At 40.7% G+C, this 63179-nt stretch overlaps 2 protein-coding genes and 5 long non-coding RNA genes across 12 annotated transcripts; 4 read left to right on the top strand and 3 right to left on the bottom strand.

The window, feature by feature from the left end:
- The first annotated feature begins 419 nt into the window (after positions 1 to 419).
- On the top strand, positions 420 to 1503 carry LOC121049870. Its single transcript, XR_005801491.1, has 3 exons — positions 420 to 438; positions 1184 to 1296; positions 1456 to 1503. It is a non-coding gene; the product is annotated as an uncharacterized LOC121049870 (long non-coding RNA).
- A 3255-nt stretch (positions 1504 to 4758) lies between these two features.
- On the top strand, positions 4759 to 15527 carry LOC112172255 (TMV resistance protein N). Of its 4 annotated transcripts, XM_040507923.1 has the most exons (7): positions 4759 to 4884; positions 5175 to 5538; positions 11280 to 11609; positions 11805 to 11928; positions 12161 to 13250; positions 13360 to 13638; positions 13737 to 15526. In XM_040507923.1, exons 3-7 carry the CDS (start codon positions 11435 to 11437, stop codon positions 15237 to 15239), a joined length of 3171 nt encoding a protein of 1056 aa, XP_040363857.1. In that variant the 5' UTR covers positions 4759 to 4884; positions 5175 to 5538; positions 11280 to 11434; the 3' UTR covers positions 15240 to 15526. The 4 variants fall into 4 exon arrangements, with proteins under 4 accessions (XP_040363857.1, XP_040363856.1, XP_024165292.1 ...); XM_040507922.1 differs by having other exon boundaries at positions 11280 to 11928; XM_024309524.2 differs by lacking the exons at positions 4759 to 4884; positions 5175 to 5538 and adding an exon at positions 9808 to 10618 and having other exon boundaries at positions 11280 to 11928.
- Positions 15528 to 15783: 256 nt separating this feature from the next.
- Positions 15784 to 17121, bottom strand: LOC112169429. Its single transcript, XR_002924669.2, has 3 exons — positions 16966 to 17121; positions 16823 to 16870; positions 15784 to 16215 (listed from the first exon to the last, which is right to left on the bottom strand). It is a non-coding gene; the product is annotated as an uncharacterized LOC112169429 (long non-coding RNA).
- An 8173-nt stretch (positions 17122 to 25294) lies between these two features.
- On the top strand, positions 25295 to 25579 carry LOC112170706 (succinate dehydrogenase assembly factor 1, mitochondrial). Its single transcript, XM_024308027.2, has one exon. It carries the CDS (start codon positions 25295 to 25297, stop codon positions 25577 to 25579), a length of 285 nt encoding a protein of 94 aa, XP_024163795.1.
- Positions 25580 to 27259: 1680 nt separating this feature from the next.
- Positions 27260 to 28729, bottom strand: LOC121050163. The gene is made up of 4 exons (XR_005802210.1): positions 28487 to 28729; positions 28234 to 28282; positions 27581 to 27699; positions 27260 to 27414 (listed from the first exon to the last, which is right to left on the bottom strand). It is a non-coding gene; the product is annotated as an uncharacterized LOC121050163 (long non-coding RNA).
- A 130-nt stretch (positions 28730 to 28859) lies between these two features.
- Positions 28860 to 32301, bottom strand: LOC112168783. 3 transcript variants are annotated; one of them, XR_002924414.2, is made up of 6 exons: positions 32142 to 32301; positions 31663 to 32052; positions 31370 to 31500; positions 30719 to 30941; positions 29741 to 29860; positions 28865 to 28997 (listed from the first exon to the last, which is right to left on the bottom strand). It is a non-coding gene; the product is annotated as an uncharacterized LOC112168783 (long non-coding RNA). The 3 variants fall into 3 exon arrangements; XR_005802208.1 differs by having other exon boundaries at positions 28860 to 28997; positions 31370 to 32052; XR_005802209.1 differs by lacking the exons at positions 28865 to 28997; positions 29741 to 29860; positions 30719 to 30941 and adding an exon at positions 30992 to 31018 and having other exon boundaries at positions 31370 to 32052.
- Positions 32302 to 41238: 8937 nt separating this feature from the next.
- LOC121049703 lies at positions 41239 to 54034 on the top strand. The gene is made up of 4 exons (XR_005801106.1): positions 41239 to 41259; positions 53525 to 53569; positions 53794 to 53845; positions 53996 to 54034. It is a non-coding gene; the product is annotated as an uncharacterized LOC121049703 (long non-coding RNA).
- Positions 54035 to 63179: the final 9145 nt, after the last annotated feature.

A 63179-nucleotide genomic window follows, 5' to 3' on the forward strand; every position in this document is an offset into this window, starting at 1 on the left:
AATAGGTGTACTCCACATCGAGGTAATCCATCTCATTCCGATTATTTCTACTCCACTACTAAGAAACATACTGACTTAGGCATCGGAGGGTTTTCTGCAGGTACCCCCCCTTCTCCTTGAGCCAACGGTCAAACTCCAGGTCAACGCTTGAGGGAAGCTTCTCGATTGTTCCCAGGTCAGCTCCCGCTCTAGTCCGCATTAATTGTTGGGTCAAACTCCTCTACGGAATTTTTCACCTCCAACAAACGGCTATGTATGAGTTTCTTGATTTCAAGCGTAGGAACAAGGTAATCTTTCATCATATCTGTCTATCTGTTTTCTTTTCTTTGAATGGTGGCGATGTCTATCTGTCTTTCATCATTTAAGTGACTCAGGATAGGAGAAGAAGACAGACTATGAATGTGTGGGCTTTGAACCATCTTCGCTTATTTCATTCAGGTAATTTCTGGGTATCTTAAAAAGCTAGCGACTTCTTCTTCCTCCTCCTCCCATTTTTACACACAAACAGAAATTTTCGTATTGACTTCCCTTTCATTGGTTTTTGAAAGGAAGAGATAGGATAGATGAAAGAAGAGGTTGTTCTGAGTTTTGTTTGAAAGAAGAGATAGGATCTGAATATTTTCTTGATTCAAGTTCTTCTGGGCTCCTTCCGTTCTTTCTTCTTTAATCTGTTACTTGCCCATCTTTCTTGCTTTCGTTAATGTTCATAACAATCATAGAGGCTAGCTTTGTCATTTCTATGTCACTTTGATTGCTGTTTTGTTTGGCCATTTGAGTTATTTCAGAGAACACTTCTTATGGTTTGTTTTATATATGAAAATATGTACATATATATACACTGATTTAACTGTACAAACATATACATACATATATATGTACAAACATGTGATGAGTAAGATTTCACTGTCAGGTTTTACTTTTAAACTTCTCATATAACAGTTTGGCATGTGAATAATCTCTTTACTATTAATTGTTGAAATGAGGTTAATAAGGAAAGTAAAGAAAAGGCCAAACACTGATTTGTCATGTGTCTTCTATGAATTTGTTTTGTCGAATTAAGAATGTACTTTTATGAATTAGCAAGTAGGCTTTTCTATTCAGTATTTGAATGGTATGAATTTAGTATCATGTGATTCTAGAATAAGACTTTATTAACTAAAGATATGCATTGGTGTTTTAATAGCTTTATTCAGAATCTTGGATGGTTTGTGAAGTTGCTTTCATACAATGGAGGCTTGGAACTACATCAAAATATGATGGGAGATTCTGTTCCTCTTTTATGATGATTTTGACTCGGTAATTGCTTCTACTTTAAATAAAATGACAATGAGTATATTTCAATGTTCCTTAAATTTTCTTGATTTTACAGAATTGTTTTCTTCCATATTTGCATTTCATATGAATATAGTGATTCAGAATAATTCATACCCCATTTACTATTGTTTTTTTCTGTAGGAGAGGCTGAAAGAAGTTATTGAACAGATCACGAGCTGTAGCTTCTTGGTGAGTAGTCTGTTGTCTTAAAACAAGAAGATATACTATGTAACTATATCTACTAGAAAAGAAACTGTTATTAGAGATGACTGCATTACGATAAATTCGAAGATAGCAAGGGTCAATATCTCTCTGCATTTTGTATTTCTTGCACATTTGATTTCATTTACCGTTTTTGGTGTACTTATTACTTCAATGTATAGTTTTTATCTTTGATAATTTCAAATCTTTCATTAAGTTATATGTGAATCTAATCATGGGATCAGTGATAGAATACATTGGTTAGTTCTATTCTTATGCAATGAAATTACGCTTTTTGTCAGTCTATGCATCTCTCTTTAATGTCTATTGCACTTACACTATTGCTTGAACCTCTTTGTAGCTCTTCCAACTACTTTTAGACATTTGCTCAAGAGGATTGAGAAACTGGAGCAGAGATGGGATACGTGTCCAAAAGAAAAATGGAAGGGTAAGCATTGTTTGTAAGATAGGATAGGTTGTAAATTATATTGTTTTCACTGCAATATTAAATTTGCATCTGTTGTTCTGTCCCAATCATTTTTTATGTTTTTCATTTCAATGATTTCATTTTAAACAAATGTCTAGATTTTGATGTTACTCTGTTAAAAGCTTATAAATTCTGTTCAATTTATTAGATCAAGTTAAGATAATATGAATGATGAGAAAATACCCCTGTGCTTATGAATTGGAAGAAAACGACAATGCTTAGTAATTAACAGCTGTTCCCACTCTTCAAAAGTTTGCAATTTTAGTCATGATTACTCAGAATACTGATCGTCTTTATTTTCTCTCAGTTATCTTTATCCATTGAACAAGCAGTTAGAGAAAGGTTTTGAAGAGTTCCTGCAGAGAAGTTTAGATTTTCAACAGCAGCATGAAATCAATGTTGTATTCTATTTAGATTTTCATTAACCATATGAAATCAATGTCGTATTCTATTTATAATTTCATTAAACAGGTGCGCAAACATACGTTTAGACAGTGCATTTTTTGATGAAAATTTGTCCTGCACTCATCGAATTGTATGGATGCATCATTTCAAAATTTATACCTCCAGCTATCCTTTGCTAATTGCTGCCTGTGTGTTGATTTGGTTCATAAGTTAATTTCCGCGGCAAAGCGCGGGCACAATCTCTAGTTATTTCTAGCTTGCAGAAGAAACAAGAAAAAATATGTTGTTGGACATATCTAAGAACAACAGAAACAAGAAAAAATATGTTGTTACTTGTGCACTCAAACAACAGAAAATTGTCATTTGAAATAAAAAGTAACAACAAAATGAAATCCAAATATGTTGTTGGACATATCCAAGAATAACAGAAACAAGAAAAAATATGTTGTTACTTGTTCACTCAAACAACAGATAAATGTTATTGTAGGCTACTAAAGACGATACATAAATGTAATCTGAACTGAATGCTAATCACAGTTAACTGTTATTGGAATTTGAATAAAACAACACTAAACTGTTATTATAAGTCCATTCAGACAACATATAGGATTTCATATCTTCTACTTTGGTGCATTCAAACCACATTTTTTTGTCTTCGGAATAAGCATTAAATCATAGAAATTACAAGGAACTGTTATTTGTTTTCAGATCACATCACATTTATCTATCGTCTGAATTTTCATCAGACAACAGAAGACCAAAAAACTTTCTGTCATCTGAAAAGTAATCAGACGACAGAGAAAATCTGTCGTCTGATACCTCTAAGAGATAGCACCGTACTAGACAACAGAATTTTTTTTTATCAGACGACAGATCTCCTCTGTTGTCTGATTACTTTTTTGGCATAGTGCCGGAGCAAACCTTCAAACTCGTTGAAACCCGGTGACCGCGCACCAGTCCCAGTCTCTCCAAGAGCCGACTGTCAGCCTCACCAAATCAACCCGGCTACCGTGCTTCCAGTCCTAGTCTCCCCACGAGCCGACTGCCAGTGCTACTGCCACCGATACAACCAACGAAGCAAGGGTAACGCCCTCGCAACCCAGCGAAGCTAAAGTCACGCTTTAGCAAAACCCGTGCTTTCTCACAACTTCCCAGTGATTGCTCTGCTCACCCTCCAACGTTGAGTATCGATACTGTGAACGCGAAGAGATCACAACCAAAGTCCTTATCCGTAAGGCAAGAAGTCCTTTCTCGAAAGGCTAGAGAAGAACCCTGTAGCAAGGTTGGTGCTCTCCTCGTCCACAACGCTTGAAGAAGAGGTCAGGTCAAGGGACTACCCCGACGACTGCACCCCACGGTGCTGGCACGCTTGCGTACACACGCTCAAAAGGGACAGTTTGCATGCCAGCTGGTTTTGGAGCCAAACATTTTGGCACGCCCAGTGGGACAACACTAGAGTCTTTTGTATTCACCATCATTGGGATGCCAGGGGAAAATCTTTACCAAAGGAAATTCCTAAAGTGAAAATATAGCCAATGTTGCCACCAATGGCGACAGTACGACAAGAGAGGCTTTCGTTGCGAAGCCTATTCCAGAGGGAGCGACCTCCGAGGTAAGGTTTGCGATCATCATGGAGAATATCGAAAATCATCGCAAGAAGATAGCCGCTGACTTTGACAGGGAAACCGCGAAGACAGATCAGCTCATACGCGAATTGGACGAGCGAATCGCCCAACTGACTGAGGATACCAAGCGACAAAAGCAAGCCATGGAGGCCATCCCGAATCAAAACAAGTAGACCTCATTGGAGTTCGCGACCTTGCGCAATCAAGAATCGGCACGCGAGGAGGTTGTTTCTGAGACTGTATTGCCTATAGGTGGCAATCGATTCAAGGGTCTCAATGGTGAGTCACAGCCTTACACAGAGGCTGTGCATGGAGAAGATGATCCACGAGATTGTTCTTCTGACAATATAATTATCTCAGAGCAAATATGTGATTTCTCCACTGATCAGGCCAAATATGTGGCTACTGATCAGGCCAAATATGTGGCTACTTATCAGATGCATGGGGGGCATGATATTGCCCAGGTTCACCCCCCTGATAACCAGAAGCAGATGTATGATCAATTTAATTATGATGTTGCTACTGGATGTCATGACCATGCAAATGGTCAAGAGCATGGCCTACTTAATAATCAATTAAGGCATGGCCCACTTTACTATTATCAATTTGGCATTGGCCATGTTACTGGATGTCATGGTGAAGGTGGCCACAATCATGGCCAACTTAATTATCAATTAAGTTGTGGTCTTGGGAAGCCAATCTGTGGCTTTATTAATCAATTCAAGTTGAATTTCTTCATCAGCGCTTCAAGGCCAAGCGGTGGCTTTGATATATGTGGAGGATACATCTGCAACCCACCTTGCAAGAATGGCTAGAATAATTATTCTAGTGGCCAGTTTGTCCTTCACGACTGTAAGTTTGAGTATCACCAGTACAAGTTAACTCTTGTTTATAATTATCAAGCTCCAACTTTCTTGCAAAAAGAATTTGCCCATGATAATACTAAACAGTCCATAGAGGCGTCTCAATATGATGCCTGGAAAGAAAATAGAGGCAAACAAATATTAGATATGCCTATCTTTGAAGAAGAGATCAATTCACCACCCTTTGGTGATTCTAAATATGATCTCCACACGGAGCCAATATATGATGAGTATGATGAGAATTACAATTTAATTATTGGTTCCAAAAATCATATGCAGGAGTTCAAGTTCTTTGAGGCTCTTGATCACGAGGATTCAAACCAACAAGTGGTCAAATACAACAGCCAATTCGTGGCTTATTCTAGAGACACCATGTTCTATGACATGGTAGTTGGCGACAGAGCCGATCTTGGGACACCATCATCTCCAAAATTGCAATTGAGGATCATGCTTTGTCAACCAACAAAGATACTTGGGGGGCAATATTACTCCTTCTACGAGCCAAATTTCTTCCAAGTTTTTGATGCGAAGTATCTTTGTTTCTTTCCTGCAAGCCCTTACAAAAGAGGTTTACATGCTATAAATTTTGATGCATCGGAGCTTGGAGTGAAGCATAGGTGGCCTCCCCCGTGGCCTTCTAGAGGTTAGCCAAATGAGTTGCCGCTAGCTTATTTCTTTCTTTGCTTTTATTTCTTTGTCAATTTTCAGTTTGCATCTTTCTTTTAGTTAGTTTAAAAAAAAAATACAAAAAAAAATACAAAAAGAGTTTCAATTTGGTGCGTCGCGGAGGATGCAAAGATTGTGTTCTTGCCTAACAGTGGCTTAAACTTTCTGAGATACTTAGAGGCCATTAGTTTTGGCCTGAGCACATATATTGGAGGCATTTAATATGCTTAATATGGTATCAACAATATTTTTGCCAGTAACTGATGGCGAAAATAGAGGGCTACAAATTGTTTCTTAAAGCCAGCGAAGTGGCTTTGATTGCATGGCCTCGCGAAGAGTAGTTCGGGTGATTGATTAATATATGTATGCTCACTGTTCATATATATATAAGTAAGAGGGAGAGAGGCCACTCGACTCTGATGTCGTGTCAAGGCATGTGTGCATGCGAGGTAGTTTGGCGGCCGCGAAATAAAGAAAAAGAACTAAGTTCTTTGCTGAAGAGGAAAATTCTTTTAGAGACTTCTGTTTGTTCGCGAAGCCCAGCGGCCTACAGGAAGAGTTCGCGAGTTAAAGAAAAATAAGAAGACTTCTTATTCCCTTCCCACAGTGGCCTTTCGCATCGCGACCTGACATGTACTTATGGCCGACATACTTTTGGGGGATTACTTTGTTCGCTAAGCCAGTATGTGGCTGAAATTGTTAATTAATTAATCTAGGATTGCATGTGAAGTGATGACGAGGGCATGACATAGCTACAACACGTCCTTAGTGGGCCTGATGGTTATATATTTGTATAAAGCTACTACAGGGGCATGATCATGCTGCCTAAAGAGGAAAAGCATGTGGCCATGTAGTATTAAGAGTGGCCATGCATGTATTAGTTATGATTCTCAATTGGAGCCATACGCGCCCATCTGCTTTGGCATAAATGATTATAAAATGATGTTAGGGTGATTCAATTGCCAACACTTGCCGGTCCAAAAGCAACAAGGAGTATGTGGCCTCTCAATATTAGAGGTGGCAAACGGCCGGCCCGGCCCGACCCATTTTAAGCGGGCCTAGTCGTGCTTCGTGCCGTGTTTGGGCCGGCCCATTTATTATCGTGCGGGGCTCGTGCCGGCCCATGTACTTAAACATTAAGCCCAGCCCCGCCCATGGCCCGAGCCCATATCTTACTTGGCCGTGCTCGTGCCGGGTCAATAACGGGCCGTGCTCGTGCCTACCCACTATAAAGCATAATTTTAGAATCTTAATTTGAACAAATAGAAATTAATTTTATTTAACTATTTAGAAAATTAAAATAAATTAAGTTCTACAACGTTTTTCTTAATCTTAGCTTTTTAAGATTAGATTTCTAATAATTTTTTATATTTCACTATAAGAAAGAAAGAAGAAAAAAAAACTCAAAATATATTGTTTTTAGTATATTATTGTGAGATTAATCTTTATTAATATAATGAAGATTTAGTATCTATTATTCTTTCCTTCATTCTATAGTTGTATTATTATGAGATTAGTCTTTATTAATAAATATTAGAAAAAATACTTATGTCAAAACAAGGATATAATGTTTTGTTTCATTATTTTGACAATATAAAAGAAAGTAGTCATAAGATTTTAAATAAAAAGGTCTCATATTCAAATCTCATAATTACAGTTTTTTAATTTTTTTTTTTTTTTAAATGAAATTTTGTGTTTGTAATGGGCCGGCCCACAATATGTCGTGCTCGGGCCGTGCCGGGCCCATTACGGGCTCGGGCCGGGCTAGGCCAATGGGCCAATATTCTTAGGCCCAGCCCGACCCGTTATTCTAACGTGCTCGGGTCGTGTCGGGCCACTAACCGGCTTGGGCCGTGCCGGGCCGCCTTTAAGAGTGCCGGGCCCGTGCCGTGCTCGTGCTTTGTGGCCCGTTTGCCACCTCTACTCAATATGCAGCAATTAAAGCAAGAAGAGATTGGGCACCGCGAAGAGTCCAGGAAGGACAATTAATTATAGCAGGAAGTTCGCGAGCGTTCACAGACGGAGCCCATTCTCATCGCGGTGAAGGGTCGCGAGCAGTTTGAAGACTTCATAAGGCCAAAATCAGAGCAAATCTTCCCGAGGAACAATAATTCGCGAGGAATATTTTAAATCATGCTTACTGAGATTTGCTCCTCACTCAGATTTCGTTCTCACCAAGATCTTTCTCGAGGGGATTTGCTCCTTACTAGGATCTTCCTTAAGGAGATTTTCGCAAGCTTAAGGAGAGCTTAAGGAGATTTTTGCAAGCTGATAGTCACCAAATCTTCGCGAGGTCTTGTATTTGTTCGCGAGCTCAAGGAAAATATCAGAGAAACCTTCGCGAGGAATGTATGTTCGCGAAACACATTTAAATCAAGCTTACCAAGATTTCTCCTCAAGGACATTTGCTCTTCCTTGAGAAGACTTCTACTTCCTCAAGGAGATTTCTCCTTATTGGGATCTTCCTTGAGGGGATTTCCTCCTTACTAAGATTTCTCTTCAAAGAAGTTTTGGAGAAGATATCATTGTTAATGCCCACACTTGGGGCTTTTAAGTTTTTACCAAAATTTTATTTTGTCAAGTGGTGAATTTACTTTGCCAATATTCTTGCTCAAGACTTATGTAGTATTTTAAGCTCTTTAAGGCCAATTTCAGTGGCCTAAAAATAAAAGTTTTCATCCAAGTTGATGATACTTTCTGGAGCAATTCGAAGACTTATGCCGAGTACATCATCTACGAGTGCTTGTCTATCAAGGTGCTACTCTTTGAATCTACCTCATTGTTCGTCTTAGACATCGACATTCATACTTCATGGCCTAATTAGGGGCCTATCTAGGATCAGTCCAGTGATATCAATTAAGACAATTCAAGTGGCTTTAGCGCGATGTGTTGCAAGACGAAGGCTGACTCAAGACCTCTTCAGTCAAGACGGGGAACTTTGACTTCGAGGTCTGGGGGGCAATGTTTGAACCCAAAATTAACATTTTTTCCCGATAAGCGAGACTCGAAGAAATCAGGGCCAATATCCGTGGCCCAAGCGATATATTTCCTACAAGTTCGGAATATATTATTTAGAGGCTAAATAAGGCCTACTTGGAGATCAAGCAATCCTGAGGCGAATCGTGATATTCATGGATTTACTAGTAATTATCAAGAGATTTGATAATTAATGGTGGTTTACTTGGCTACGAAGACGGAGCATATTTGGCAAAAGATATTGCATTAAGATTGGAGTCATGGTTACGTGCATTCCTTTGGTTAGGATTCTTGTGGCTTTAATCAACTGAGGAATGCTATCATTCTTCAAGTACATATATATGTGCAAGCAATCAAAGATCTCCCAGGCAATTAAGAAGTGTGCTGGACATGCAACATATAAGGGTGAGACAATTAAGGAAGGAAGTTTGGTGGGCCATCATCACTCTTCGCTGCCAATAAAATGGAAGGAACCAAGATTAATTGCCATGCAATCAAGGAACCATTAATTATACATGATTGCATGCCGCGAGCTACGTAGTGCTCGCGAAGGCAATATCCAAGAATCAGTCCTTGAGGCAATTACGTTGCTAAGAGGAAGATTATGTTCAAGACTTCAAGAGGCAATTAATCTTTGCCTATATTCTAGCGGTGACAGAGGCGGATAATATTAATTATCGCCTACGATTAGTTATCAAAACTATTAAGAGTTTTGATTTCATTCAAGGCCAATAACTGTGGCCTAAAATATAGTATTTCATTCCTATTTGGAAAGTGAATCTACGAGCAGCCTATATATAGAGGCTAAAGACGACACAACAAAGGACTTCTCTCGAATCAATCAATCCCAGCGATTACAAAGCCTCCCCGGAGCAAACCTTCAACCTCGTTGAAACCCGGAGACCGCACGCCAGTCCCAGTCTCTCCAAGAGCCGACTGTCAGCCTCACCAGATCAACCCGGCGACCGTGCTTCCAGTCCTAGTCTCCCCGCGAGCCGACTGCCGGTGCTACTGCCACCGATACAACCAGCGAAGCAAGGGTAACGCCCTCGCAACCCAGCGAAGCTAAAGTCACGCTTTAGCAAAACTCGTGCTTTCTCACAGCTTCCCAGTGATTGCTCTGCTCAGCCTCCAACGTTGAGTATCGATACGGTGAACGCGAATAGATCACAACCAAAGTCCTTATCCGTAAGGCAAGAAGTCCTTTCTCGGAAGGCTAGAGAAGAACCTTGTGGCGAGGTTGGTGCTCTCCTCGTCCACAACGCTTGAAGAAGAAGTCAGATCAAGGGACTACCCCGACGACTGTACCCCACGGTGCTGGCACGCCTGCGCACACATGCTCAAAAGAGACAGTTTGCACGCCAGCTGGTTTTGGAGCCAAACACTAAGCAAGTAGACCGTAGAAATTTCCTTTATATTGAGTACTTGCTTTGTCGTGGGAAGAAACAGCTTGATCAGCTCAAGACCCCGAATATTCGATTATCAGTCCTCAAAGTCAAAGTCAGTGTTTCTCAGGCAAAACATCCTGCACATTGAAGAGTTCCCCCTTTATTCTTACATGCATACTGAGCTGGATTTAATTTTCTCCATTATTTAAACGGAGTAAAAAAAGGAGAATTATATATAGCTAAACCCCCATGTAGGGAAGTCTGAATTTAGCAATTTATTGATGCGCGTAGTTCTCTGAGGTTATGAGTATTGGAAAATTCCGCTCTACAGCACTGGAACAAATCCCTATTTGTTTAACTCATTTGAAACCTGTGGTCAATTTTTCCAACAACTCTTAACAACTCTTCACTAAAAAAAAGTATAGTGTCTATTTAAAATTAGAGGAACACTGGAACCTACCTGCGACAGTTCGACCGAAAGAAGAAGCATCGATCATCGGTCTATTCCTGCTAAAGTCTTCCATATGATATGATAGATCTATCTCTCTCAAAAGTCAAGTTTCTCACCACTTTGCTTCTATTCATTCTTGATCTTTTTTTTGTTAATGGAACGAATGAAATGAACATTGATTGATCGAAAACTGCTATATTTGAAGTCGATCCGATCCCAACTTCATGTTCCCACCGAACCAGGTTAATCTCCAACTGATTTCTATCCCATTTTTGTGTTTGTTTTTACAATTTTAATTTGCTTGCATGTGTTGCTATGTTTCTGTTCTCTGTTTCAAGATCAACTTTTATCGTTTTTGCTGTCTTTTTCTCTGTCTAGCATACTGCAGCTATGCTCATGATTTATTGTAAAAGAGGCATCAGTTCCTAATTGGTCATAGGTTTATATTCAGAATTTCTTATGAAATTTTGGTACATATGATACATGTACACTTGGGCACTCGGTAGTTTTAAGCATAACATTTGGTTACATGGAGATGTGTTATGGAATAGTATATGCATTCATTGCAGCTACTGCTAATGTTTTAACTGTCTTTCACTCTGTCGAGGGGTTTCAGACTTTCAGCCAAAAATAAGAAAAGGGAAAATTTGTTTGACCTTCTTTCAACGAATCATTCTGACACCAGCCAGTCGTGTCCTCAACTATATTTTCTTTCTAGTTTTCAAGGAGCTAGTATTTTGTGTCTGTGTACGTATTTAGATACCCGTATAAGAGAAAGCAAGGGAATAAAAATCAACCACAAAAACCAAACCAGCTAGCTAATGTTTGTTGCTTCATAGTCAATTATACAACTCTTTTAGTTTATAGTGGATTGACTAGGAAATTATTCTACGTTTTATGCAGTGGGGAAGAGAAACCATGAAACACAAGTACACGTTTTCCATGATAGTTAATTCCAAGCCTTGAAATAGCTAGTGTTGAAAGCTTCTGGGGTTACTCGTATATACAGTCCTTGGACACTTACTCTTCTATGAGTAGGAAATTAGGTTTCATCGGAAATGAGCATACAAAGAACCTCTACATCTTTCCCCCCTTCACCTCCTCAGTGGAAATATGATGTCTTTTTGAGTTTTAGAGGCGAGGATACTCGAAAGGCTTTTACAGACCACTTATACGCTGCATTGGAACATCAAGGGATCATAACTTTCAGGGATGACCCTGAACTTCAAAAAGGTAAAGCTATTTCTCCGGAACTTTTTGCTGCAATTGAAGAATCAAGATTTGCTCTCATTGTTCTGTCACAAAATTATGCATCGTCAACATGGTGCTTGGATGAGCTTGTAAGAATTCTTGAATGCATGAAAGCAAGAGAAAGTGTGTTGCCAATTTTCTATGATGTTGATCCCTCTGATGTACGAAAGCAAACAGGATGTTTTAGAGAAGCCTTCATTAATCATGAAGAAAGGTTTAGGGATGATAAAGAGAAAGTGCGAAGGTGGAGATATGCTTTAACTGAAGTGGCAACTTTCTCCGGGTGGAATTCAAAGGAATGGTATGCATATACTCTTTTATTTAATTTTGTCTCTTTTCAATATTACATTAATTACAGCAATTAACTTCTGCGCTTTTCACTATGTTTTTCACAATAATCAATAATGTAGGCAGATAACCAATTTAAATGTCATTACAAGAATATAAAAGAAATCAAGTCGAATGCAAAGACATTTTTATAACTAAATCATCATATCAATAACATCATAAGTTTAGTCTATTCTGTGTTGTAGGTATGAATCAAAGCTCATTAGAGATATTGTTGAAGTTATATGGACAAAATTGCAACCTACAGCATTCAGCTATGCAGAAAATCTAGTTGGAATTTACTCAAGATTGCAGCCAGTCAATTTGCTTTTAGGTGTAGGGGTGGATGATGTCCGCTTCATTGGGATATGGGGAATGGGTGGGATTGGTAAGACAACTATTGTAAGAGCGGTGTATGAGAGAATCTCTCGTGAATTTGAATTTAGTTACCTTCTTATGGATGTTAGAAGCTCCGTTGAAAAGAGTGATCTACTTAATTTACAAAAGCAGCTTCTCTCTGGGATCTTGACAAAACAGGCCAACATATCAGACCTTCATGAAGGAGCCACCATTATAAGGAGGTTGTTAGGTCAAAAAAAAGTTCTTCTCATTCTTGATAATGTGAACCATTCAAGCCATTTAAAATATTTGGCAGGAAACCAAGAGTGGTTTGGTCGAGGGAGTAGAGTTATTATCACAACTAGAAATGAGCATTTGTTGATTGAACATGGAGTGGAGAGAAGATTGAAGGTCGAAGAATTAAATCATGATGATTCTCTTCAGCTTTTTAGCTGGAAAGCATTCAAAAGAGTTTACCCTGAAGAAGATTTTCTTGATTTGTCAGAATATGTTATAGATTATGCCAAAGGTCTTCCTTTAGCTCTTGAAGTACTGGGTTCTTTTTTGTATGGAAGAGACCTAAGTGAATGGAATAGTGCATTGACAAAACTGGGAAGAGTTTGTAACTTGGAAATTTTTGACATACTTAAAGTAAGTTATGATGGTCTAGATGATGAGGAGAAGAAAATATTCCTAGACATTTCATGCTTCTTTTGTGGAGAGAACAAAGATCGAGTAACAGAAGTACTGATGAGTTGCGATGTTTCTGCAATTATTGGATTAAAAGTTCTTACCGAAAGATCTTTGTTGACTGTTTCGCATGGAAGACTATGGATGCACGATTTGCTCCAAGAAATGGGTTGGGAAATTGTACGCCGGGAATCTACTGATGAGCCAGGCAAGCGCAGTAGGTTATGGCTTCCTGAAGACATCAAACATGTCTTGACCAAAAATAATGTAAGAGATTTAGTACAAGAATAATTTAAATTCTTATTTGCTAATACATTATATGACAATTCGGTATGCTAAATCTGCTTTTTATGATATGATAAAATTGGGTTAATAGGGAACTGAAGCAATAGAAGGCATATTTATGGACTTAACCGAGTCAGAAGTAAAGGTGGACGTGAATCGAAAATCATTTTCAATGATGAACAAATTGAGATACCTGAAGATTAATAATGGGAACCTACCTAAGGGGCTTGAATCTCTTCCCAATAGTTTACGGCTTCTTGATTGGACGAGGTATCCGTTAAAATCTCTGCCATCACATTTCGACCCTCAAAAGCTGCTCGAACTTAGTTTGTGTCATAGCTGTATTAAACATGTTCGGATAGGAACTGAGGTATCCTACAATTACTATATCATTCTTTTATTACTTATAATAATTGTTGAATATATCATGGAAGCTAATTTTTTCTATGCTTTTTACTTGACATGCAGCCTTTATACAATTTGCAAACCATTAATCTGAGTCACTCTCTGAATCTTGTCAGCACCCCAAAATTTAAAGGCATGCCATATCTCGAGTTCATAGTTCTTGAAGGTTGTATAAGATTGTATAAGGTTGATCCAGGAATTGAAGTGCTTGAAAGACTTATTGTGCTGAACTTGAAAGATTGCAAGAATCTTGTGCGTCTTCCAAGCAGTGTAAGTGGCTTAAAATCTCTCGAAGATCTCAATCTTTCTGGTTGTTCAAAGCTTGAAAAATTGCCAGATGAGTTGGGTCATCTTGCTTGTTTGGAGACACTTGATGTGAGTGGATCTGGCATAAGAGAAGTGCCCTCCTCAATTGGTCTTTTGAAAAACTTGAAAGAATTATCCCTTCACGGATGTAAAGCACAGTCACCTAAATCCTGGAATATGGTGTTCAACCCTTTTCAGTTATTGCAAAAAAGAAGTCACATTCGCGCAGGACTGTCGTTGCATTGTTTATCTGGTTTGCATTCATTAACCAAACTGGATTTAAGTGACTGCAATCTTTCTGAAGAAGCAATGCCGAGTGATTTTGGATACTTGTCTTCATTGAGAGAATTAAATCTCAGCAGAAATCAATTTGTTAGACTACCTGGGAGCATCGGCCAACTCTCTAGACTTGAAACTCTTCTCTTGAATCAATGCCGTAAGCTCAGGATATTACCAGAGCTTCCATCTTATGTATGGGTAGACGCTAGCAACTGCATTTCATTAGATACATTGGCCAATCAAAATGGACAATATAATTCGATGCTAGAAGGAACATTTGTTAATTGTTTCAAAATGGTGGAGAATGAAAGCTGTGGGAGTATAGCACTTTCATTGCTAACACGCTATCTGAAGTTTCAACATTGGGGTTCGTCCGTACATTCTACCCGTAATTTTAGCTTTATTGGTCCTGGAAATGAAATACCAGAGTGGTACAATCACCAAAGTGTGGGGTCTTCGGTAACTGTAGAGCTACATCCAGGTTGGTTTAGTAACAAGTGGACGGGATTCACCTTCTATGTCGTCTTTAGACTTCTCAACCCACTCCCGCCTTTGGTTAAGATGGCCATTATGTGCTCATGGACGGCCAATGGACAATCCTTGAGCAGCTTTGGTCTAGGGTTTGGTGAAGAGTGGGGTCTGCCTGTGTTGGATCACACTTGGTTTACCTTTTTGCCCCGTGTTGGATTCTTTGAAGAGTGGCAGGATATCTACTATCAGCTTCTAATCTCATTTCATTTCTGCCACGTGGATGCCGCAATAATAAATGAGGAAATTCTGCAAGTGAAGAACTGTGGGGTCCGTATGGTATACGAGGAAGATGTGGAGGAGCTTTGGCAAACATTAATGAAGCAAAACAATACCAGACGAGGCCTTCAACACTGTGATAATGATGATGATGATGCAGCATCTAGTAGTGCAAGTCGGGCTCATCCCAATAGATTTAAACCACTCCACCTTGAGGGGCAGGACCTAGTGTAAGCCCCTACATTCATGACTAGAAACATGGTTAATGCATTTTGTGTGTGTCAAAAGAATTCTTGCTTTCGTATGAACACATGCATTACTTTTCATTTGGTTAATTATGCCTGCCAGTGTGATTGATCCTTTGCTCGATGAAGCAGTAATATTTAGATTTTGAATCTCTCTTTTATTATATTGTCATGTATATCCTGAAAAATAAATTAACATGGAATTGAAAATAAAAAAACAATATAATTGATTCCGTGAATGTAATATGAGTGATAATGCTTTAGCTAAGAATAGCATTGAGAATGATCTTGGTCTCACTATCTTTGAAGCCCCTCTTGTATATATTTCACAAGCTTACACGGATAATATTGATGAAGTTTCAAGGTCTAGAAGATCTAGCAGTAGCTGTTATGACCAGTTAGTTTATTTATTATTATTTTTTTAGGCCTGCTGGGGCTCGCTTGTGTTTTTTAAAAAAAAAAAAAAAAAAAAAAAAAAAAAATAATAATAATAAAAACCAACAATATAATTGATGAGTCGATTAATGTTCTATATTAGTTGCATTAACTAACTGTCTTATACGAAATTTCTGACTTCTGAATAAACGCTAAAGAGTCTTCCAACTCGGATAAGCATAGAAAATGTGAATGACATTTGGAAACACCACTACCTCCGCTTGTTTCCCGCGCTTCTTCAATCCCTTGCAATACCTCAACTGCCAATCTTGCCACGGATCGAATCCCCTAACATACACAATTGTCGCCAGAAAATCCACCCCCGAAATATCCACCACGTCTGGCCGAAACACATTCGCCACAGGATAGTCCCGAACCGACCCCTTTGGCAAAAACGCCTTCCACATCCAATCCGCGCCCTCCGTGTTCACTAGTGGCACACTCTTTAGTCTCTCACATTTGGTGGTGTTCACCAAATGAACCAAGTGGTGTATCTAGGAAAGGTTTAACGAAGCCACCACATAGTAGACCTATAAGACGGACTGGGTTTATAGCGGATTGACTTAAATCTAAATCCGTTTAGTAATAACAAAATTCAACCCGGTCCGATCCGATCCAACAAAAATGAAACTATATGGAGGAATGAAGAAATAATTTAGATCCCAACAATACAAATAACTTGATTGTTAATTAACAATCGCAGCAAGCCATAACTAAGATGAACACATTGATGATCAAAAGATCAAACAGGAAACACATCTGATAAACTCTGACCAAGATGAGCAACATAAGACTGTAATTCAAGAAAATTGAGAAATTCTTGTGATGTTAGAATTCTGTATTACTTACACTATTCATTAATTATAAGAACAAAAATCAGAGTCGCTACCAGAAATCATGATTCTCATACAATTCAAACTGGGTCTCAAAAGTTTCTTAATGCACATACCCAGAAGCCCTCAGAAAAACCAAAACTTGGTCATGCAGAAGACAACTCAAGCAGAAAACTTGACTGATTTCACATCAATTAAAATGTTTTTCCATTTACTTAAGATCCAATCAAAATGGGCATTCCCGATTTCACAATGTAACAATCACCTAATTGAAAACATGAAAACAGAACTGATGAAACATTACCTGGATGATGGCAGTTAATACAGCGAAACCAACATCGAGATCAATGATCTGAGGATTCAACACAAAACAAAACCAATATGAGAAAGTTGGTTAAGATGTTTGAGAATTTTAATAGAAAAGAAAAAGAGAAAGAAGAAGAAGACATTGAGAGTGGCAGGTGAGGCCGTGTAAGCCGATCTCAGAGAATTGAAAAGGGCAAAGCGTCCTGACTCGTAGAGGACGACGATGACGATGGCTTCACCATTTTCGAAGAAGATTGAATTGAGTTCAACTCCGGCAACCCTTCTTCTTCTATGTCTCTCTGTTACACTGCCTTGCTTGCTCTACAAGATCCAACACTATAACACACTGGGGTCTCGGTTGACCTAAAAGGTTAGGACTTGGGGACTAATATCGTCATTTCACTAACTCTTATGTGGCCCAATAAGAGGAGAGGACCGCATGAACCAGAACACGTGGCTGACCAGTAAGTTCAGAAACTGCGACCCTCCTCCTCTCTGTGTTTTGGGTGAGCTACTTCTCCAGGTATATGCTTTTTCATTCGGTTTTGCTAATCACATGTCCAAATTTCTTTTCTTTTTTTGTATCTGGTTTTGATTCTGAATTTTATTTATCTCTTATTTGTGGAAACGTTGAGGTTGTAGACTTTTAGTCCAGTTTCACAATCCCAGCAACCAACCTGGCTTAGATTATGGCATAGAAGCATCAAATACTTCTCGTTGGAACTGAATTAGTGTTGTATTCATGATTGAAATGGTCAGTTTTGTGTGTTCTTGGGTTGTTTGCTCGAGTGTAATCACATTTGATTTCTGTAGTGTTTTATATGACCCCCTTCACTCTCCTCATTATGGATGTGCATACCAATTTAGATTTGGAAATTGGAATCACAAACAGCTACATTTTCTGTAATGATTAAATGAGGAATGTCTCTATGAATTGTATCATTGATCGATTCATGATTTAAATTTTCTTAATAACTCGATTACCATTTAGATGCGCCTCAGCATTTGTTGTAAAGACCATATACATGCTCACAATCATATGCATACAAGAATCAAGACTTACCTTCAGCAATTACTAGCATGGATTCCATCTTCTGCAGCTGCAAACTCAAACACTGAATATGACCTTCTGTTACTTACCAACTTGCTTCTCAATGGACAGAACAATATGCAAAACGTGGTAGTAATTAGGGACCAATTCATCTTATTTATATAGGTGACTTAACCCTCAAGAAGCTTCCCATTAAAGCATTCCTTATCAGATTAGGTTTCCTAGTTAGATTCTTAATGTATCACAATCTTGTAGCCTTTCTTGTAGACTAAGCAATGGATTACTATCCTTAATGAATTGATACACTGCTTCATTAAGTTACTAGTATTGATTTAAAGTTTGTATCCATGTTAAACTAGGTTTGACATTTAGCTAATCATCAATTACTTTATGATGATATGTGTTAAGTCCATATTTGATCTAACAATCTCTCCCTTGGACTCACACATATCATACTCTATGATTTCCACCAGAGAACATCAAAACCTACTTAACTTACTGAAGTGCGCGCCAGATGACAAACTCAAATCGAAAATCCATTCCAACATGGTCAGATCACAGTTACTTATGCAGAGCAAGAAACAGTATACATTTTAACAAAAATGCAGAGTTTCAAAACCACAAACACAAGCTCCTGCAATTCACATATGTCAAACCAGAAGTGATACAATATATGTTAATGTGTATCAACAAGTAAACATATATTAGGTCCTACTGTATGTTTCTAAAACCAGAAACTCAAGCAATTTTTCTGAACACTGATGGCTAAAACATTGCTTGAACCTCAACATCATGTTGTACATGATTTAAGCCATCTGATAGCAAGTATGACATTCAAAACAAGATGATAATTTCCAAAATAAAACAATAAAGTTGCAGCAAAATCATAACTGGAAATACCTCAAAATTTTATTGATAATAAAAACTATCATTACAAATAAGTTGTGATAAACAAAAAATAAAAGATCACAACTAAAACACAAGAACACAAAAAGCCTTAGAATTTTAAATGCTCCAACTGGACTAACTCTCTACTGAACCTAAGCATCTAAATTAGCTAAAATTCCAATACTTGCTGTATGCTTTTGGAATGCAACCACTGACAATGCCTTGGTGAAAGGATCTGCTAGCTGTGAATTTGTGTCAATACTCAAAACAGCTATTTCACCATGCTTTACTCTTTCTCTAACATTGTAATACTTTAGATCAATATGCTTGGAATTATTTGACCTTTTACTGTTCTTGCTAAAGAAAACTGCAGCCTCATTGTCACAATAAATCACAAGTGTGCCAGCCACAATGTGACTCAATACTTTGGTTTGCATGAGAAAATTCCTAATCCAAAGTCCTTCACACACAGTTTCATATACTGCAACAAATTCGGCTTGTATAGTAGAAGTTGAAACAAGAGTTTGCTTCATGGTTTTCCAAGCAATAGCACCTCCTGCAAGCATGAACACATATCCACAAGTCGACTTCTTGGAGTCTGGATAATTCCCTGCAAAATCCGAGTCTGAGAATCCAATGAGTTTCAGATCCTCCACTTGCCTATACACTAGCATATAACCCTTGGTTCTCTGCAGGTACCTCAACACTTTCTTCCTAGCTACCCAATGCTCATGGCCTGGATTAGATTGAAACCTTGATAAAATCCCTACTGCAAAAGACAATTCTGGCCTAGTGCAGACTTGTGCATACATGAGACTTCCTATAAGTCTGGCATAAGGCTTTGATTCCATATTTTCTTTCTCAACATCACTTTTGGGACTTTGCTTCTTAGTTAGCTTATCTCCTTTGGACATGAGGACTTCTCCAGCTGCACACTTCTCCATACCAAATCTCTTTAGAATTTTGGTAACATAATTCTATTGAGACAAACCAAATAGTCTCTGTGCCCTATCTCTTTTAATCTCAATACCTAGTACATAGGATGCTTCTCCTAAGTCTTTCATGTCAAAATTCCTTGACAGAAAACTCTTGGTATCTTTAAGCAATTTAATGTTACTGCTAGCAAAAAGTATATCATCCACATAGAGTACCAGAAAAATAAAATTGTTCCCAACTGTCTTCAAATAAACACACTCATCAACAAGGTTTTCTGTAAATCCAAAAGTAGAAATCACAGAATCAAATTTCTTGTACCACTGTCTATAAGCTTGTTTATGGCCATAAATTGATTTTCATAACTTACACACTAAGTTTTCACTTCCAGCTTGTATAAACCCTTCTGGCTGCCTCATATAAATCACTTCATCTAGTTCACCATTCAAGAAAGCTGTTTTAACATCCATCTGGTGCAGCTCCATATCAAAATGAGCCACTAAAGCCATGATTATCCTAAACGAGTCTTTTGTAGAAACTGGAGAAAAAGTCTCAGTAAAGTCAATGCCCTCCTTCTATGTAAAACCCTTGGCAACTAACCTTGCTTTATGTCTCTCTATATTGCCATTTGCATCTCTTTTGGTTTTGAAAACCCATTTACAACCTATAGGCTTCTGTTTGGGGTCAGGTTCAACTAATTCCCAAACTTCATTTTGGCTCATGGAATCAATTTCGGCTTCCATTGCTAGCTGCCACTGATGTGATTCACTACTCCCAATGGCCTGATTAAATGTAGTTGGATCATTGTCCTCTGCATAGTCCATTTCAATTTCTGCTTCTTGCAGATAAATAATGTAGTCACTCTCTTCCCCCCCATAAGTTGGTTTTCTTGCTCTCTGTGATCTTCTTGGCTGAGCTATTGGAGCATTTTGAGGTTCTTCATCAGGGATTTGTTCAGGTACTTGATCAGTTACTTGACCAGGTATAGTTACTTATTCAGTTACTTGACCAGGTACAGTTACTTAGTCAGTGACATGGTCAGTTACTTGACCAGTTACTCGACCAGGTACAGTTACTTGGCCAGTGACATGGTCAGTTACTTGGCCAGTTATTCGACCAGGTACAGTTACTTGGTCAGTTACTTCCTGTTCTAAAGGCAATGCTACACTTATATTCTCATCTGACACAATTTCCTCAAAATCTGAGGTTAAATCCTCAAAATTTGTATTGTGAACTTTTTCACTTAGAAACTTTACTTGATGTGTTTCAAAAATTCTAGGTGAATGATGAGCAGAATATAATTTATAACCTTTAGATTTATCTGGATAACTTATAAAATAGCAACTAACAGTTTTGGGATCAAGTTTATTCAAGCTTGGATTATAAATCCTAGCATCTGCATGACATCCCCAAACATGGCAGTGATGAAGACTAGGTTTCCTGCCACACCAAAGCTCAAAAGCAGTATTTTCTATGGCTTTGCTAGGCGTCTTGTTGCAAATATAATTTGCAGTTTTTAAAGCCTCACCCCATAAAAATTTAGGTAAACCAGTCGTACACATCATGCATCTAACCATGTTCAAAAGAGTCCTATTCTTTCTCTCTGCAACACCATTCTGTTGTGGATTATAGGGTGTTGTGTATTGAGCTTTAATTCCATTGTCTTGCAAAAACAAGGCAAATGGACCCTTTTGTTGGCCGGATTCAGTGTACTTTCCATAGAACTCTCCCCCTATATCTGACCTCACTGTTTTGATTTTCTTTTCTAGTTGATTTTCTACCTCAGACTTAAAGATTTGAAAGGCTTTTAATGCTTGTGCTTTTTCTGAAAGTAGATAAATATAACTGTATCTAGAAAAGTCATTAATGAATGTGATAAAATACACATTATTTCCACAGATAGTTTGATGCCTAAATGGTCCACATATATCTGTGTGTATGAGTTCTAATAAATTTTGGCTTCTATATGCAGTCTTCTTCCTAGTATTAGTTATTTTTCCCCTAAAGCATTCAACACAGTCTGTTAGATCAGAAAAATCAAGTTCATTTAGGATGTTGTTTTTCACTAAAATTTTTAGTCTCTCTTTTGAAACATGGCCGAGTCTTCTATGCCATAAAAATGCAGACTTTTCATTTAGTTTGGTTCTTTTAATACATGTTAAAGTGCTAGTACTGTTTGTGTTATTTTCAACAAGTAAAATTTCTTGTTGAGCCATTGAACAATTTAACTGTAAATAATCATTCATAATAACACCAGAACCAATTTGAACAAAATTTTTAGAAATAAGAATTCCATTACTATCCATAACAAGTCTACAACTCGGTTCCAATAGCCTTGACTGCCACTCTCATGCCATTGCCCACACACAGGTTCGCTTCATCACTTTTTGGGATTCTCCTCCTTATGAATCCCTGCAAGGAATTAGTAATATGAATAGGTGAGCTTGAATCTATCCACCAAGACTGTGGTTCAACATTTATAAGATTAATTTCTAAGGGAAAAAACTGTATTAGAAAAAATCTTACCCTTTTTGGCTAACCAGTTCTTATAGCCAGTGCAGTCCTTTTTCATGTGTCGTACTCTTTTGCAAAAGTAGCACTTGAACCTGAATGACCTGTTTTCCTTGGCCACTGCAGCTGTTGAACTCTTAGTTATAGCTTTGGTAGGCTTGAGCTTATTCTGGGGCTTTTTCCTTTCAGGCTTCTCAATGAGGTTAATGGTTGTAGCAAGTTCCTTTTCTTCCTTGATCCCAGATTCCTCATCCACACAGATGGATATAAGTTCATCTAGAGTCCAGTTTCCCTTTTGAGAGTTGAAACTGGTCCTAAGATGACTAAAACTGTTAGGCAAGGAATGTAGTGTATAATGCACTACCTGCTCATCCCTAACCCCCATCAAGAGTTCCCTGAGTCTGCCATTTATATTGATCATCTTCATAATATGCTCACTAACTCCCCCTAAACCCATATACTTCAAATCATGAAACTCCTTGGTTAGCCTAGCTGCTTCTGCTTTTTCACTTTCTTTAAACTTAGCACCTATGAGTTCCAGAAAATCTGATGCTAGCTCAGGCTCTTCTATACTTCCCCTGATAGTCTTGGACATAGAGGTACGAATGAGGTTCTTAGCCATTCTATTGGATCTATGCCACATCTTGTAAAGGTCAGTTTCTTTCTTGGTGCTCTTTTCATTCAACTCTTCAGGCTTATCCTCAGTAAAACAATTGTCTATATTCTCATGCATTCCCATATAGTTCTCTACAGAATCTAGCCAAACTCTATAGTTGGTTCCAGTTAGCATCAAGACACTGTTCAAGTTCATGTAAGAGTTACCTAAGGAGCAAAACAAAATTAGAGTGAGTTCTCAATTTGTAAAGAAAATAACTTTAAGTTTTCTGTGTTTTATTTAGCTTTAAGCAACCAAAACAAGAACATACAGAAAACCTAAACAATCCATACTTGCATTCATGTAAGTCCATAACCAAAAATAATGTTAAGCAACACTTTTGAGCAGAAGCATAACATCCTGGAGTTCTTTATCAATATGTCATGTTCAATGAAAACAAGTTATCCAAAGAAATTTATCCACATCTTTAGACAGAAGAAAAATTTCTAAGTATCCATATTTATTTTCATCAAGCATGCATACTGCTGTTTTGTATTCTAAAACCATACTTGACCACTTCTTTGGAAGATAAAATTGAAGCATAGTTTTAAAACACAAAACACAATTTCAGTTTTGTTACTCGATCAGGTACTTGATCAGTTACCTGACCAGTTACTTGGTCAGTTACCTGATCAGTGTTTTCTGCCAACATCAATGAAGAATGCTTTGTGCATCATAATCACTTATGCCAACAAAAAACCACAAAACATATGAGCTCTTTTAGTTTATAATCTATCCAGATTCATCCTTGTAAGAAAATTAAGCTCTTGTATCTGTCAACTTTAACAATGTGCAAACAATTTCTGGGAGATTTTTCTTCTTCATACAATTTTACACAATCACAGATACAATACCATATCATCAATCAATTCAACATGCATATTCAAGCATAACCAAAATTGATTCGATTCCAAGAAACCACATAACAATCAAGAAATTGTAAATTTCATCCGGTCACCATCTACTCTAGCCTAACGCATGCCAGGAATGCAACTAGGGTTCTTGAGCACAATCAAAAACTCAATTATCATGCTATTAATCGAAAACAACTTCTCAAAAAAACCTGATTTTGCTTTTTCCCCAATTTGCTGCTAAAAATCACAGCGGAAGCATGAACTTGATATCCAGATGCAGCAATCGACTTTATAGGCTTCTTGATTCACAGCAATTAGGGTTTTGAATCCCCTCCCGAGATGAAAAAATCTCGCGCGTTTCCAAATCCAATCCTAGACCTTCGTCTTGATCAAAACTAACCGTTGTGATACAACGGTCACTTGTTCTTCATGTTTTGGTCGGGTCTGGGCTTGGATGCTCTGCTTGCTGTGACTGGGCCTTGATTAAGTAACTTACTTTGATCAGGTACATGACTAGTTACTTGATCCGTAAAGCAAAAAACCTTTTTTTTTTTTTTGTGTGTGGGTGTGTTTGTTTTGCAAAACCCTAAAACGATTTTGATGCCAAGCAAAAACTAGATTCATATTTGTGAGCCTATGCTCTGATACCAATTGTAAAAACCATATACATGCTCACAATCATATGCATATAAGAATCAAGACTTACCTTCAGCAATTACTGGCATGGATTCCATCTTCTGCAACTGCAAACTCAAACACTGAATATGGCCTTCTGTTACTTACCAACTTGCTTTTCAATGAACAGAACAATATGCAAAACGTGGTAGTAAATAGGGACCAATTCATCTTATTTACATAGGTAACTTAACCCTCAAGAAGCTTCCCATTAAAGCATTCCTTATCAGATTAAGTTTCCTAGTTAGATTCTTAATGTATCACAATCTTGTAGCCTTTCTTGTAGATTAAGTAAAGGATTACTATCCTTAATGAATTGATACACTGCTTCATTAAGTTACTAGTATTGATTTACAGTTTGTATCCATGTTAAACTAGGTTTGAGATTTAGCTAATCATCAATTACTTTATGATGATATGTGTTAAGTCCATATTTGATCTAACATTTGTTTCTTTAATGGCATCTATACATAGTATAAAAGGGTCTTGACTTTTGTTTGTGCATGTTGACATATTGGATTTGGGATGAAGTATCCTGTGTAGGTTCATTGTTAGCAAGTGAGTTGGAATGAATCGTGAAATGTCTGAAGACTATGCTCAATCCTGCTCTGGTTATATAGTTTCTGTTTAAGTCATTATTTGGATGTCTTGCTGTTTATATCAAAAATGTATTGTTATGTAGAAGATGAGTTATGTTGGTCCAATCCAACATCAGTGCTAGAAAATTAGTTGCTGCACTTTGTGAACTCTCTTCTATTTAGTAGTTTAGTTGAATTGCTTGGAACTTTAAAAACTACCATTTTGTGCTCCTTTTTAGCAGAAAAAACAGAGTAAAGAGATTGCCATAACTTTTTGAAGTGATTCTCATTACAAATCTGGTGCCAAACATAAGAAGAAGATGCGATGGGAGCCTCCAGTGGGTCGAGGCTTTCTGGGATGCAAAAACAAGTACTTGGTCTATATAGAGGGTTCTTACGGGCAGCTCGTTCAAAATCTCCAGAAGACCGACACAAAATTGAATCATTTATATCAGATGAGTTCCGCAGCAATGCTAAGCAAGTAGACCGCAAAAATTTCCTTTACATTGAGTACTTACTTCTTCGGGGGAAGAAACAGCATGATCAGCTCAAGAGCCGGAATACTGTTGGATTATTAGCCGTCAACATCAGTGTTTTCCAAGCAAATTAAACATCCTACAAATTGAAGAGTTCCCCTATATTCTTTTATAATACTGAGCTAGATTTAATTTTCTGCATTATTTAAACAGAGTAACAAAGGAGAAGAACTATTAATGTAGGGAAGTTGTAGTTCTCTGAGGTTACGAGTATTACCTTCCAGACGATAATATATTTATTGATAGTCCAATTCCTCTTTTTCCTGTTCTTTTGTCTCTCTCATTGTTGTACTTTTTTCCGTTCCAAGGTCTTCATTTTTAGCGTGGAACAATATTTCACACACTAAGATTCTAGTGGAGGGTGATTCAAAGGTGGTGATCGACTGTGTTAACAAGATTAGTGACCCTCCTTGGAAAATTCGTTCTCTTGTTCGTGACATCCAAGGCATCTCTAGTATGTTTAAGGAAATCTTGTTAGATCAAATATGGACTTAACACATATCATCATAAAGTAATTGATGATTAGCTAAATGTCAAACCTAGTTTAACATGGATACAAATTGTAAATCAATACTAGTAACTTAATGAAGCATTGTATCAATTTATTAAGGATAGTAATCCATTGCTTAGTCTACAAGAAAGGCTACAAGATTGTGATACTTTAGGAATCTAACAATGAAACCTAAACTGATAAGTAATGCTTTAATGGGAAGCTTCTTGAGGTTTAAGTCTCATATATATACAGATGAATTGGTCCTTGATTACTACCGACGTTTTGCATAAGTTCTGTCCATTGAGAAGCAAGTTGGTAAGTAACAAAAGACCACATTAGTGATCGTGTTTGCAGCTGCAGAGATGGAATCCATGCCAGTGATTGCTGAAGGTAAGCCTTAATACCTTTTATGATTGATGTCACTATGCCAAAAAGGCCTTCAGACGACAGAACTGTTCTGTCGTCTGAACGAACCAAAATATGTCGTCTAGTACGGTGTCGTGTCTTGGGGGTATCAGACGACAGAACACTTCTGTCGTCTGATTTTTTAGACGACAGAACTTGGGGGTATCAGACGACAGAACACTTCTGTCGTCTGATGAGTTTTGCATTTCAGGACCATTGCGATATGTATCTTTAAACGTAATCACACAACAGTTTTGTGTTGTATGAGAAACAAAACAACTACATTCTGATATAAATTCTATTGTGTGAAGTATATTTGCAAGACATATTTCTGTCGTCTGAGGTTATTAACATGACAAATATTTGTGGTCTGAATATAAAATGGACCACAAATTGTAAGTCTTATATATTATATTTGGTTAAATCCAACCACACTTATTTGTTGTTGTTATACGCTTTAGCCAACATTTTTATCAAACTTCTGTTGTTGTTTTTCCATTCAGACTACAATTTTCTGTTGTACGAACACCAAAAAGACAATACACTTCTAATTGATTTTTGTGTTGTTTGTGTGCAGTTGCAACCACACATTTTGGTGTGCTTTTGTTGTAGCTTGCAATTTGAGATAACACATATTAGTTGTCCCCCGTTACAATTGGTATGCATACATTCTGGAAACTAAAATTGCCCATTCATGAAAGTACAAAACCATAAAATCTACATCCAAAATCATTCATTACAATTTCCATTAATCCACCATTGTCTCATGTACACAAACCTAATCATGAATATCAATTCAAAATGACCCATATCTACTAATCTGGACATGCAGACAAGTCCAAATGCTTAAAGAAGGAAGAATTTCTACTAGACACAAGTTAATAAAAGAACTAGCTAGCCATACTACTGTACCAGTTTCACAATCTAATCATGAATGGAATCACCCGAATCATAGAAGTGGTCATCGAAGACGGAAGGTATTCCGGGGTGCGTGAGTATATATGCATAACCCTGCAGATAATATGCACATAGAATGAAGTTATATCCTTGTTTTGCTGGATCAGATATCATGCAACCAAGGACAAAGCAGTTTAGCAGAATAATAAACAAAATAGCAAAACATCAAGCCACATTACTCAAGTGTCCTTACCAAAGAAAAGAAAAGAAAAAAGCTTACCAAAGCATGATTAAATTTGTCTTTGCTATTGTGGGCATCCATGAAAATGATAGCCAGTAAATAAGGATCCATTTTCTTACAGCAAGCCAGCACAAAGAGCAAAATGATGTCTTACAGCCCTTTGAAGCAAATCAGAGAATAGATTAGAGAACATATTAGCTTGCAAGAAAACAACAAAAACCTTCAAACGACGAGCCCAATTAGAGCAAGAACATAGCAAGAAACAAGATGATACCTCATGACTAACAAACTAACTAGAAGCAAAATCTTGACATCGATTATATTTCAAAAAAACAACTTTCATGGCTTTACGTGTTCCCTTATAAGAAAAGAATAAAATAAAAAATTTAAAAGCTTTCAAACACGATAGTAAGAATGCTAAAATAAAGCAACAAGTGCATATTGACCGAGAGTTGACTCTACTAGATCTGCTTTATTCCCAACTAGTGCCATGACCATATTTGGATTGCCTTGTCATAAGAGAATGATCCAAGTAGATAGAATTAGCTATATTGAAAGACGCAAACTCGCATAGAAAGTTAGTATACAGAGTACAGCACCTAAACAAAGCTGAAATTAAAGTTGTAGCCTAAAATTGTTTAAAGCAGCCAAGGACTGAGTGAGTTTAGACAGCAAGAAAGTGCGAGCAATACCTTGTGATTTCAGTTCTAGCACCCATTTTTTTGCTCGCTCAAATGAGGCCTACAAGAGAAAAAATAAAGTTGAATTTCTGTTTAAGGCATAATCAAGTAGCAGAACTTAGAGCTTTCCTGGCACTATCCCTATATTCAACATATGAAACGGAAAAGAAAATTTCAAATGATACTTAGTTACACAGAAACAATTGTCAGCTCGGGAAGACTAAAATATTTTCATTGTTTTAACTTTTATTTTTCAGAACTAGACCTCTTCACAAAACGCAGCAAGGCTGACGTGCATTCCTTCACCTGCCACAGAATAGAATTGCCAGAGCTCAGTACTTTCAGCCCTGAAGCCATTGTATGGTATTATAATGTGAGGTTAGTGTTTTTGATAATCTCAACCTAGTTGGTTTAGAGTTTGAATATTAGACAACTACATGAAGGTGTCTCACAGTCAAGAACCTAGTAGTCAAAAGTGTGGGTGTTCAGATGCAATGCAAACATTGTCAAAAGGAAACAAGCTTTTAAGTATAAATTGATTGAAACAAGTTTCAAAGTACTACACAATTTTGATTCTCCCGAAAGGTGTTATAGCCAAAGCAGCCAATGAAGATCAGACATCTAGAATTTGATCATATGCTTGGTATGTTACAAGTAAAAACTCCAACTTGAACAATGCCTCCAGGACTTCCAGCCACTCCTTTTAAATGAACTGTTTGAATGGAAACAGTAATTAGAGCCTGAGGAGCCAGAGACCAACTTTCCTCTAATATATCCTGAGGAAAAGCATGAAAATCAGTTGCTCAGCTTTATTCAAAATATTCCAGATTAGGACAAATAACATGCCTTGCTGCTCAGTGATGATACAATAGGCATGGAATGCGGATGTGCGCTTATGTTTGAAATACATATAATAGAATTACTGTAATAAAGTCATGAAAACTAGAAGGTGTAGCACCACTCCACTAGTCTTTTGTCATTGCACAGAAATGTGGAATTTGGATCTAGTGTGCATGAGACTGATTAAAATCTAATCGTTAGAAATAAACACTTTCAGAATAGCCCAAGGAATTCAGGATAGTGTGTCAAATAAAATTAAGTGATGACCTGTCAGTATTTACCTCAAATTGAATAGGCTCAAGATGGTGGGAAAAAATTTCCAATTTTTGCTTAATTTGAAAGTAGTAACGAAATGTCCAAACAAATTCAGGATGGGAAAATATTATGGCCTAAGAGGATAAAGGCTACTCTGAAATAAAAGAATCGAACTGGTGCTCCTTCTTTAACAAGTAAAATTTACAATGAAACATTGTCAACTGAAATAATGGCATCCTTATATGCAATCCCTCGTACTATTGTCCAACAAAACATATAATGATATTTTTACTAGAAAGCAGACATAAAATAATATCACGCTATATATCCATGCGTCATATACTACATGTTGCTACTAATGCACAGACAAACTAAACAGATACACAAATATAATACCCTGAAATATCATGTTATGCAGCCAAACCTGTTGGTTATAAGTCTCTGTCAAAGAAGAATTTTCAGAAGCCAATGACTCAGCTAGAGCACGTGAAGCCTCGAGTGCTCGTTGCAAAGAAAACTTTTATTGTGTCAAATCTTCAATGTGCTGCATAACATGAAACGATAAATGCAGAACATACATTATCAAAAAATTATTCCAACCAAATGAGCTCAGCAGAGCAAATTTACCATTAAGTTTAAATGTACAGAAAGCAAAAGTGTTAATTAAAGCTTTCTCTTTGCCAGTATTCCAACCTAAGATCTTCCACAAAAAGACAGAATAATTGCTCACAAACTATAATTCAAACATAGAATGGTAATGAAACTTAATTAACTAGGTGACTAAAGAAACTTAGCACATAATGATTTAGAAAGATGAAATCATCTCACTAAAAAAAGGCCAAATGGATCAGGTGAATAGGTGTTGGCTTGGTAAACTTATCCTTCTCTGCTATGCTAAAGCTATTTTGTTTTCTTAACAGAACAATGGTAACCTTGAGAAGTATTCTAGGAGCACATATGATCCAAATAGCCCCCAGTACCTTCCTGATGCATTTGAAAGACAGGTACTTCATGCTCCAACGGTATATGTTAGTATCTCCATGTTATAGACTTCATTACAATCTACATCTTTTCATTCTAACTGTAGCCATGTTTACTACCCCTCAAAAATTATATCTCACAACTATGTCATCAATATAACTTATTACTTGGGATGAACTTTAACAATCAACCCTATATTTCCATCAGACAGGAATTTCAATAAATCAAACTGCAAATCATTCCATTCCTTCTTCATGCTACATGTGTATTGAACAAGGGCTCACAGTGACCAACTACTTAAATGCTTGATGACATTTTTAGGCTCTAAATTAGATACATGTATATATATTTTAAATGGAGAAGAAATGGAAACAGTGGACATTATAAATATTCACTAGCAGATAATAATAGAATACAGTACCTGTTCCAAAGCTGCAAAATCATCATTTTTCTTAGATGAATAGAACTCCTGTTTTCTGTCCACGCTACTTTCAACTATTGGCCTCTGCTGGTCCACCCCAGCATTAGTTTTCCTTCTCCAAATCTGAAAGTTACAGGATCACCGAAGTCTGCAGTACCACCACGCATGCTTTTCCCAACTTCTTGAGCAGACTCTCTTGCACTGGTACTAGGTTGAATCAAGTCTGATATGAATCTCATAACATAAATCCAGTCAGAATCTTACTCCAACCAAACGAATCAGAGATATTGTAAACAAACACTACAATTATTGCCACATGCTTACAGTTCAGCAATCACAGATAACAAAACCTACACATGTCAAACCCAAATACCCATAATTTTAAACTCAAAAACCCAGTTAAAAGATTCAAACTTTATCATGAAAAACATAAACACAAACCATTATCAAATCCCAGAACACTACACCCTCAAAACCCAGATAAAAAACCAAACTTTCTTCAATTAGAAAGCAGAGATAAAGTTTCATGCCTAATATCAACCACAAAAACATTTACAGAATTATCAAAATCATTTTCCCAATTCAAAAAGGAACAAAACATTCTTTCAAAAACTAACAGAGTCTAATATTAAACTGTGACACAAAACTTACAATGGAATTCGCCGATCTTTCCAACTAATCCCCCAGTTCACATCATTCAACCGCACAGGCTTAACCTTCCCACTTGGCAACCAAGACCTCACCTTCTCCAGTTCACATCAGTCAAAATATCATCCAATTTCCTAATACACTCAAGAGTTGAAAAGGTCGAGAACAAAAAAGAAGGAATGAAATTTTAAGTTCTAAGAGAGCAAAATTCATACAAAAAAATTAAATGAATCAAGAAAGTAAAGTGAGAAAGCAAGAAAACCTAAATACCAATTCGAAGAGAAGAGAAGACCCACCTTTTCTTAGCAGAGGGTTGAGGAGTGGGTCGTCGTTCTTGAAATCGAGAAGGTTATCGAAGTCCATCATACCATGAAGAGAGGCGCAATGTAATAATCGCCTTGCAGGTACTTCCAGTACCTGGTGACCTTTTATTGATAATCAAAGACGATATCGGAGTCTCGATTGAGGGATTTGCCGACATAAAGATTATCGACGACACTTCCCCGGGATCCTACGGCGATGTTGTTGTTATCGGCCTCTTTGCCCAGGTTGTATAAGTAGCTCACAGAGTCCTCACTCCTCAACACTTTGCCTTCCCTTCGCCCCACGAGTCCAGGCCAGGTCGCACCTCCTCCAGCCACGCCTCGAAGCATTGCCTTTGCGAGAGAGATTTCATCAATTTCAATCTGCAGTAAGAAAAATCTCATGAGAAAAATGTAAGAAACCAGACAAACCCCAAAATCAGAAGAACCCTAAATGCCCAAATAAAAAAAACCATTGTTTTTGGGAGAGCAGCCTTCTGGGGATTGGATCTGAACGGAGGGTTGAGGCGGAGTTTGGGGCATGTTGGTTTTTGATTGAGAGTGATTGTGGTGGCTGTTGGGGAGGTTGCGGGGTTTGGGGAAGGAAATGAGAGAGATGGAGAGGAAGACGGGGTTTTGCTGAAGGAGAAAGAGTTTTAGACAGAGTTTGTGGGAATGAAAAAACACGAAGGGTTTATGTTATGCCAAAAGAGACCTAAAACCAAAAAAGTCAAACTCACCTTATTCAGACAACACTTATACGTTGTCTGAATATCACCCCATTGATTAGTCAACTATAAGGTTTGGGCGCTTAAGAGGGAAAAGACTCAACTTGTTGGAGGGAAATCTAAAATTTCTGCTAGGGTTTTTTCCCATCTTTTCAAACAACATATAAGTGTTGTCTGAATGCTCACCATTTATCCAAATTTGAGATAGGAAATCACCACCTTCTACAACTACACAAATGTGTTGTCTGAATGCTCACCATTTTTCCAAATTAAACCAGTATGGTTTTTGGCATATTCAGACGACAGAAAAGAAAATTATGTCGTCTGAAAAACTCAGACGACATAAAACAAAACTTATGTCGTCTGATGCGTGTCGTCTGAAGGCCTTTTTGGCATAGTGTGTGCATATGTTGTGAGCATGTATATGGTTTTACAATTGGTATCAGAGCATAGGCTCACAAATATCAAAATCGTTTTAAGGTTTTGCAAAACAAACACACAAAAAAAAAAGAAAAAAGGAGGGTTTTTGCTTTACGGGTCAAGTAATAAACACAATCGTATCTTCAATCCCTCGTAGTACCTCTTCTGCCAATTATGCAACGAATCCAATCACCCAACAAACACAATCGTCGTCACTAGGTGGTTCCAATCCGACCCTCCAGCAAAAACGCCTTCTGCATCCAGTCCGTCCACTCCATGTTCACCCTTCAAGAGTTTAGCAAGTTCATGAGGCGTCGACTGCGAAGGAAGCGGCGGACAGTCCAGAATTCACGAAGTAACGTCTATCCTTCTAACTTTTGGATCCAAACCTCTTCAAAAACCTCTCATTTTGAAGAACCAATAAATTCTAGTTCTAGTACTTGAGGCAAACAAATTAACAAATACAAATAACAATTACCAACCAAGGATTGTAAGCATTGCTCATACACTGATAATAAAAACCAAAGTCACATGAAATGCTGAACGTTGCTGTACGGGTACGCGGTACGCTAAGATATATTAGCTAATTTTAATTAAAATAAATTACATATATTAAATAAAATTATGGAAAAATAATAAATAGATAACTATACCATAAATGAAGGACTTTTATTTTACCTAAATACCCCGTATTAATATACTATGAGAAGCATATTACTTAAGGAGGATAAATAAGTAAATTAACAAATAACAGAAAATAATAATAAAGAAAGCTGATTTATTTTTTATTGGATTATCTCAATCTGATTATGCCGTGAATCCGCCCACCAAAAAAAAAAAAAAAGATTATGCCGTGAATCCCAGAGAATCAATCCGTTGATTCTCTTCATCTCTTGAAGGAACTGCCGCCGCCGCCGCAGATCTTGAGGAAGCCAAAGGCGAGCAGTCCTTTGTTCACTCCGTCGGCCCCAACGGTTATGGCTCCAAGAGCACCGCCGAGCAAGTCACCGACAGCTGCCCCGATCTCTGCTCCATCACGGCCATCATCACAGGTACATGTTCCTCTAATCGGTGCCACCTAAAAAATATAACCAGTTTTTGTTTACTCTTTTGAACTTTTGATCATCGATCATAAATATGGTTGTTTTTTCACTAGGTGCTACATTGGGGATCGGAGCCGAGATGGCGCGAGTGTTAGCCAAGCGTGACGCCAAACCGATCCTTCCTGCTAAAAGCCTCAAAGTCGCCGAGGACGCCAAGGCGCGAGTTCGCTATGTTTGGCTATCCGGATCGCAAATGCCTAGCAATTGGGTTCGTGCGATCTGGAACGTGGGTCGCCGGCAGGTGCAACATTTCCGGTAACTCTAGTAAAAACCATAAAGCTAGCTGCATTACACAAGAGTAATGAAATATCGGCCTAAAATAGAAAAAAAAAAGAATCTTCACAATATGATATGAAAATCAAATCTCATACCTTCCACGTCAGATTCTGCTAAAGCTTTAAGATCTCCATCGTGCAATTATGAGAAAAGGTGGAGCTCTGGGAAATTACAAAAATAGAAAATTTAATTACAACAAACCCTAACCATAGAAAAACTCAGAAATACCATGTTGAAGGCAAAGTCCCAAGATCGTACCAGCGATTTTTTTTGCCTTCGACTAATGGCTGATCCTGACATTCTTATAAGCAAGAAAGCTTTTAAAGAAAAGGCCATGTCAAGGTCCCTGTTATATATGGAAGAGCATTTGTGACTTATTTTGTTATTACCCTTTACATTGATTTAGGGATGAGAGAGAACAAAGTCCCAAACTCTTCGAAATAAAATGCCACCCATTTGAATAGGAATTGATTTCATTAATAATCAAGCCATAAAAAAAAAGGCCACAGTTCACAGAACATACATAAGTAAACTGATCGATAACCAGAACCTATCTAAGCCAAGCTAAACTCATTAATAAACTAAGGGACTCTCGTTGAAAGCAAGACAAACCTTGCTTTCTAAGGCAAAATCAATCATCTAGTCTACTTTGCCAACACGCAATTGTGGTACAAAAACAAACTAGAAACATCTTAGAAAAGCCTATAGAGATTTAAGCCCTACCTGAAACAAGACTTGCATCCAGAATGTCTATTGATAAGAGAACCTAGACAAGGGCCAACTCCTTCCCCTTAGGGTCTGAATTAACTCCCTCTGCAGCAGCTAACAACCTCGACATCAGGTTGGTCTTCTTGCTGTTCCTCTTGGTCTTCTTACCTTGGTCATCATCCTTCTTAACCATTTTACTCTTTCCTGCAATCCCATACGGCATTTTGTTGAGACTTCCTACAAGACGACCACGCTTTCGCTTTGGTTGCTCAGTAGCACCAGCCGGTGCTTCAATAAGGCCCATAGTCACTGCATCTAGGTTTTCTTACCCACAGCCAAATTGAGACAAACTTTTTAGGGGAGATGGTTACCTCATCACCTTCTCGATCTATGATGACGCACCCCCGTAATAGGTGGTACCTCCTGCCATGGCTCCTCAAGCTCCCTGATCTGCACCTGCCTTCTAGCCCGACGTATCTCCACCACATGTTGAGGCAGAAAAACTTTAGGAATGGACCGGGGAACTTGGGCCTGGAAAACTAGGGTTTGGCCATTTGCCAAAACCCTAGTTGTAGCAGCACTTGTTTCTGGCCCTCCACGTAGCACCGCCAAGGCTGACGGCAGCTCCACCGTCCCCACTGGTCCCTGCTCATCCTCCATTAACTCAGGTTCGGAGCATGGCAATCCCACATGGGTAACGAACCCACAACGACTACAAAGCCCAAACAACTTGTTGTATTTGAACTGCACCAAAAACTGGACCTCGTCCTTAACCCAGAAACGACGCCTGTGCAGCAGTGGTGTCGTATAGGCAATCTCCACCCCGATTCGCATCACCCTGATTTGGAAATCCGTTCGATTGAACTCCATGAACTCCCCGATCATGCTGCCTATCAGGCATATGATCCTTTTGGATCTAAATGTCAGAGGAACTCCCATCAACGTCATCCAACCAATACGATGACTTCTACAGTGGTATTGACATCACCAGGCTCACTCCATCATACTCCGCCAAAGCGATTGGGGCTCGATTGAATTAGGGGCTGCCTTCCAAACCCTAGCCCTGTCCATCGAATTTGAAAATGAAATCAGGACACGATCATTTTCTCCAACTTCTTCGACACGGAGAGTGCCATTAATCCTCCACACAAACCTAAACATTCCCATGAATGACCGGCGTGTATACTCCCTTGCAGTCAATAGTTTTCCAAGCATGAAAACTTCTGGTTGTCGCAGTCCCTTGGACGGACGCAGGTCAACAGGCCGTTTCCCTTCTGCAATAGCAAAGGAGGAGGCAAGTCTTGCTGCCATTGCATCAACAGAGGCCATTCTTTATTGAAAAGTTTTTTCTCACAGACGCAACCCTAACCCTAGGAGAGAGTTTGAGGCTTCTTGAAAAGTTTTTTGCTTCTATAGGTCAGCCTAATTTAAAATGCCACCCATGTTTTATTCTACAAGGGCAAAATTCATAATCAAAATCTTATTTTGTTTACTCTTTACATTAATTTAGGGATGACAGAAGGCAAAGTCCCAAATTCTTCGAAATAAAACGTCACCCATATTTTTAGTCTACAAAGGGAAAAACTCATAATCAAAAGTAAATACAAATAGCCAAGTGGATAGAAGGAGAAAAACAAAATAAAAAAATTTATACCATGTACTACCAGTACTAGAGTTTAGGAAATTAGTTTTTGTTAAAGTCTGAGCAATTAGTTGGCTTGAAGGATACCACTTTTCTATCCAAGTCAAAACCAATCAAGAAATCTGTCTGAAGAGTACCTCCAAAAATACCATAATCTGCAGTGTTGTTCACATCATAAAGCAAAATGCCTTGTCCTCTTCATATGTTTTAAATAATTGGTCCTCATTCAACGGTAATTTTTCACCACCCTCAAATTCTAAAGCCACTGTTGGTAATTTTCGAAGCGTCGTGTAATTGAAGCAAATGGTACTGAAATTATGTGGTGCATGTATGAAGGACTCCAATTTAAGTGTCTCTCTTAGCTAAGTTATCACCCTATCAAAAAAGTCATTTGGTAAACGTGTCTTAGGCGTACCTGAGTCGACCACCATGTTACCTTTCTTAAGCAATGTCCCAGTTGAGTTAAAAGGAACAAAGTCATTTTCAATGGTAATTCCTCGTACTGTTACAAAATAGTTACTCTTGTTTGGTTGTCAATCAACCAAAGGTGCTATTAGCACCCCTTCACCCAAAACTTCACTCCCGTTGAAGAAATATATCTTGCTTTCGATTTCGGGATCTGGCACCAAGCAATGAGAGAATCTTTTACCTCCAACATAGGGAGCAATTTGTGACAGGAACGAGATTTGGGGCTACCAACCTCAACGACAGAAAATCTGGTATGCTCGAAAGTGCTCGACTTCACGTCAGAAGATCTTCATCTTCCAAGGATCAACAGTTTCACGGAGATTGCAGAACCTTCTCAGATCTCAGTGCAAGGCTTGAGGACGACGATAACAGGAAAAAGTACAAAGTGTTAAACCTCCGGGTTCCCTATCTTTTATGTCAACATCCAAACAATATAGGCTGTCCGCTGAAAAACTACATCACACAACAACCTAACATGTGGCCAGCGATCTCACGTAATAGCCTGATTAATCGAGGCGTCGCCTCAGTTATAGAATCCATGATTACTCACATTAATGGTGAGGAGACGGGCGTGCTGCAGAGACATTATTCCACATACTAACCCAATACATATTTGTCATGTGTCGAACGCCTTCAGGCGAAGCATCCAGCAGAAGCGACCATCGAAGAGGCAGGTCACAGCTCAATGAGATAGTCTCCGCTAAGCGCGACTCCGCTAGCGGAACTTCTCCCTTTTCATCTTGCAAGCGAGATAGTCTCCGCTAAGTGCAACTCCGCTAGCGGAACTTCTCCCTTTTCATCTTGCAAGCGAGATAGTCTCCTCTAGGCGCAACTCCACTAGTGAAACTTCTCCCTTTTCATCTTGCAAGCAAGATGGTCTTCGCTAGGCGCAACACCACTAGGAGAACTTCGTCATTGACCTTACAAGCAAGGCCGTCACCACTGACCGCAGCGCCACCCACTAGGATACAGCCAGACAAGTCCCAGCGACACTGCTAGGTCACGTACTATTAGTGGAGGGACATCCGCCAACGTCGATTCCTGAGGCAACACCTCACTTTTATAACGACGGCCACGCGGCGTTGCAGTCAAACCAAGGTCCTCCGGGGAAAGTAAGGGGAGGCGTCAACAGTCTTCGACGACCCTGATCAGGCATGTTTACCCCCGCCACTTGGGTATCAAAGATTAGGTTCGCTACCCAACACCCTCTGCCAAGCGCAACTCCCCTCAACAAATAATACACTGACCAAACAGAGGTCTATCTTATCCGGGGAGTGAGGGACTCCTTGGGGGGCCTAGCAGGGGTCCACCCAAAAGGGTACGAAGTGTTTGCTTAGTAGGACCATGGTTGACAATGCACTGACGCTAATTATGCTCTTGCAAGTCTAGCTGAAGTAACGCTTCGAACCGCTATGCAACTCTCCAACCAAGATTGCCCTCCTTGACTGGGGACTTGGGGGACTTGTACTTACATAGGCACTTGCAAGCATAATTATCTACAATGAACCACGTTCATACTACCGCCAGCGGTACCAACTCTCGCCAAAGGAGTGACCTATGGGAACACATTCAAGCAGGCTACCGCCTGAGCCCCGGCTTACCCCCAGATCATCGACTACGGACCGCCACGCGCCGTGCCAAGACAACATCAGAAGCTCCAGAAGCTGGGGACTGAAGCACATCAGTCTCACATCAAAAACATGGAGAAGATCAGCTCCCTCCACACCTATAAAAGGTTCTCTCCTCTCTCCTCATTAATTACACATTTACTACTTACCAACGGTTACTTTGTCAACATAAATACATTGACTAACTTAGGCATCGGAGAAGAGAAGACCGCCAAACGCGGTCTCCCTCTGATGCCCTCTGTATTTTACTTGACAGGTAAACGGAAGTTCCGAATATCACAAGTAGCGATCCGTCCATCGGATCATAGTTAACCGAAGTCCGGCTACCGCTGAACTTTTAGACATCAACAGTGACCAAACATCACCAATTATTAAGGATAATTAAAGAACTCACAGTAAGGCCATGTCCATGAGGTCAATTAAATATGGTGTGGGAGTGGTCAAATTCTGCTGGGCATGCAATTAAGGCGATTAATTCCGCAGTTAGTATGGCGTTAAATTTCAGTCATGAATGCGGCGATTATTACGACAATAACTACGCACAATGATTATGATTATAAGTGTGCAATAAGTGCGCAATGAATGACTATCATAAATATGCAATGAATGACAGTGGTAAGTACGCAATGATTAACTATTATTAGTGCAGCAATAATTATCATTATAAGTGTGTAAATAAATGCAGCCATCAAAGCAGAAATAATGGCGGCTTGTTCCCGAAGTAAGTCATCACCTATATAAAGGAGGCTCGACGTCCAGGTAATCCAACTCATTCCGACTATCTCTACTCCACAATTAAGAAACGTACTGACTTAGGCATCGGAGAGTTTTTTGCAGGTACCCCCCCTTCTCCTCGAACTGACGGTCGAACTCCAGGTCAACGCTCGAGGAAAGCTTCTCGATTGTTCCCAGGTACCCCCCTTCTTCTCGAACCGACGGTCAAACTCCAGGTCAACGCTCGAGGGAAGCTTCTCGATTGTTCCCAGGTCAGCTCCCGCTCCAGTCCGCATTAATTGTTGGGTCAAACTCCTCTACGGAATTTTTCACCTCCAACATATGGCGGCAAGTCTTGGCTAAAGTAGCAGATCATGCACACAAAGCATGTACAAGAGAGCTACATATACTTGTAAGTGTATGATGTCATTTAGTAGTGTACCATGCTGGAAGGTGTAAAAGAGTTCATCTTATCTTTGCTGGAAGGTAGAAGATATGCTCGAAAGTTCTTTAACAGCACAAATGAGAAGCAGGCACATACTCTAGATGTCGAATGCTAATTGAAGCATGAATAATGAGCTAGTCTTTGATGCATACACAACAGCTATTCTCTAGAAGAGAACAAAAGAGTGGCCATTGATGCTTTGTGTTTAACTTGAAAGCTAATGGTGAGCGACGCAGCGAGCACATGAATGCGTACAATTAGATAAATATATGGCGTGATCTGTGCATCAGATCATAGCAAACTTATGTAATTTTAATTGGTCATGAAGGTAGGCAAAACTAATGTTTCTATTGACGATGCCATGTGCCAAGATGTATAGCCTGGAGCATATAGTTGAGTTCAACTATGTAAATAATCTGTGAGATAAGGGCTTTGATCAAAACACCAGCACGCTACTGTACTATATGGACAAGCTTGCATGGTTTTGAATTTTTTGATGGTTGGTTTCAATGACACATGACACATGCATGTAGCGTAATTATCAACATGCATTTAAGAATGAAAAGCATGTGGCCGACAGAGGCATAAGGTGAAAGCATCATATTCTTCATTCATTGCCATGCTTAGTTGATCACAAAGTAAACATGCATACGTCTCTATAGTTATATGATGTCGTGGGCTTGTAAGTGTCGTGCACTTAGAGGCATGCAGGGACAAGCTATAGGATATAATGCAGCGCATTTTAAATATACTAAAGCTCAGTTGCCCCATTCCCTGTTCATCACTGTACACAAAGTGGAGTGACGGTTTTGCCCTTGTTATTTTGCTGAATGACAGTGTTGCCTGAGAAGTTCGGCTATAATTCTGGGTTCTTCTTTTTGGAAGTATCTGTTTTCACTATCTCCACACCGACATCGGTTCTTGCAGACTGTCAAGGTGGTTTTCGGTTCAATTTTCAGTCTATGTTGGGTTTCTGTTTGATTACACTTAACAAAACCTGTTTTTGCTTTCCGATTTTGTTGAAACAGAAGAAGAGGAGGAGGAGGAGGAAGAAGAAGAAGAGGGAGACGGGAAGAAGTTGTCGCTCGATTCGAACAAATCATCCCAAGTATTCTACGATGGGTTCGAATTTGTTTGATTTATTTTTTTTGTCTGTCTCTCAGCTTTTCCATCATCATACATCACCGTTTTGGTCTTTCCTGTTCAAGAACCAATCTACGTAGTTTTCAATTTATCTGGGTTTGGGTTTTGTAGGGGTATTGTTCCTGCTGCAGTTTGGGGTTTGAGTGATTGATTTGAGGATGTTGAAGGTGAGTTTTTGATTTTGGGTAATTTCAGAACAATTGAAAAGAGAGAAATTCGCATTATTACCTGAAAACAGAGTAATCTGAAAATAGGTTGAAGTTTGGATCTTGGTTGTAATCTGAAAACAGAGTTGTGCCAAAAACAAGTAAAACAGGTTTGATCTCTAATGAAAGTCTTTCACTACTATTACAGTTCAATTGCTTTTGGAGTCATTTCTGTTAAGAAGGTGAGCCTCTGTCTATTTATATTCAAATATGTAATATAGTAATAGTGCCCTATGTACTATTACTGATACTCAAATACATCCAAAACTCTTTCCTTCTGAAATTTGAACCTTAAGTACAGAACTGCTATATTCATCCATTGTTATTCAGTTTTTCTTGCATTAGTAAAGACTTGGGGGGAGAGACTGAGAAAAAAGACATAAACGATTAGCATCAAAGTGATCAAAGGAAAAAAATATTGGACATACAATATGCGGGTTCTGACCACTAATAGGAATGAAGTTGCCATTACTTGAAGACAAGCTTAATTATTTGAATGATGTACTTGAGTATCAGTAATAATACATAATATATGTACATACTAGGGAGTCATCTAGGTTTAGCACTAGCGGCTGAGCCCCATCGGTACTCCCAGGTACTACGCCATGGGCCGGGTTCACGACCCACCATGGCGGGCCTCACATGAGATGCCACCCCGGGCACCTAGGGCCCGAGGCAAGGCCATATCAGCCCATCTATACACAACAAAAGGGCTGATATGGCACCAGAAGAACCTGTGTCCCACATCGAGGATAGGGGAGATTCCTTTCCTATGCTCGAATATAAAGACATTAGCACAACCACCTTTAAGAGGTAACAACTCCTTTGTCCACTATTTACTTGGCATACACCTATTAGTTTCTCACTTAGGCATCGGAGAGGTGTAAACCGTCCGGTACGGTTTACCCCTCTAACGTCGTGTTCTTGATACAGGATTTAGGAGTTGGATCGGTACCCCAGACGGTACAGCATTCTGTGTGAGGTACCCGGAGAAAGCCACCAGAAACATTGGCGCGCCAGATAGGGGGAGAAATCCATGAATGAGGCAGAAGTGACAGGAGAGGGTCGAAGTGTCGCCCGGGCACTGATATTCTCCCCGGGAACTTCATCAGCAGAAGCGCCATTTGTTCAAGAAATGCATGGTCTCGGATCCTTGGACCTGATAGTCCCGGATCAAGTGACTCCGGTATCGGAGTTGGAGTCTATGCGAGCTGAGATCGCAGCTTTAAGGGAACAATCCAAGATCGATCGGGAACAACAAGGTACCGATAGGGAAACAAATCGCCTTGCGCAGCAGAGAATGCAGGATTTGGAAGATGAAAACACAGCGGTAGCCCGAGCACTGGACAGGAGGCACCAGCACAACGAGGCACTCACCCAGGCCTTAGCTAGAGCATCTCAGCTAGCAGCAGGCATGAGCGCTGCCCCGATAGCAGGAGACCCCAGCACCGCCCCAGCACCTTCTACAGAGGGCGGTCAACGGATAATCCAGATACCGGTAGACTTATTCCCGGAAAACTTGAGGCATTTGCCACCACCATCGCTACCACAGCCAGTTCACAATGTCCCACCGGAAACCGATGCAAACACCGCATTACTCGTGCAAATGAGCAACTCTTTGCATGCCCTGCAGGCAAGGGTAGAAGACACAGAAAATAGAGACACCTGGAGAGCTATGACCACTTACGAAGACCGCTCGGGCCCTTTCACCCAACAGGTTAGAGGAGCCATTCGAGCGAATACATCAAAACCACTGAAAATTGACTATACGGGAGTTGGAGACCCCTACCAGCATCTACAGGCTTTCCGATCGCAAACAAGCGCCAAGGGATATACGGACGAAGTGTGTTGTAATATGTTCCAGGAAACTCTGTCAGGGGAAGCTTTGAGTTGGTTCTACGAACTGTCGGTTGGTTCTGTAGGGAATTTTAAGGAGCTAGCTGACAAGTTTGTAGCTCGATTCATCTTACGCACTGATGGGATACACACACCAAAGGGCCTGTTTAAGGTCCAGCAGGGAGAAGATGAAACACTGAAGTCTTTTGTAAATCGATGGCAGGCGGCTACCGCTAAGTGTCGGGACCTTAACAAGGAACTGGCTGAATTGGCTTTTAGGAGGGGCTTGAGACGCGGAGAATTTCTCTATGGGATCAACCATAATCCTCCAGCTAACTACGACGAACTAATGGCCACTGCCATCAGACACGCCCAGGCCCAATTCTAAACATATGGGGACACCCCTAGACCAGAGCTAAGATTTTCCACACCGGCCTCGACGACTAGGGATGAGCCACGGAAGAGGGAGTGGGTCCACGTTCATGACAGGTCACCCCATATCTCGAACAAAAGAAGCAAAGAGTCCTCGTCCAGGTCTAACAGTAACGGGACCACCCACCCTCACCGGGAGCCGAGGACACAGCAGGCCCCACGGACACCACCACCACCCCGATATGAAGTATTCACAATCCTAAACGCTTCATACGAGACCATTTGGAACGAAAACAAGGACGAGATACCGGGACCACCCCCAAGGAAATTCCCGAAGAGTAAACTTACCCAGCAGGATACCGGAAAATTCTGCACTTATCATGAGGATGCCGGGCATAATACCAATCTCTGCGTTGCTTTAAAAAATACAATCGAGTCCCTCATCCAGAGGGGCAAGCTTCAACGATACCTACCTGCTAAGGAGATAGGAGCTGTAGACGTGTACGGCCAGATCTTCATGATCCACGGTGGGGGCCCAAAAGAGTTGCCCCCCCCAGAGGAAGAAACGAAACTCTAGTTTCGGCCGTCCGGAAGTTTTCAACTTCCACAAGGCCCCGCAGCAAGACGGTGGCACCGGATGGACATCGGTGACATTCCTGCAGGAGGAGGAGGCCGATCTGAGGATGCCCCATGATGATCCCTTCCTAATCACGCTCCAAATGGACCATTATATAATGTCCCGGGTGCTCGTGGACACCGGGGCCTCAGTTAGCATATTATTTCGCGATGCATACAAAGCTTTGAATAGAAGAAGAGCCAAGCTGTCACAGGATAATGAGCCCCTCATTAGTTTTTCAGGAGATATCGTCCAACCACTCGGATCAGATTACCTATCGATCACGATAGGCGAAAGTCCGAATTGCTCAACCATCCAAACAGAGTTAATCGTGGTGGACTGCGTCTCGTCCTATAATGCTATCCTCGGCCGGCCGGCACTCTGGCGTCTGAAAACCTTCATTGCAGGTCACATGCTGATGATGAAAGTACCAACCCCGACCGGCACTGCTACTATCCGGGGTGATCAGGCCGCCGCGAGGAAGTGCTACTCTTTGACTGTATCTCGCGGTAAGGGAAAGTCTGAAATGTTGCACGTAGCTACTAACCCTCTGCTGGACAGGTACGAGGATCCCAGAGCCGATCCCGACTCCGACGAAGAACGGCCCGGTGCCGTAGAAGACATTGAAGAGGTGGTCCTATCAGAGCAGTTCCCGGACAGGACTGTAAGGATTGGTACAAAGTTGTCCCCGGCTGTCAGAGAAGGATTGATCTTGTTTCTCCGCTCCAACACATCTGCATTCGCCTGGTCCTATGAGGACATGCCCGGTATACCGAAGGAGATAGCCACGCACAATCTTAGTATTGTTCCTTACTCAACACCGGTAAGACAAAAGCGAAGGGCCTTCACACACGATAAGTACCGGGCTATCCAGGTTGAGGTAAAGAAGCTGATCGCCATCAACTTTGTCAGGGAAGTAACATACCCCCGGTGGTTAGCCAATGTGGTCATGGTACCAAAGAAATCTCCGGGATCATGGCGCATGTGTGTGGACTACACAAACCTCAATCGAGCATGCCCTAAGGATAGCTTCCCGCTCCCGCGAATTGATTAATTAATCGACTCCACCGCTGGGTACCGGTTACTCAGTTTCATGGATGCGTTCAGTGGGTACAACCAAATTCGAATGAACCCGGCAGACGAGGAGCACACTGCCTTTACCACAGATAAAGGTCTCTATTGCTACCAGGTCATGCCTTTCTGGTTAAAGAATGCAGGCGCCACTTATCAGCGACTTGTCAACTCCATGTTTGCGGAAGTCATCGGTACTATCATGGAGGTATACGTGGACGATATGCTGGTAAAAAGTTTAACCCCGGAGGATCATGTAGCCAACTTGTCAATCGTCTTCACCATCATATTGCGCAATGGGATGCGGCTTAACCCACAGAAGTGCATCTTCGGGGTCGAAGTAGGAAAGTTTCTCGGGTACAACGTTAGCCACAGGGGAATTGAGGCCAATCCGGAGAAGGTGCAGGCTATATTAGACATGGTGTCCCCAACCTACCGAAACGAGGTCCAATCTCTTATAGGCAAGGTGGCCGCCCTGTCAAGATTCATCTCCAGGCTGACAGACAAGTGTACTCCTTTTTTCAAATTGCTAAAAACCTAGCACGTCGAGGTAATATCCTGGACAACGGAGCACGAGGCTGCTTTTCTTGGCCTGAAGGCGTACTTATCACAGGTACCTCTACTCTACAAACCGGTTCCCGGAGAAATGTTCTACATATATCTGGCGGCATCATCAACAGCTGTGAGCTCAGTTCTAATTAGGAAGGACTCCGATTGCGAGTAACCAGTGTACTATGCTGGAAAAGGGTACACTGGTGCAGAATCCAGGTACCCAGACACTGAAAAAGTGGCACTAGCTTTCCTGGTATCAGCCCGGAAGCTCAGACATTACTTCCAAGCACACTCAATCACCGTTTACACTAATCACCCATTGAGGCAGGTTTTGCAGAAACTAGAGACATCGGGCAGGTTAATTAAATGGGCCATCGAGCTAGGGGAGTTTGATATCAAGTACCAGCCCCGGACAACTATTAAGGGCCAGGCAGCAGCAGATTTTATTTCCGAGGCAATTCCCTCCCATAACCCACCCCTGGAATCACCTGAACTGCTAACCCCAGTTCCACCTCCCCCAGGCACTTGGCGATTATACGTTGACGGTGCCACCAACAAGAAAACCAGTGGAGCCGGTATCCTGCTAATTAGCCCGGACGATCATGTATACGAATACGCCCTCAAATTTGCCTTCAAAGCATCCAACAATGCCGCAGAGTACGAAGCACTCATAGCAGGTCTGCAGATCGCCCAGGAACTAGGGGTACAACACCTTAGTATCTTCAGTGATTCTCAGTTAGTCGTAAAACAGGTCAGCGGTAACTTCGAGGCAAAAGAGCCCCACATGTCCTCCTACAAGGCCTTGGCCCGGGCATTAGTTCAGAGGTTTACCTCCTACATTTTTACCCAAATACCGAGGGCAAAAAACGACAAGGCAAACGCCCTCACTAAGCTTGCATCAACTTCTCCAAGCCCTACCTATGGGGCCACTAAGGTCGAAATACTCGCGGGGCCTAGCACTTCTAAGGCGGTGTCAGAAATATTTGCGGTAGATCACACAGCTTCATGGATGGACCCAATTTTGAAATACATGGTCGACGGCCTAGCACCGGATGATAAGGACGAGGCCTGAAGACTACAGCTAAGGTCAGCTCGATACACGATCATGAATGGTAAACTGTACAGAAGAGGGCATTGGTTTCCAAACCTGAAGTGTGTAACACCAGAGGAAGGTCACAAAATAATGAGGGACATTCACGCTGGTGTATGTGGTAACCACGCTGGAGCCCGATCTCTTGCACACAAGACCCTAAGGGCAGGATATTTTTGGCCAACCATGTCGGCCCTGGCCAAACAATATCCAGTTCGTGCCACAAATGCCAAATGTATGCAAATATCCCAAGGGCACCGCCCATCGCCCTTTCCATTCTCCTTGCACCATGGCCGTTCTGTCAGTGGGGTTTGGACTTGATTGGTAAACTTCCCACAGCGGTGGGACAGTTCAAATACGCCATCGTTGCCGTGGACTACCAAACAAAGTGGGTAGAGGCAGAACCTCTCGTCGCCATCACCACGGAAAAGGTCAAAAGTTTCCTATGGAAGAACATCTACTGTAGGTTTGGAGTCCCGGATACCATAGTCACGGACAATGGTACCCAGTTTGACAATGATGAGTTGAGGGCTTACACACAGCGCCTGGGCACTAAGATCCTCTATGCTTCCCCTGCTCACCCCCAGACCAACGGTCAAGTCGAAGCTGTCAACAAGATCATCAAGAAAATACTGAAGAAAAAGCTTGACTAAGCCAAGGGTCTTTGGGCTGCTAAACTCCCGGAGGTATTATGGGCTATCAGAACCACGGCAACGGAGGCCACCGGAGAGACTCCTTTCTGCATGGCTTTTGGATCAGAAGCAGTACTCCCTATTGAAACACAAATCCAGAGTCCCGGATCGAATACTTCGATGCGGGTACCAACTCGGAAGGCCTACACCTCGATGTTGATTTACTCGAGGAACGAAGAGATGTGGCACACATGCATAACTTGGCAAACAAGCGGAGGATAGCTCGTTACTACGATGCCAAGGTACAGTCCCGGACTTTGATGTTGGGGGACTGGGTCATGAAGCAAGTCTACCCAGAGCCCTGGGGACTGGATCCGTCCTGGACAGGCCCTTATGAGATCATTGAAGAGGTAGGCCCCGCAACCTTTTTTATCCGGGACATGAACGGGGTCGTTTCCAAGCATCCATGGAATACCCAGCGCCTGCGGTACTATTACAAGTAGCTCCGGGAGCATCTTGTCCTAACTTTTGCTTTTTGAACATACAGCTATGGCAAGCTACCCATCGGGTACTCATTCTGTATTTAACCACCATGTGGTATTTGAATGGAAAAATGAATTATTCAGACCATTTCTAGCATTTTTTTTACCTACCCTGGACATTCCCGGACATAGCTATTGTCAGTTATTCTATTCCGGTAATAAGTGATGCAAACAAATGCTTAAGGTACGAAAATCCTAGAAATTTTAATTCCTTTCTAATTCCCATTCAAATTCATGATGTTTCCATTCACAAAAAGCTTGGACTACCAAACAGAATTAGACATTGTTCAAACGGATAATTTCAAAAAAAAAAAAAAAAAGGGGGATAATCATATTTACAACCGCTCGCCACCGGTACTCTGGGACCCACCTGCACCAGACTTGACCGCCGCCTCCCGATCTTTCTTCTTTTTCTCCTAGAGACCCCGCCTGAATTTAGCTTCATCTAAATACCCGGCCACCACCCACTCCTTAAACTTCATAACGACAGCTTTATCTTGGGCAGCAGTGAGCATAGCGATGAGCTCTTCTGAGGACTTGTACTCCTCCACGGCCTCGTGCCTCTCTGCGGGAAGGCGATCCTCCAGGTGGTCTGCTTTCTCCTTCCATGAGATGGCAGACTCTGCGGCTTTTTTCTCAGAGTCCTGAGCGTTCTTCACCTCTTCCCGCGCCTTGGAGACTTCACCCTCCAGCTCCGCGATCCGCTGCTTGGCGGAAGCCATCTCAGCCTTCAACGAGTCCCGCTCATTCTCCAGCTTGGCCTTCTCGCCATGAAGATACTTCACCTGCCCGGAGAGATTACTAACCTCCTCCTTCAGATGAGTATCTTCCTCGCTGGCGTCAATAGCGTACACATTGAAGAGTGCCTGCAGATACACCGATTAAAATGGGTATAACAATAAAAATCGATTGCAGAAAGGCAAGACGTACCCGCATCATGGATTCCCGGGGAAGACGGCGATTCTCTTGGGGCGTATTGTCTTTGACCCGAACCCGGTCAAGGTCAATATCCTTCAGGTCACCAAGCATGGACCGCACGAACTTTTCATCGGCAACCCCGTACTCACTCAACAGCTGCTTGATGGGCTTCTTGGGGATTACCGGAACTGCAGGAGACAACAGGGCAAGCGATGGCGACGACTCCGGTCCCGGGTGATCCTTCTTCTGCCTCTTCGCACCAAAACCCTGAACATCCCGGCCAGTATACGTCACCTTCTTATCACTTCGATGCCGGTACCTATGGGATCTCTTCTTCTCACCCGGCAGCAATGCCTCGTCGCTCCCAGTAGAGCGAGAGGAAATAGGCACGGGGGCCGGTACCTTTCCCGTCCCGATGTCATCTATAGTGATAACGTCGGCCATAGAGGGCTGCACGACGTGGGTCACGGGAGCGTCGGGATCGGGTTCACCATATCCCTCATCGGTGATCTCCAGAAGGGTTTCTTCAACTGACCGACTTGTACCTTTCGACCCTAGGTCGACATCGACGTGAAGGGCGTCTTCCCCCTGGCCCATCAGCATATCCATCAACTGCGCATCATCCATTCTGTCCTCCTCTTTGCCTTTCCGGGGTTTCCTCTTCAGCACTTTCACTGCAATCAGTTCCAAGGTTAGTTGAAGCTAGAAAGGACGAGCGACACAGAAAAAATATATATAGTGATATTTTAAACCCTTACCGGGGAGCCACCCTAGCCCTAGCCTATAAAGTAGAGAATGCCGGATGAATCTATAAGAGCTCCTCTCCTGCTCTGACCAAACAGCGTATACCCGGGCTATCGTCTTCCTTTCTACTTCGGATAGAGTATAGGATTGGTCCCCGATTGCTTGGAAGGTACCGGTCAGATGCCACTTCCTATTTTTAATTTGCCATCGCCCCCTAGCTAGGAATACCTTGTTCCTCCACCTTTTGCTCATCAAAGAGGGCATGTCGGTAACTAGTGGTTCGTAGTCCCTAGTGGCAAATGTAACTGTACCCGCACAGGACTGCTTCCTCGAGTATAGTACCCGGTGTACCGCGCGGAATTCATTTATGGAGGGCCACCCTTGTTGGTACAAGTCCCACATGGCCATCATATTGTATACTTGGCGAATGGAGTTCGGGGTCAGCTGCCCCTGTGACAGGTTCAGCATCCACAGCAGATACTGTAGGCACCGGGGCAGCGGTAGCGATAACCCTTGGTGAAGCTGATTCTCGTGCAGCGCCACCCACCCCGGGGCAGGATTCGCGGCCATCTATCCATCCCTGAGAGGCCTAAGCTCCACCGCATCCGGTATTCCCCACTTCAGTCGCAAATCGACTATCTCCTTCATCGTCATACTTCTCCCGGGTTCGTCGCATACGGTCCCATCCGCAAGTGTATACCTCGGCTTCGGTATGCCCTTAGGAATTACCATCGTGACTACCGAGGCCTCCGCAGATCCACCCTCGTTTTCACCCTCGTCGGATTCCTCACTGCTCTCCGAGAACACCCCAATCAAGGATCCCATGTTCTCTGCTAATTGATCTACTCGGCCTAAGTACCGATCGATATCCACTTCAGCTTGCTTGGCAGAAGACTGGTACGACCATCCCGTATCCCCACCCCTGGCTTCTGATTCCATCCTAATTACGGTACCGGGGACCTCAAATCTCGCTATGTCTAGAACCAGAAGCACAAGGGTTAGCCTAACCAAAACCCAGAAATCCCCAGAAAACCCAGAAATTCAAACAAAACCCAGAAAATCAAGCAAAACCCAGAAATTCAAACAAAACCCAGAAATTCAAACAAAACCCAGAAAATCAAGCAAAACCCAGAAAACCCAGAAATACAAGCAGAACCAAGACCATTTTTTTTCTTTTCAAAAAGCACGGATTACTCCCCACTTCAAACAAACCCAGAAATCTAAAACAAAAATTAACCCCACACTAGTATTGTTCGCGTTCTGTTTTTTATGCGAACAAAAGGACCAAACATAAACAGAAAACATCCATGGCAAAAGCAAAATCATGCAAACAAGAGCGAGAGATCTAACCTCTTCTTCGGCAGACGATCAATCTATCACTCCACAAGCACGCACACTTCTCCCTTGGCTTTCCCCTTTTTCACCGCTCCGAATATTGGAAGTCTTCTGAGTTTGTTTTCACGAAAGTGAGGGAAAACAATCGGTTTCCCTCTTAAATTCAATCTTCAATGCATCAAGGCCGTCGAAACCGAAAAGCCCTCAACCATAGGATCGCTACACGTGTCCCACGCCTCTTCTCATTTCTCGAGCTTTGGAAGCAGAAAGGACGGGCATTTATTGCACAACAGCCTGCCTCACGTGGCCGACATGCACCGCCTACCCTATTGGGTACCGGAGGGTCAAATTTTTCTACCCCATCGGGTATCAGAGCCAAGCTCTCTCTTTACCCCATTGGGTACCGGAGGCTCAAATTCTCTACCCCATCGGGTATCAACGCCAAGCTCTCTCTCTACCCCATTGGGTAACGGAGGCTCAAATTTCTCTACCCCATCGGGTATCAAAGCCAAGCTCTCTCTCTCTACCCCATTGGGTACCGGAGGCTCAAATTTTTCTACCCCATCGGGTATTAGAGCCAAGCTCTCTCTCTACCCCATTGGGTACCGGAGGCTCAAATTTTTCTACCCCATCGGGTATCAGAGCCAAGCTCTCTCTGTACCCCATTGCGTACCGAAGGCTCAAATTCTCTACCCCATCGGGTATCAACGCCAAGCTCTCTCTCTACCCCATTGGGTACCGGAGGCTCAAATTTCTCTACCCCATCGGGTATCAGAGCCAAGCTCTCTCTCTCTACCCCATTGGGTACCGGAGGCTCAAATTTTTTTTACCCCATCGGGTATCAGAGCCAAGCTCTCTCTCTACCCCATTGGGTACCGGAGGCTCAAATTTTTCTACCCCGTCGGGTATCAGAGCCAAGCTCTCTCTTTACCCCATTGGGTACCAAAAGCTCTCTCTCTACCCCATTGGATACCGGAGGCTCAAAATTTTCTACCCCATCGGGTATCAGAGCCAATCTCTCTCTCTCTACCCCATTGGGTACCGGAGGCTCAAATTTTTCTACCCCATCGGGTATCAGAGCCAAGCTCTCTCTCTCTACCCCATTGGGTACCGGAGGCTCAAATTTTCCTACCCCAACGGGTATCAAAGCCAAGCTCTCTCTCTTTACCCCATTGGGTACCGGAGGCTCAAATTTTTCTACCCCATTGGGTATCAGAGCCAAGCTTTCTCTCTATCCCATTGGGTACCGGAGGCTCAAATTTTCCTACCCTATCGGGTATCAGAGCCAAGCTCTCTCTCTCTCTACCCCATTGGGTACCGGAGGCTCAAATTCTCTACCCCATCGGGTATCAGAGCCAAGCTCTCTCTCTACCCCATTGGGTACCGGAGGCTCAAATTTTCTACCCCATCAGGTATCAGAGCTTGCTCCGCTCTCCACCCCATCCGGTACCAGTGACTTAACCCTAATCCTGTCCCAGGGAGTAGGTGGCTTACCTACAGCGTAGCCCGCTCAAGATTTCTCTCATGAGGGAACTTGGGGGACTACCTATAGGCACACTAGTGCCAAACCTTGAGACATAATAATAATAAGTCCCCACCCAAGAAACATCTTGAACGGGAACTTGGGGGACTTGTGCATACTAGGGAGTCATCTAGGTTTAGCACTAGCGGCTGAGCCCCATCGGTACTCCCAGGTACTACGCCATGGGCCGGGTTCACGACCCACCATGGCGGGCCTCACATGAGATGCCACCCCGGGCACCTAGGGCCCGGGCATGGCCATATCAGCCCATCTATACACAACAAAAGGGCTGATATGGCACCAGAAGAACCTGTGTCCCACATCGAGGATAGGGGAGATTCCTTTCCTATGCTCGAATATAAAGACATTAGCACAACCACCTTTAAGAGGTAACAACTCCTTTGTCCACTATTTACTTGGCATACACCTATTAGTTTCTCACTCAAGCATCGGAGAGGTGTAAACCGTCCGGTACGGTTTACCCTTCTAACGTCGTGTTCTTGATACAGGATTTAGGAGTTGGATCGGTACCCCAGACGGTACAGCATTCTGTGTGAGGTACCTGGAGAAAGCCACCAGAAACAATATATATATATATATTTTTTTTTTTTTTTCTAGAAACTTCGAGGTGTTTAATGGATTTAGGATGGAGGTTTAGATAAGCTAACTATACTTTCACTACTATTGTTCTTTCAATTGGATGATTTACTGTTGTTAGTTTTGAAATGATATTAATTTTTATGTTCTATATACTTTATTTGTTCTATAGTTTCAAATTTAGGTAATTGACTGCGACAGCTTCAAGGTATGAATCTAATCATGTGATGAATAATAGAATGCTGTAATTGCTTTGGTTTCTTGAGTTAGTGTAAAAATGTTCAAATGGATAAACCTAGGAAAGGATAGGTTGCTGTAATTGCTTCAGTTTTTTATTTTTTGGTGAAAAATGTAACAAAGTTTTAGTCTTTCAATTCCATTTATGATGTCAAAATGTTATAGTTTTCAAGTTATGTACCAATTTGGGTTAGTTGATGCACTTATCTGGCCCGTTTTTGTTATTTCTTTCTTTCGTTAATTGAAGCTCATCTGATTCAATTGTTCATGTGTGGAATTTGGTTTTGTAACTTCTCTGTTTATGATTGCAGAGATGGAGCTATCCCTGGTCTCACTTGAAAGAAACCTCCTTAAAGGTATACAATGTCAATTATATATCGAAGTATACATTTTCTAGATTCATGTGTAAGATAATTGGCTGATTTGAATAAAGTAATAGTAAATTAAGTTGGACAGAAATCAAGTATAGTGGGTCTGTGTCTAAAATTCTCAATTTGTTCTGACATTCTGAATTTGTTTATATTGGACAGATTTCCTATTATTCATGCCAATTATATAGGTCTGTTTTCTTCTTTGGAAGGGAGGAAGAAGCCGTGAAGAAATCAACGCTGGTCTGCGCCGAAACATTGAAGGTATTATACTCTCAATTTGTTTATATGGTGTGAAACCAAGTATTGTGAGTATGATCATAGTGTTTATTTGATTTGTTTGTGCCACTGTGATAGCTGAATTACCATCATTCAGCTAACAGATACTTTTTATGTCCCGTTTCTCTTACACAGAACGAGGCAATCCAAGGATCTTTTCTAGAAGCATACTACACCACAATAAAGACTGGTATAATAATTTGAAGTTTACTTTATCTATTCGAAATGATATGGTACTTACTGTTTCATTTGGTTTCTAATATAAATAAAACTATATGATTTATTTCTCATGGCATACCATCAGCACTGGTATATCTTTTTACTATTATTATTCTGCCTCAAAGTAAAACTGTATAATTGTACCAAAAAAAAAAAAAAACTGTATAAGATAAATGGAATAGTAGGAAATTGGCTTTTAAAAATCATGTTTAGTGTCATTTAACCCAAACAATTAAGAAAACATGTGCAGTTTCTGTTGACAATCTTTCCTGTAGTACATTATCTACTCCAAACAGTTTTAGACATATGTCTGATAATCTGGTTTACTTAGGATTGAGGAAATTATTTGTTCAATATCTTCCAAATTTATAAGTTGTTATAATTTTTTTTCGGCAAGCTTCTTTTAAATGTTTGCAATTGTTGAACTTTTTGTTTAATGGGAATGGGAATGTCGATCTAATATGTTTCACTTATGACTACAAGCATATAGCCCAAGTTTAGCTGATTAATAGACTTAGAAAAGAATATGCATATGATTCTAGAATAAACCTTAACTAGCTAGGCATTCTTCATATGTGTCCTGACCTTTACGTAGTTTTGTCCCATGCCTGAGGTCAACAAGCAATCATCTAACTGTTTCTTCATTTTCTTTTTACATTTAGCTGCCTTCTTCCTTGCCTAGCAGTTTTCGGTTTCTCAACTCTCTCTATTTACTTTCCTTGCTGCTGCCTTCATGCACTTTGGCATCCGTTGCTGGTGAGCTTTGCATTTGTTGCTTTAAAGCAGTTTCCCGTAACATGATCTCTCCTTCAAAAGAGAAGAACAGAGTGAAACTAATCCATATTAATAGTCTGTGAACTCTATCTAGCATGTTTCAGTGAAATGATCAATTTTGATTAAACATTAAAACTAATATACATTAATAGTCTCTTTGAATCTGCACTACTGGTTACAAATTTAGACCGATTGTTTTTGTATCCAGAATTAATTAAAGTTATGGTTCATCTACTATTTAGCTCACTTGAAGAATCAACTTTTATCAATTTTGATGAGATGACTGTATTTTCTTTGTTTTAAAGTGATAGGCAAGCAGAAAAACATGGAACTACATCATCATCATCAGCACCATTGTCAGCTGCTAAACAGAAAAACAATTGAATTGAAATAGCTATGTTATATAGCTTTTGTTAGACTAATCAATTTCATGCAGCTGCAACTACAACTCCAATCGGAGCCGTCACTTTTTTGAACCAACACCAGCATTTTACAAAGCTGCAACTGAAACAAACAACTGGAGTACTTTGTACAAACTGACTCCTTAAATACACTCCAGCAGCTCATTTTGATAGATTAACCTATCTCTTATATCCTTTTTGTAAAGCTGCAACTAGAATAGCTAGCCTTTTTGTGCAGCTAGCATGTTTGCATCATCTCCTTTCAAATAGACTGCAGTTAAAATCTAAGATGTATGAAAACTGTTTTCACTGTTTGAATGAAATGTGATGATTTTCCTTTTGTATGTTATTTTTCTAAATTACTCACGAGAACAAATTCCGTAGCAAAGCACAGGTATTATTTCTAATGTATATTATAATCCACTAGAGATAATGATTAAAGAAATAGACTTATCTGGTTGGTAGGTGCGTTTCCATAGATTTTAATCAGCTGAAAGCTAGTGGACTGACAAGAGTACTAAAACATCCAGCTTCGACGAGTTGACGAGGGAGCTTTGCCAGTCAAGCTTTTTCTTAGCTGGCTGCTGGGGCCTTCGTCTGCAACTGTTTGTGCTTAGTAGTATGGGTAGCGGTGTGGAGCTTTGTTCATCGGACTCTAGTCAGTGGAGCCTTAGGACATCAGCAAAGACTTGATGCTCAGCGGAGTTTAGGCAGCGGATTTTGGACAGAGGAGCCTTGGCCTGCGGAGTTATGGCCGGTGGTAGCGGAGGTTTGGCTAGCGGTGATGCTGGTTGGCAGAGTGGATCTCTGCTCTTGGTTTTGCAACTTGGCAGAGCTACTACACTTAATGCCAACATTTAGAGCCATGCCTTGAGATTTGAGCGCTGTAATTGATTGAATAGCTCGGCAATTTGATTGAAGTTGTTGGTGGCCGGTGTTTGATAAAGAAGATGACAGTTGATCATGGGTGCCCATATCAATTGCAGTTTGATGTTTTGTGGCCGGCGGTGCACAAGTTTAACTGCTGATGTTTTGGCCAGCGGAGGATCGCCAGCAGAGAAGGTTTTGGCTAGCAGTGATTGCTGCTGAAGCAAGAGGTGCTGTGCTTAGAGTTGGGCGCTGTTTAGCGGAGTAATAATCCAAGAACGGTACTCTGCTTGGCGGATGTTTCATCCGCCACAGAATTTCGAAGCCGGAAACCAAAATTAAGGACCGGTGCTTGTGGAGGTTTGCTAGCGGAAGTTGCCTAGTGGGGTTTTGGCTAGCGGTAGCGGGGCCATGCTATGTTGAGGTGATGGGATGCGCTGCACATGGTGATGCATCAAAGACTGGCGGTGATGAGCTGCTGCAGAGCGGTTGGCAGTGCAAAGCTAATGCATAGAGGTTGGTGCATGAAGTGCCGCCAACGTTGATCAGTGAAGATGATCATGTTGAGGGCGCTGACAGAGTACTTATTTCTTGCTCTTGCTACTGAACAGAGCCTTCTGCTGTGAATGAAGAGAGCAAGTTATGTTTGTTGATCTACTAGAGGGCAGTAGGACCGATCCGAAATTCCGCTATGGTTGATCGTGAAAGCAAAGCAATGAGTTTAAGAATCAAGTTGTAGTGGTGGGATGATGACCGCTTTAAGGGGTGTGCAGCGTTGACTGAGGTTAGCGGAGCTGTAGTATTAACTCAGCATGTTAGACCTGGAGCTTCACGGGATTGATTCTTGACGACGGCTTGCTTAGCGGCATAACAAGCCGAGGACAAGGCTCCTAGTTTTTGGGTGTTTTTTTTTAGTTGGAGTTGACCGACCTTATCAGCGTTAACCGGCCCATATGGGCGTTGACCTGCCCCGATGGGCGTTTACCGGCCATGATGGGCGTTGACCAAGTGTTGACTCGATGCTTACAGGTCAAAGTTCGTGGTAGGTGACAAAGCCTTTGTGTTAGCTTCCCACAGACGGTGCCAATGTTAATATTGTCTAATTAACGTTAGAGAGAGAGAGAGAGAGAGAGAGAGAGAGAGAGAGAGAGAGAGAAGGAGCGAGACACAAGAAGTATAGTACTATGTGTGTTTGGGCCTTGCGGCCCAAGAGGATTACAAAGTGTGTAATGGGATGTATGTTTAAGTGGGAGGAGGGGTCCCTTTTATAGGTAAGGGATCCCCTCTCATTTACATTTTCTTCAATGTGGGATGCAAACTCACTATTCTAGTCTTAGAAAGGCTTATTGTGGAGGCAACTTGGCAAGGCTTGGAAGGTGGCTTCTCCGCGACGTATTGGCCACTTCCGACTACCATAGGGTAGGTTGTATGTCGGGCTACGGTATGCATGTCGCGGTTGGCCCCACCATGGCTTGTGGGGCCCCATAAGAGGGTGTTACTTATGCTTGGTGAGATAGCAAACTAGCTTGGTAGTAAAGGTATCTACAAGTCCCCAAGTAAAAGGAGCTTCTTGGTTGGGGAGTTATACACATGATGTTATCAAGCATAAGTAACGTCCGAGAGGCGCCTAACCCCTACACCGTCTGTTATAATTAAAACAAAAACTAAATATATAGAATGAATACCATTGATACGCAAGTGTCATTATTCTAAAAATATTCTCTTCCTTCGCAATTGTTTTTAGCCAATTGACAAATATGAATCATAGAGTTTTTATTTTTTATTTTATTTTATTCAAAATTTGTGATGCACTTCATAACTCCATAACCATGAGAAATTAAAAAGGAAAGGAAGAACGAGTAAGGAGCATATTACATCACTTGAGATATGTAGGTGGTTTTAAATTATGCAAGAACCTAGAAATTTTTGTGGGTTTTTGGGTTGAGAACGTAGCCTCCAGCTTGGCCCTTCTTCTGTACTCCAACACAATTGCACTTGTAGTTCTCAATTAAATACTTTATTGTATGCCTGTATTTATCCCTTTGGACGAGACTGTCAATGACCCTTCATGCCATGTATAGAGTTTAGACTTTAAAGTTGGTAGTGTGGTCACCATATATTAATCATTCCTCTCCTCTCTATGTATATAGTTCCTTACCAGACAAAGATAAAAAAAATTGATGTTCAAAGGAACTGCGTGTATCATAGTAGGAGGTATAAAAAAAAAAAATACAAACAAGGACAGAATAGGAAGTTTGTTAAAAAAAGATTGGGATGAGAGGTCCAAAGAGCAAATTAGAAAGTTCAACTAAAACCACCCATATTTTAATTTTTAGCGTGAAATAACACTTCACATTTTATACACACGCCGTCTATTTGACTGTGACAAAATTTCAAGCTAAATATGTGGACAATTTGATCACATTTTTTATTGTCTTCGGTCACAATTACATGATCACATTATTTATTGACCTCATTTGAAACCTGTGGTCAATTTTCCAACAACTCTTCACTAAGGAGAGGTACAATATCTATTTTAAATTAGAGGAACCCCACTGGAACCGACCTGCGAGGCTGCGACCGAAAGAAGAAGCCAATTTTGCATACCAATTTAGACTTGGAATAGCTGACAGCTACGTTTTCTGTAATGATTAAAATAAGGAATATCCTCTATGAAATGCATGATTGATCGATTGATGAGTTAAATACTGCTTGGTATCATTCGAATAGCTCGATCACCATTTAGAAGTGCCTCGGCATTTCTTGCTTTAATGCGTATAAAAGGGTCTTTGCTTTTGTTTTTGTTTATGCATGCTGACGTACGCGTATTGGGTTCGGGATGAAGTATCCTATGTACTTATGTAGCTTCATTGTTCGCAAGTGGATTGGAATGAACCATGAAATGTGTATGGACACTATGATCAATCCTACTCTGCTTATATAGTTTCTGTTTTAAGTCATTACTTGGATGTCTTGCTGTTTATATCGGAAACGTGTTGTTATGTAGAAGGCAAGTTATGCACTGATGCTGGTGAAATCCAACAGTTCTAGATTATTAGTTGCCAATCCGCGGACTATGATCCATTACAAACAACGATTTTTGAACTCTTCTATTTAGTGGTAAATTTTGATTTACTTAAAACTTAAGAAACATACCATTTTGTGCTCCTTTTTAGCAGAAAATACAAAAGTACGTAAAAGATTGCAGTAAAAGTCTGGTGCGAAGCGTAAGAAGAACATGCAGTGGGAGCCTCCATTGGGTCAAGGCTTTCTGGGATACAGAGACAAGTGCTTGGTCTATACAGAGAGTTTTTGCGGGCAGCTGATTCAAAATCTCCAGAAGACCGACACAAGACTGAATCATTTGTATCCGATGAGATCTGCAGCAATGGGTGAGTTCCGCAGCAATGTTAAGCAAGTAGACCTCAAAAATTTCCTGTACATCGAGTACTTGCTTCGCCGTGGGAAGAAACAGCTTGATCAGCTCAAGACCTTGAATACTGTTGGATTATCAGCCCTCAACGTCAGTGTTTCTACTTTCTAAAGCAGATCATCCGGCACATTGAAGAGTTCCCCTCTATTTTTATACATACTGAGCTTGATTTATTTTTCTCCATCATTTAAACCGAGTAACAAAGGAGAAGAAATATTTAGCTAAACCATCATCAGGGAAGTCTAAATTGAGCAATTTATTGATGCTCGTAGTTCTCTAAGGTACTAGTATTACCTTACAGATGATAATACGTTATGATAGTCTAACTACTCTTTTTCCTGTTCTTTTGTCTTTCTCATTGTTGTTAGACGATAAATAAGAGCTGATCGGTTTGATCCAGGATATCAAACCTTTGTACTTTTTTTTCTCTTAATCTTTTAGTGTTGCCTCTTGTGAGCGAGGGTTTAGGTGTTTCTGGGGAGTGTCGATGCCATTGTTTGGTGTCTTGGTCGTTTTGGTGGGTCTAGTCTTTTGGCGGTGCTTTCTGGTTATCATCGTGATAGTGAATCACTCTTACACGTGGTTTGGTTGTTTTGAGACACGGTGTCCGAACGGATGGAAACAGTTCATCTTACTGTTGGTGCCGGGGTTGTATCGTTATACATAGGTCTGGTTATAGGTTAATCTGGGTGGGGTTGAGTTTTTTTAGCTTATGTAAGTTCCTCTCGTTGAAGGTTTGGAATTTTGTAACCTGTATGGTTATTAATAGATTATTTATTCTCTCACAAAAAAAAAAAATAGCTCACTTCACATTCTAAACACACCCTCTGACATGTGACAAAATTTCAAACCAAATATACGAACATCACTTCACATTCTAAACCCCCTCTCTGACGTTTGACAAAATTTCAACCTAAATAAGTGGATAATTTTTGGGTGACACAGAGCACGTGTTCGTAGAACATTGGTGTATGAATTAATTTGGTGTATGAGTTAACCGACTTTATTTCTATAAACATGACACTTCAAATCAATTGGCAATAGGTGGAAATACCAAAACATTTTTGCTAGTAATTGATTTTCTAATGTGTACAGCAATTCCACATTCTCAAAACCTCTAATACATACAACAATTCCACATTCTCAATTACATATCTGATAAAAGGTATTTGCCTATTTTGCATATCAATGTTACCTGAACATGATTTGTTAATTGGATTTCTAATTTACTGGCACCATTTTGAAAACCGGTCAATTTTTCCGACAACTGTTCACTAAATTAGAGGTATATATAGTATCTTTTTCAAATTAGAGGAACCACTGGAACCTACGTGCGACCGGAAGAAGAAGCATCTACTTTTTTGGGGACTTCTGGATTGGAATGACGTGGGTGCCGGAATGCACTTTTGTTTTTCAGCGGTGGAGTTGCTCTTATAGGTCTCCTGCTGCTGAAGTCTTCACTCACCACAAGATCTATTTGACTCCCAATATATAGTCCGGTCTCCATCACCACTTTGCTTCTGTTCATTTTTGAATTTTTTTTTCACCTGAACGAATGACATGAGCATCGATTGATCAAAAACCGTTATATTTGAACTCGATCTGATCGCATCTTCAGATTGTCACGATACCTAGGTTAAGCTATGCCACCTTCTGGCGTTACCATGCCACCATCCTGTTGACATGAGTTGTATCAATTAACTTTATTACAATTTATCTTGTGTATCAATTAGCATTAGTGCTATTATTGACTTAGATTAGGATTGATTACTTTCCTTTGTTTACATGGATGTAACACTATATAAACCTCCTTAAGAGATGAATAGAGATATGACATTATTCCCATATACTTTCTGACATGGTATTAGAGCACATACGCTCTCGAGACCTAAATTTTTCATACTCAATTCCGCTGCAGAAATAGTAAATACCCATACCCAATACTTTTTGTTTTTTTTTTTTCCTTTAAAAAAAACAAGATCAAAGGATTTCACTACTGTCCATATCCAATCCCTGATTTATACTATACCATACCAAGAACAACTTCATTTGTTCTCATATCAATACCAGAAAAGTATACCAAACTACCATACCCAATACCACATTCAAATACCAAATAACCATATCCAAAACCCATACCATACCTAAGGATCCGATTCAAGGCTCCATTTTCGACAATAAACCAGTTTGAACACTCAAACCAGGCCTGATCAACGATGACGTCAGTTTCAACATTTGAAACAGGCGCCAACATTCAAGACCCTATTCCTGGAGAGATCGGATTCAAAGGACCTGCTGACTTGCCTTGCTGAACCAAACGCCGATGAGAAGGACTAGCAGACCCGACCCAGACCAGTGCATTGTTCACCTTGCCACTCGACGCCACCGGGCCTCCATCTAGACGACTCAATCATCGACCCAGAGCCGTCGAAGAACGAGAGACCAAACCTCGACAAAACAGACTTCCGGTGACTCGAGAGCAGATCGCCTCCGTACAGACCTCCGACGAACACCGTCGATCGCTAATATTAGACTCGACGTCCCTATTTGCAGAGGATCAGTTGACCAACAATCGACTTCAAATCCGGCAGATATTGAGGGTACCCAGATCACCGGCAACGTCAAGCATCAGCGTTTGTTGTTGATTCATTCGGAGCCGCGACCCGTTTTCTGTACGTGACTCCACCCGCTTCAGGACTCACTCTGTCAGATTCGGCCCAGTTCAGAATCTGACTGGACCTGACCCAACTCTCAAAAAAACAAAAGGATCCGTTGTGGTGAAAACCCAAAAGAGCGGCTCAATCAAAATTTGTGAGGAATATACTTGGTGCCGACACGATGTCTCTTTCCAAGATGTCCTCAAAGACGAATGAGGTAAATCAGTACTTTTGCTATGATATTGCATTCGCTAGCTCAAGTACACATGGCAACTCTTTGAAAAATACAAACTTTAAATGGAAAGATATGTGGATAATTGACTTGGGTGCAACTGATCATGAGTCACTTAGGTGCAACTGATCATATGACTCATGATCCTAGTGTCATCCAAGAATAATCCTCTGCCCGTATGTCAGCTATCACGAATGCAAATGGTGACACATATCCTATCACTGGTGCTGGTTCAGTATCTTTGACACCTTCTATAACACTAGATACAGTTCTAGTTATCCCCTCTTTATCGAATAACTTGTTATATGTGCGTCAAATTACTAAACAATTATATTGTTGTGTAATCATTTATCCTTGGTGTTGTGTCTTTTAGGACATCTTCACAGGAGAAATTATTGGCCGTGGTATTGAGAAAGGAGGATTGTACTACATGAAAATGACACATCCTGGTGACCTCCGTGCAAGTGAAGTACACCATATTCAGAAGGATACATCACCGAGAAAGGAGAGAGAAAACATATAGCTATGGCACCAGAGATTGGGACATCCATCATTTAGTTACCTGAGGCGTTTGCTTCCTACCTTGTTCAAAACATGCAAGGAGTCTGATTTCCAATGTGAGACATGCATCCAAGGAAAGAGCTGTCGTGCTAGGTATCCCATCAGCAATTCTAGCAGTGTCATGCCATTCGATTTGATCCACTCAGATGTATGGGGCCATGTCCAGCTACTCCTT

This window comes from Rosa chinensis, chromosome 6, assembly GCF_002994745.2.
Source record: "Rosa chinensis cultivar Old Blush chromosome 6, RchiOBHm-V2, whole genome shotgun sequence".
NCBI lineage: Eukaryota > Viridiplantae > Streptophyta > Magnoliopsida > Rosales > Rosaceae > Rosa > Rosa chinensis.

Coding starts and splice junctions, on each gene's coding strand:
- LOC112172255 (XM_040507922.1), top strand. CDS start 11,435: ATGAGCATACAAAGAACCTCTACATCTTTCCCCCCTTCACCTCCTCAG. Junction 13,251..13,359: donor ATGTCTTGACCAAAAATAAT/GTAAGAGATTTA, acceptor TTGGGTTAATAG/GGAACTGAAGCAATAGAAGG. Junction 13,639..13,736: donor ATGTTCGGATAGGAACTGAG/GTATCCTACAAT, acceptor CTTGACATGCAG/CCTTTATACAATTTGCAAAC.
- LOC112170706 (XM_024308027.2), top strand. CDS start 25,295: ATGGGAGCCTCCAGTGGGTCGAGGCTTTCTGGGATGCAAAAACAAGTA.